Source organism: Solanum tuberosum, unplaced genomic scaffold, assembly GCF_000226075.1.
Source record: "Solanum tuberosum cultivar DM 1-3 516 R44 unplaced genomic scaffold, SolTub_3.0 scf00412, whole genome shotgun sequence".
NCBI classification, from domain to species: domain Eukaryota; kingdom Viridiplantae; phylum Streptophyta; class Magnoliopsida; order Solanales; family Solanaceae; genus Solanum; species Solanum tuberosum.
Window position 1 is genome coordinate 188,821 of NW_006239336.1, and position 56,147 is coordinate 244,967.

Here is a 56,147-nt window from a genome sequence, read left to right on the forward strand (position 1 = left end):
CATGACACTAGAGCAATGTGGTAGTTTGGAGTGAGTGCAACAAGCATCATTCCATAAATCGTTAAGTAGACAAAGCACATGACTTTGTTACCATTAGCCTATTGTTCATCATTTTCATCAACAATCATATCATCATTTAATATTCACTGAATATTTCATCACTACTTTGGTGTTCACGTGAAAAATTATGTAATACGACACAAACAACTACTATAGAGGATGTTTTTGTAAAAGATAAAAGTTTGGGGTAAAATTTCAATTTTCAAAAGATCCCAAATAATGAGATTTAACCCAAATACTAGAAAAAACTAGTATTTGGGAATTTGGGATATTTGCCAAATAATGACAAACTGTATGGACAAACACTATTTGCCAAATTTTTTCCCAAATATTATTTGGGAAATCTATGGCCAAACGGGCCCTTAGAATCTTTTGTTTAAAGATTTAAAGAAATTAATATCTAAATTCAAACTGATTAAAATTATTACTAGGTCTAATAGTAGTATTTTGTAACATGATTTTTTCAAATATTTCTTAAATATTCTAAATTTATAGAAATCGATACTAGAAAAATATATGTTGGCCTTGGTATCACAAATTTCATGATCCTTTTTTGAACAATGGATAATGTACTTTTGTCCCTTGTGAAGAATAAATAAATAAATATCTTGAATATTTTATAACATCCTACCAAGAAGAGGGTACAATAGACTTTTTTCTTTTTAATTAAAAAATGAATAGCCTTTTTAAGATTGTTCGAATATTATTTTGGATTTCTCGATGTCAATAAAATTTGAATTCAACTTTGTTTATGTCATTGTATATCCTAAAAGATTTTACATCATAATTGGAAAGATGGAAGAAGATTTTTGTCTTATCTTGGAGAAAAAATAAATAAAAATCTTGAGCTATCATATAGAATTACAATAAATTTGATAAAATTTTCAATTGTCTCAATTTTTGCTTTAATAATTAAATCAAGTTTCAAGCTAATTAGGTTAATCGTTTAAAAAGAGTCAAAATAATTATAATGTTGATTTGGTATATCATGTATCTTGATTAATGGTGATTGACGTATCGATAAATGATGTAATTGGATGAATAAAATTCCGAATTTCTTAACTAAGATTTTACATCTGTAAAATAAAATAATAACCTCTTTTATAAGTTATATATGACACTAATTTAAATTAATTAGATCAATTCGGTCCATAAAAGATATAACTCGGCTAGTGTGTGGTCGGGTTGTCTTATGAGTTGGAGAAATCAACTTCAATCGGTTTAAATTTTAGTGGGCTACATCTTGCCTATGTCGAGTCGGGTTTCAATAAAATATTTATTTTAAAAAATAAATATTTAAATTATATAATGTCTTAAATAAAAATGTAACTTATATTACATTGAGCAAAATCGGTCTGAAAAATATTACTCCACTTAGTAATTTTGTTGATTTATTTCTTGAAATCCCACCTTACTGGTGAGGGTTTGGTTCCCCATGTAGTAACCTTATCTCCAATTTTCATTCCTCTACCTCTATTTGTTTTAAATTAAACAAGTACAAATTTGAATACCCAATTTATGTTGACGTGACATTGTTAATTCAAAATCACTAAATAGAAAATTTAAATTGTGCAAAATAGGTTTGACACATGCCCACGTCCCTTTTACTTGGTTCGATCTGATCCAATCGAGAACCGATTTGATCCAATCCCATTTTGGATCAATCCGTTTAACCAACTTAGTAAGATGTTGAAAAACACACAACAACAATAATATATTGAGAGAAACTTCGCAAATGAGACTTGGAAAGGATATGTATTTAAAATTATAATTAAGAACTACTAGCAGATAATACTAATATCAAATAATTATCTCACAAAAGAATAATTTTAAATACCTATTTGAGGCATTGATTTAAGAAACTCTCATTGCATCTTCATAGTTATAAATATAAAAATTCTAAAAATAAAATAAAACTTGTGATTATCTTGTAAAGATAAATGTTGGCAATATTGGAGTATATCCATATTCAAATAGTTAAAATTAATTTCATTTGACTAAACTTTATCCCCAATTCAAATGCTTAAATTGAATAGAGAGTAGTTACATCTAATTTTCTCCAATGTCTTTTTCTTGCAACTAACATTCTTTTCTGAATTTATTTTATTTAGATATTTTCTATTAGTACATATTTCGTGCAAATTAAATAATTTAATTACAATTTCAATTGTTTCTTTGTTGGTGTTAATTGATTTTATTGACATGGTATCATAGTATTTGGACAAGGATGGATGAGAGTTGTACTCAATTATTTTTTAAATTGTGTCTAAATTTCATTTAGACATTCAAATTATGACATGTTTCGATTGTACGCTTAAATGCATAATAGTGTATTTCTATGAGTTATCACTGCTCAAAATTTGGAAAAGATTTTTTTTGTGTGGTCTCAAACGCTTATTGAAATTAAATACTAATTACCGGTCTAAAACATGATTATCTCACCAAAAAATTACTTATGACTATTAGGGGTTGTTTGGTATTAGGACTAACAATATGCAGAATGGTGTTATCAAGCATTTGGTTAAGGATATTAATTAATCTTGTAATTATTTATTTCTTTGTATTATAATGATTTGATAGGCTAACCGTTCATATTCTTATCTTCCATTCTCTATACCAAATAATCTTTTATTGTATCCCTCCGTTTCAATTTATTTATTTTATTTTTATTTTTAGTTTACTTTTAAAAAAATGTATTTTTCATTTTTGTAACAATTCTTTTATTCAATTTTTTTATATGTCATGTTTAAGACAATAATATTAATGAATATCTTTATTATTTTTGTAAACATCATATTAAATTAAAATAAGATAAATAAATTGAAACTGTAAAAACATTAAACACAAATTTAAGTCATCATTAATTAGGGCATCAAATCAATTTTATGAAGCTACCCTACATCATTACAAAAAGGCAGTAATATCAGTAACGAAAAGGATAGTAAAAAGACGTCAAAGGGTCCCAATAAGGTTGGCAGTTGTGCACACACTATACACAAGGTCCAACCGCTTAAAATATGTTATCTCATTTAATTACACGTGGATACGTATAAAATATACTTTCTCTGTTCCTTTTTTTTTTTTAGTTTTAAATTTTTTACTTGTCTTTTTTTATTGTTATTTTTGATAAATTAAGAAAAGATAATATTTTTCACATATTATACCCTCAATTATTTAGAGAGTTAATGTTTTTGAAAAAAGTAGGACCTCTTTAATGAGTAAATTGATTTTGAAATTCTATCACTTAATAAGGGTAAAATGATAAATTATTATGTCAATTTTATTTTTTTTAATAGGTGTGTCAACTAAAAAATAGATACTAAATAGGGACAGATGGAGTATGCAACAATGACTCATTTGATTGAGGTATAAGTTTTCTTAGAGTTAATTATCTCAAGATTAATTCTATTCTATTTTTATCCACTTGGATATGGAATAAAAATAACGCACAATTTCGGATTTATTAGTCTCGAATAAATTATTCCGCGATTTTATCATAACTAAACATAGGATAAACTCATCCTATAATTAAACTCAAAATTAATTATTCCTTGTCCTTCGTACCAATCCAGCCTAGAGTCTTTATTTTATGAGTTTGAGTAGTAACATTTATCATTAATATAAATAATTTTTATATCATCAATTATTTTAAAAAAAAAACTTAACGTTAGATTTTCTTTGAATAATTTGAGTAAAATATATTTATATTATATTAACAATATAAAAAAATTATTTTATTTTTAAAAAAAGGAAGTGCACGAGTGTTATGGTCCATTTTTGGATTCCTATAATTTATTTTATGCTTTTAATGAAGATTCCTTTTTTCTCGGTTACATGCCGTTATGTTCCCCGTTATCTTCTCTCTTTTATTATTCTATTCCTATTTTACCCTTGTACAACCTTCGTATTCACTGATATGACCCTCTTATTGTTGTGTGGTCCATTTACCTACCATACGTTACGGATTTATGACACAAATTATATTATGTGACACAAATATTTGCTTTTCCGATCCGGGTGAATCATGCAACATTACCAAATCATCAATTTAATAAGTAGTATGTTTTGAATTTCGAGAATCAAATAACTTTATTAATTATTTTTTCAGTTTATTTTTATTTATTTTATTAAAAATAGTTATTTAATAATATTTATTTAGTTTGAAAATTTAAGAGATAATTTTTTTTTTCTATCAATATATAATATATTTTTTCAAAATATTTAATTTAATATATTTAAAGGATAATATAGTACTAATATTACCTAGGGGTGATAATTGGACGGGTTGGATCAAATTTGGACGAATCACAATGGGTTAAGATAACAATCAGATCAAGACCCAACCCAATTCAAATTTGCTTGGATCAAAAAGGGTTAGGTAATGAGTTACATTACAGGTCAACACTCAATCCAACATAATTTTACTAAGCTTAATTGTTATACTAATTGTTTTATTTGTTCTTTTAAGAGTCGTTTGGTTTGAATACAAGTTATGATGGGATTAGTTATGTTGAGATAAGTTAAGCTAAGATTAGTTATGCTAGGATTAGACGTTTTTATTGCTTGTTTGGTTTGTCATATTCAAACTTATATTCATGACATAATTTTTAAAAATAAGTTGTTTGTTTACAAAAATATCCTTTACCTTATTTAGTTTTTTTTGGGAAAAGGGTCTGAAAAATACTTCAACTTTGACCGAAATTGTTGTTACGATACCAAATTTTATGGAGGACCTTTTACCCCCTGCACTATTTAATAGTGTATTTTAAAGGTATATATGTGCCCATGTGGACACATTACAATTTATAATGATGCAATATTTTTTATGTCCACGTGGACACATATATATCTTTTAAAATACACTATTAAATAGTGCAGAGAGGTAAAAGGTCCTTTCCAAAGTTCGGTATCATAACAACAATTTTGGTCAAAGTTCAGATATATTTCATACATTTTTCCTTTTTTTTTTTTTTTTACATTTTCTTTGCAAGCTTTATTTATTCACTATTTATATACATAATTATAAATGTGGTGTATAAAATAGAGTTTAAGGGGAGCGTATTTTTGTTATTTTACATACTTTATCCCAGGTTAAGTTATCCTGGGATTACTATTCTACCCCTAGTGAGGGATAACCTATCCCAAGACTAATTATTAATCCTGGGACAAGTTATTCCAGCCTTTGCAACCAAACAACTGATTAAAGACCACTCAAAAGTTATCTCGGGATTAACTCCTCTTATCTATCACATCAAACGACCCCTTAAACTATTATATTACCTAATATTTTCTTTTATTTATTATGGCTATATACAATATATCAAATTGAAAATAAAATAAAATATTTAGACAAGATTTTTCATGAACTAATTAGGGTTACATATTGATTAATTTTTAATGGGTTGAGTTGAAATGGACTGAACTAATGAATGAACGGGTTAATAATCCGTCCAATCTTAAACGAATTGGGTGGGTTGAACGAGTTGGGTTTGATTTTGTCACCCCTAATATTACCCTTATTATTAATTGTTTCTTAAGATGTGTGTCAAGTTAATAGTGGTCAACTATTGTTGATCAGAGGGAGTAACTAATTTTTAGGATAAATTTATACTTAGTTGGATTAAAATTATGGAATAACGTAATCTCAAGATTAGTTATTTATGAATTATAGTGTTATTTTTATCACACATTAAGAGTGAGATTACTAATTTTGAGATAGTTAGTCCCGAGATAACACATACCCCAATAAAATTAATATTTTTTCACACAAATATGATTTCTTAATTATTTTCTAGTATTTGATAAATAAATAAAAAATATTACTTTAAAGAGTTGTTTGGTGTGAGGTATAATGTATAATAATCATGTTTTAAGATGCAAAATTATTTTGTTTTACATTTGGTTGGACGTATTAGTTAGCCCTTGAATTATTTATCCCAACATTTATATCATAGTGATGTGATAAGTTATTCCATATACACGATGAGATACCTTGTCCTAAGATAATTTGTTCCAACCAAATGAACCATAAGAGTATTTATATGTAATCTAAAAGAAACACTATAGCAATGGGAGGGGGTTGCGAGTGGGGCCTCGGGGGTGGAGAAAGTGAGATGGTCAAGGAGTAGGGGGTGTTGGGTGAGTGGTGAAAATACAATGAACATATAGTATCACTTATTGAATTTGTTTTCCCTACTTTTGTCAAAGAAGCTATTTTTTCGTTTTTAAGCAACTTGTTTTTCGAGAGAAAATGTTTTTTCAGAAATTTGCCCAATCAAACATGTGAAACTAGAAAATATTTTCTTCCATACCTTTTGGCAAATATGGTCATTTATTACTTTATCTGATATGACCGCACATTCAACTCACCATTTCATCTACACAACACTAATTTTGTGGATATGTTGAACTTTAGAAACCAAGCCCAATATTCTATAGAACATACTTTTCATTTTGGTAGGCACCCTTCTATCACATAACACACGATAGCATTTTTTCTTTTCAATCATTCAATTTTAATTTTGTAAGTACTATATTCATCTATCTTATCATTCTCTTGAAATACGAAATACGATATCTGAACTGTTTGCATTTTTACATTACGATCATATCTAGTCTCACTTCAACTTTTCTTCTATTAAGTTGACTCAATTTGCAATACATGTATTCGGTCTTTCTTCAATCTATTCGAAAATTTATAGAGTTTCTTTACATGAATGTATTGTTCAATAGTTTTTTTTTATATAATTAAATAGATATATGTATATAAAATGTATCTAAATTTGTATAAATAATGTATAATTATGTATCAGATATGTATATATTTATTCATATACATTTTTATACAATATTAATACATTATAACAATTCATCTTCCTCCATGAGTTGATTTTTTTAATCCCAACTATTTCAATTTTTATCTTATTTTCATGTTTGATTAACTTTGAGAAAACATTATCGTAATATCTTTTCTCCAATGAAAATAATTTCATTAAAACAAAAAATGACAGTTTTCTCTTAATATGGACGAAACTAAAAAGTCATTTCAACTTATATTAATTTCAATTTATTAAAAAAGTTATTTCAGGTTAGTTATTTCAAATAAATGCATAACATTAATTGTTGATGAATTTAATATTAAAATAAATATATTGTCAAAAACATTATTTTAATACTTCATCTTATACTTTGTGCAATTGTTATCTAAGAAACAAATAATTATATTTAGCCGGACAATGGACATTAATATAAAAAAAAATGTTTGAAAAATATTTTCCTCCTATAAAAAAGATGCACAAGATGTAATTATTTTAAGTGTCTAAACAAATTATTTTCAGGTGACGAACTTATTGTTCAAAAATATATATTTCTTTGGGAACGATCAAATAAAGATGGTCATGTTATAATGCTGAGTTTATTATAAATTTAGATGATCATTCAACTGTTCAAAATCACTTCTTTTTTATCATGGAAATTTATTTAACTATGTTTATATCACTCATAACTAAGGTCACTAAACATGTCAAATACCTACTTTATCCCCTAAATTGTCAATCTTTATAAAAAAAGAAAAAAAAAATTCTGATATTATGAAATATTTTTCTCTTTTCAATCTGTATTATTGACTTAACTATAGATCAATTAAATCTTATTTATAAAGTAAAAAGATGAAATACTTTTTCAAGCATATATATATATATATATATATATCAAGTGACAAAGAGAATTATTATTTGCACAAATGAGGCTTTGAGCTTTGATTTGAGAATTTCTCGAAAGGCTAATCATAGGTTCTTCACTTTATTGGAATATATGATTGAGTTGGGAAAGCTTTTGAATAGGCATTTTATATCAAAATCATATTATTTATGAATAACAAATCTCTTTCTAGCTGCTCTCGGAGGATTAGACCATGTGATTACAAACCACAACGTAGGAGATCAGTACCTTTTCCATCTGAAGGATAGTCTCAAAACATATTGTGGATCACACACACTCAAACAAAGGGTCAAATGGTTAGAATCGACCTATATGAATACAATAAGCAACTAAACCACATTATGAATTTCAAATCTCTACTCTAACAATGTTAACTATAACATATACGAAAAGTTAAAGGTGCAAATTATTATTTTTTTCTTCAAATTTTTGTACATGAAAATATTTTTTTAACTATAGATCAATTAAATCTTATTTATAAAGTAAAAAGATGAAATACTTTTTCAAGCATATATATATATATATATATATATATATATATATATCAAGTGACAAAGAGAATTATTATTTGCACAAATGAGGCTTTGAGCTTTGATTTGAGAATTTCTCGAAAGGCTAATCATAGGTTCTTCACTTTATTGGAATATATGATTGAGTTGGGAAAGCTTTTGAATAGGCATTTTATATCAAAATCATATTATTTATGAATAACAAATCTCTTTCTAGCTGCTCTCGGAGGATTAGACCATGTGATTACAAACCACAACGTAGGAGATCAGTACCTTTTCCATCTGAAGGATAGTCTCAAAACATATTGTGGATCACACACACTCAAACAAAGGGTCAAATGGTTAGAATCGACCTATATGAATACAATAAGCAACTAAACCACATTATGAATTTCAAATCTCTACTCTAACAATGTTAACTATAACATATACGAAAAGTTAAAGGTGCAAATTATTATTTTTTTCTTCAAATTTTTGTACATGGTCATATATTCCCAAGCCAGACATGTATGCAATTGCGATGCATGTATCGAAATCGTGCAAAGTCAATTTCTTGACTTTTATGTGTGCAGAATGAGTGCCACAATTGCGGAAAATAATTTCTATATGACATATTACTCTTTTAGAAATCATTCTAAATTAGTCTTCTGGTTCGTGATTGTTACGTATCGAAATCAAAACCAAAGTTAACAATTGTATTAAGTTACAATTGTCAACTACCTCAAGCCCCTTAGGTCTCAACTCGAGTCGTACTAAAATGTCTTAAAATATAATACTGATACTAAGTCTCAATGTAAAGTTTTAAATATAAGATGATGTTAGATTGTTACGACCAACCTATGTGAATAGAGAAGATAACTCATTTTTCGTAGAAAAAAAATTACAATAAGAACCTCAAATTGTTATAACAATGTTAACTATAACACATGCAACACCTAAAAATAACAATAAGGTGGAGTCAGAGGCGTATCCAGGATTTTGAGATCATGGGTGCACTATTACGAAAAGGTGGATCTAAGATATAAATTTGTTTGGTTTAACATTTATGTTCTTATCACTAAATACTATTGAAATTTTAAAATTATAGGTACACAATTATTTTTTATCTATCCAACCCACTTAGATCAGAGATGTTACTCAATTTTAGAAAGAAAAATAAAACAAGATAATTAAAAGGTTCAAATTTCTAAACTCAGTTAGAAAGGTGCACCTCATCATCATCGCACGACATTATATGATACTTCAAGTGTGGGTTCACACATCTATATTTAAATAATTTTTTAAAAATATAACACTATTATATATGATTTCTGGAGGGGAGCATGGGTTCACGTGAACCCGGTGACCCCCTCCTGAATACGCCTCTGGGTGGAGTCACAAAGATCAAACAAAATCCTCTAGTTGCTCTTAATTATCACACAAGAACAAATATTTAAAAGCACAATCCAAACGTTATTTATGTTATGTCCATAATTAAGATATAAATAAACATATATAAAATATATCGTACATATAATGAATGCATGACATGATTCACATATGTAACACCATTCATGACAGTCGATTGTTCCACATATCTTATCTTGATGCGCTGATCACATGTTTTACATTTGCTACGTCAATCACATACCTCACTCTCTTTGTCTGGTACTGCAGAAGTTATCCACACTTGTCATATCTCAATACCTTGTTTCATTACATTAACTACATATCTTACGTTTTCTGTCTTATTACGCTAATCACACATCTTATGTTCTCGATACACCATTATTGTGATATCATCATTTAACTAAAAATATTATTGTGATATATACTAACATAAAGTATTATGTAGAATTAATTATTTTATTTAAAATAATACTTTGATAATTTTAATTTTTTTTTCTCAAATATTTTTCACCCCAAACTATTGGCACCATTTACAGCCATTAAAATTAACCATTTTCAACCTTTCATTTTTTTCTTCTTTTACTCAAACAAAAACTCCATTTTTTCTCCTTCTTCTTTGTTTCCCAATCTGCAACTTCTCTTTCCCTTTCAAAATATCTCTCAAAGAAAAGTCAAAGAGAAATGGCGGATCAGCTCACCGAAGATCAGATCTCTGAGTTCAAGGAAGCCTTCAGTCTTTTTGACAAGGACGGAGATGGTTAGCTCATCCTTATACCATACATATTTTGAAATCAATTTTCATTTCATAGCAATTTTTTTTTCTTAGATCCGATGCTTGGTTCTTTGTATTTTGCATGTTTATGTGTTTATTTGAGATTTCGTTGAGTTTGAACATGGGTTTTGATTCTTTTCTTGATTGAAATGGATATAATGATCTATTTATGTGAAGTTGGTGGATTTTGATGGTGTTTAATAGCATAAATTGATACAAATTAAGGAGAACCACACCCGAAAAGCTAGCGATTGAGGTGGGAGAGTACAAGCTATATAAGCCCAGCATCATCTCCCTATTTAACCACACAAGTCCCATCCGTTGCAATAGGATCATAACAAACCACCGCGCTGTGCATGACCATTTCTAGCCCCGGACCATGCGTCATCATCCAGGACATGAAGAGGGATGGGATGGCTCTGATATCATTGATGTAATGTGAGAATTAGGGAAGAAATTCTAACTAAGAACTAAGCTAGGCTAAAGAGAATTGCTTGTACAGATTCCTGTGTATGGTGATTGAAGGGCTGTTGATACCCACTATAATAACCCCTATATCCCGTATTGGTATATCCATAAGGATCTCCTACATAACCACAAAAAGGCAAAGCATTAGAACTTGGAGGGCCACCATACCTAGATGATTGAGGTAGGTTGGAAGTGAAATTAGAAACATAAAGAGGATTTTGGAATGGCATTTATGAATACCCATAGAGCAAGGATGGTTGGTCTGATACCATTGATACAACGAGAACCACACCCAAAATCTAGCTATATAAGCTCCACATCAGTTCTCCATTAACCGATGCGGGACTCAAGTCCCATACCTTGCAACAGCCGCCAACAGGATCATAACATAAATGCTCGTCGATATGTTGGGTGTTTGGTTGGTTTTGATGGGATCCGAGGAGTGTTTAGTGTTGATGAATTGAATTCTTAGTTTGGGTTTCAATCACATTTGGAGCTGGTTGAAATTGTTTTTGAATGAAATCAGGTGACAAGTCTTGAAAAGGTTGTCCTTTTTAGGTGCTTACCATATTTTGTTGATTTTCCTATTGATATGTGTTTTACTTGGTTTTGATTCTTGATAAATTGTTAATCTGTTTTTCTTATAGCATAATTTGCTTTAACTTGTAGATTGCATAACTTACCATACATTGCTATAACACGCAGAAGTCTATGGAAATCGTTTAGGGAACAGGATACAAAATTTCCTTGTATTTGGTTTTATGCAAAATCTTTTGCTTATTCTCTTCAACATATGGCACAATCGCACAAGTCACTTTTTCTAAGGTTGATCAAAATTGATTGTTCTTTTTTCTATATTTGAAGTATGGAGCAATTAGTTAATTTTCTGGTGCATATAGAAGCTTGACGGTGTATAGTTACTTTAAAATACCCTTTCCTGTTTACTGTGTATGTGTGTGAGTGTGTACACTGACATATATGCTTGTTTTTTATGTGATAACACGTGGTATCTGGGTCCCACATGCGTCTTGACTAATTCCACGGGGTACCTTTTACGTCACACCAACACATACACTGAGTAACTCTGTCACTGGCTTGGACATATGGAAAGAAACACCTGCTGTTTTTGCTCTGTTGGGATTTGAATAGGAGATCTCATGGCTCTTAAGTCACCTCATTAACCACTAACCCACTCCCTCGGGTACATATATTTTTGTTTACCGTGACATCACCTAAACCTTTTTAGTCTAGGTATATTATTTAAACAAAGCCATTCTGTTCTATTTTCGTTTTCTTTTCGGATTCTGAGGATGAGCTGGCCTGCTCCTCCGATTAAGTTGACTGTGCTGCTATTTCAACAGAACAAAATTTTCTTTTGTAATTTTTTTGGCAAGTTGAGTAAATCAGGAAAGGAAGATGAAGGAAAGATGCTTTCTACTGTGATTTGCATCTGAAGATAATCTGCCAACCAAATGAATCTTGGTGTTTGTATTCTTTTTAGAAAGTATAGTTGTGTTTTTCCTATGTAGACTGATTGTGGTGATTAGTGCACGTAGTTATGCGTTCACATGCTTCCTTTTGAACATCATTCATTGATTTCAGTCTTTCTGATGGAAGCCTGTGGTTCTGTCGAATTCTGTTGATTAATACTTGTCATGTGAGAACAAACAGTTCAAGTTTCATGTTTAACTTGTTTCTCCAGAATAGAGAAATATGGGGAAAAGAGTAAGTTCTAAAAGCAGGTAGCCATGATGGCTATAAATGTTCAATAATTATCTCCATATATGCTGCAGGTTGTATCACAACTAAGGAACTTGGAACTGTAATGCGGTCATTGGGGCAGAACCCAACTGAGGCTGAGCTTCAAGACATGATCAATGAAGTTGATGCTGATGGAAATGGGACCATTGATTTTCCAGAGTTCCTTAACCTGATGGCTCGCAAGATGAAGGACACTGATTCTGAGGAGGAGCTCAAGGAAGCTTTCAGAGTGTTTGACAAGGATCAGAATGGATTCATCTCCGCAGCTGAGCTTCGTCATGTCATGACAAACCTAGGCGAAAAGCTTACTGATGAAGAGGTTGATGAGATGATTCGTGAAGCTGATGTGGATGGCGATGGGCAGATCAACTACGACGAGTTCGTCAAGGTTATGATGGCCAAGTGAGAACTGATCAATCCAACATACTCTTTAGAAGTAAAAATACAAAAGAGAAGGAAACGGAGCAGATAAGTTTGTGAGATTTCTATTCCAAATTAGGACGTGTTCTTTGTGTTATTACCTTTGTCTCGGTGCTTGCCTACTTTCCAATTCACATGGTTATGTAGTTCTGTTCTCCAGTATATCCTGTTTGCCCTGTTCCTTGTCTTAGTAGTTTGGGTTGTTAGCAACTTCTAGTAATTTCTCCTGAATTCGGTATTGTGAAACTATGACGTGTCAAACTTTTTTGTTTTGTATTCTATGTGACTAATTTCGTCGATATTCCACATTCTTGCCTATGCTTCTGTGTGTTTGATTTTCGCGTTAACTTGATCCTCAACTCTTGAGCACATGGGCCGTCTATCCGCTGTACAGCTTGGTTTCTGTTTTACATTGACACACTTGACTTCAAGCGCTTCCGTATCTCAGGCTCATCTAAGATTTTGAAGGTGTAGGACATTGCATAACTTGTAAGATGATACTTTCAACATCCTTAGCAGGAGTTTTCTTAGCTTTTTTGTTTTTGGTTTTACCTGGACCACAGTTTAAGTGTTGCAACTGCAGTTATGTGAATGATTGGAGAAGATATTTGGTGCATTTGCAAGGTTGAACATTAGGTATATATGGAGTTTCTCCATATATACAAGTTGGTTTATGAACCAAGTGATTTTGATGTTGTTTTTTCAAGTCCCCTGTTTGATTTGTTCCAATGACAAAGGGTTTCTTTCCATTTGTCTAAGCTTTGGTACATCATCCCCGAGTTTCGAAGGCTATGTTTGAACCTAAAGTTTGTTCCAGAAGAATTTATTGGTTAGGAAAAAATGTTTTTAGAGCAAGTAACACTTGGTGATACCACTAGCAAGTGGAGTACACCCGGCCTACACCACCTTCTTCCTTGTAAAAGCTTTGGTGAATAGAGTTATCTGGTAATTGTCGAAGTGTGCATAAGATGGCCGAACACCACGGATAAAAAGTCCTATGTAGAAAATGGTGTGAAAAAGGGGTAAAACCGATTTTCTTGAGCCGTGGGTCTATTGGTTGGAATAATCTCTCTACCTAAGATAGGGGTAAGGTTTACGTACACGATATACCCCACCTTCCCTAGACTCTTGTTGTGGGAATATACTGGGTTTGTGGTGTAATGTTAGAGTAGAAAAAACGTCTTTTGACACCATGAGTTTATATTTTGGTTTAAAAAGTTATTCCATACTTAAAATTGATCTACATACTTTTTTCCCCCCAAATATTTAATGCATTTCCATTTCAATCTTTTCTGTTTTTTTTTGTGGGTAAAAATGTTTTTCCTTTTTGTGGGTGAAGTTTCGATCTCGTAGCTCAACATAAAATATTATAAAAAAAATATTTACGATATGTAGCTCAATATAAAATATTATCCCCGGTTTAACCCATATTTGTATATAAATATCTTTTATATAGTATTATTATACATTTTTATACAAAATTGACACATTATATATATGTTCTCTACAGATATATATGTATAATATTGTATATTGAGCTACGTAATGTTTTTCGCTATAAAGTATTTGGATGCTTCAATCCTCACAACCCTAGAGTAGTGTAGGAAAGTTTGAGAAATGTATTATAGAAAAAAAAGAGTTTAGTGCGACATGACATGCCAATTAGGAGAGAAAAATATTTTTATTGTGTAAGTATATATTTTGTGAAAAATAGTAAAATTTATAATCTTAACGAAAAAATAATTTTAGTAGGCAATTTTTCAAACATGAATATAACGTTAGTGGAAGTGAACCAATAAAAATGAGTAAATATAGATAGTGGAAGAAAATATAACTTTAATTTCATTAAAAAATTATCATGAAAATATAACGTTAATTTCATGAAAATATAATGAAAATTTCATTTGAATTTATTAAAAAAACTATCTATTTATTAATATATAAATGGGAACAAGCTAGCTAATATATAAGTGGGAACAAGCAAACAACACAAACAAACATGTTTGACCATCAGCTGCCTGTTTATCCACACTTATATTTAAAGAAATATTGGAAATCTCATAAATATCTATATCAAGAGTTATTTATTTAGAAAACTAGAGGAATCATTCAGAAAAGTTATACTACGAAATTTTATTGCATCATTTATTATTTATTTTGAATAAGAACATTTTGATTCAGTTTCTGAAGCTCACATCATTTACTCCCTAAATAACATCTATGCCCATGTTTGAGGACCTCGGTGGGCGGTGGCGAAGTTGGTGGCCAGGAGGTCAAACAGTCGATACCACTAATCGCGCAACCTGGATGGTAAGTAATCGGCGGAGCGGTGGGCCATACTTGATGTTGATAGCACAAGAGATTGTGTGTTGGGCCACAGTTGATGACACATTGCCCTGGTTGGGCTTGAGCATAGTGACTTGGGGGTGGTGCATATAAACTTAAGATTAATTAATACTAACTCAAGAATAATTAACTTGAAGTTAGTATAATTAATTATTCTTGAGCAGTGGCGGATTCAGTATTTTCATTTATGGGGTTCGAAAAATAAAAATATAAACGTGTAAATAAGCTAACAAAACAAAATTTCAAGAAACTAGTAGCACAATTAAAAAAAAAAATAATAATAAAAAACGTGAAAGTTAGGAACTGAAACTAAATGAAGAGAAAGCCAAAAAAATGAAACGCCCACACCGGAATATGAACTCTAGGCGCGAAAGTTAACTTAAAGGTGACATGCCACTACACTATAACTTTCTTCTTGTCCATGAGGGGGTTCAAAATTAATATATCTACATAAATACATAAAATTTATCTTATATATACCGTATAATTTTTTGCCAAGAGGGTTCAGGTGAAACCTCTAGAACCCACGTGGGTCCGCCCTTGCTCTTGAGTTTATATAAACTATGTTTGATGACAGAGAGAAAATGGAAGGAACTTTTGGGGTTTTCTGTTATGGACCAACTTTATTCATAGAAAACATGTGAAATCTAATCAATAAAATGAAAAGAGAAGGCAAATTTAATTCGTGAGGGCAATTCATTAACAATAATGATAATATACCTAGTCATATAGTCCGATAAGTGGAGTACTATGGGGAAGGTAAGATCTACGTAAGCAAACCTTAATTACATATGATAGAGATCCTCAGTTAAAAAAAAATTGTTTTTTAGAACAGTTTAAGAGAAATGTAAGAGTAAAACACGATGATGAAAGTATTGAAGAAAGAAAAGTATTGACCGTAAAAATAGAAAAGATAATCAAAGTAGCAGAAACAATAGGGTTGCCTAAGTGTATCAACAATGTATAAACAAGTATAACATGTATATATATACTGCATAATAGAGGTATAACAACATTTTATGCATTATTATACAATGTAGATACACCAGTTATACACTATATGATGGTGATTAGAAGTAGGGGTCATGGTATGGTTCTGTAATCGAAATTTCAGTTCGGTGATTTGTTTTTTCAAAATATTATATCATTATCGTATTAAATTATTTGGGTATGATTAGGTATTTCTAAGTTCAGTTTCAATATTTTGTGATATGGGAAATCGGTGACCACAATTTATTCAACTTCGACTGATATATACTCATATTATCTGTCCATGTCCGAGATCATCATCATTTGTTTGTTTGGCTATAGGCAAGAATACAAACAAGCAAGCTAGACACTACTATAAAGTAAAACCTCATAAATGTCTATATTAACCTTTGTTTGTTCACAAGAGACGCATCCAAAATATCAAATTATAATACGAAATATTACTATGCATCATTATTTATTTATTTCGAATAAGGACAATAAGTTTAAGAATCTGAAGCTAGCTTCATTCACTCCCTAAATGACATCTATGCCTGTGTCCGAGGTCATCGGTGGCGATCTTGGTGGCGCTGGTGGCCTACGACAGGAGGTCAGACAGTCGATACCAGTAGTCACGCAACCTGAATAACAACCGGTTGGCGGAGGCGGTGGGCCACAACGGATGACACAAGAGATTGCTTGTTGGCCACAATTGATGACACATATGGCTGATTGGCCTTGGACATGATGGATTGTGGTGGTGCATACAACAAGGAACATGAACAAAACTAGAAATGGAATTTGTGAAATTCTTGCAAGACAGGCCATTGTTTGAAAACATGAAATTGAAGTTAACATTATTATATTCTTGAGTTTATATAAACTTATTTGATGACAATAAAGAGAAAATTTAAGGAACTTTTTGTTATATATGGACAAACTTTATTCTTCATAGAAAACATGTGAAGTCTAATAATTAAAGTGAAAAGAGAAGGCAACTTTTATAGAGGGGGAGTGAGGTGTACGTAAACTGACCTTGTCCTTATCTTCATAAAGTATAGAGGTTGTTTCTACCTCGACTTAAGAAAAAACCATTTTAGAACAACTTGAGAGAGACGCAAGAGTAAGACGCTATGATGGAAATATTGAAGAAAAAAAATATTGACATTAAAAATAGTAAAAATAACCAAAGTAGTTGATGCAACTCAGTATTATGAATAAATGGGGTTGAATTACATATTTTGAAATTTAAATTAAAGATAAACTAATATTTCACGTTAGTTTTTAACTGCTAAATTAAGTTGAATTCAATAATTTGATGTGAACACTCGATACACATAAATATTTACCCACTAATCTTTATATACTCTATTTGAAGAACGAGATTAGATAATTTTATTCGTTTACTATACATTAACAAATAAAAAATATCCAATATCAAGGAAAATTAGGAAAAGCTAAAATAAAAAAGTTATCAATTTAATTCAAAATAAGTAATAATAAGTATTAAGTAAAAAAAACATTTAAGTTGCAAGTTATAATAAAAAGTCACATGGTAATTTTTGGACAAAATTATTAACCATTAATGTAACAAAATATTTGAATTGAAATATGGATATTCTTTAACTGAAAAATAAAAATTTAAAAATTGAAATTTAAAGATAAACTCTGTTGTTGAATTTGATTTTATCCAAACGTAATATTTCTAATACACGTAAAAGTCCTTTGATAAATGGAGTTCTCCTATTTTTTATTTAAAATAAATACTTGAATTTAAAACTAAACCAATTTTATCCTTTTTATAATTTAAAATCTATAAAATTCTATTTTTGGATTGAAGAATTAGATTTTATCAAAACTAATTTTGATACGCATTAAAGTCCTTTCATAAATGGAGTCCTCCTAATTTTCTTCTATAATACTTGAATTAAAGTTATTCTAATAAATTTTTTTTATATATAAATACACTTATAGTCTACAATTATTTATAACTATTTTTCTTAGGCTCTTCTCTCTCACAAGTCACAAGTCACAAGTCACAATCAAATTAGGGTTCAAATCGTGTTATAAGGATTGTTTCAACATATCGTGACAATCATATTATAGCTAAGTTTTGACACCTGCTTTCGCTATCGAAGAAACAAGTAAGTTATCTAGTTTACGATATGTGCAACAATCTAATTAATTTAGATGAGAAAAAGGTCTGAAAAATACTCCAATTTTGGCCGAAATTGTTGTTACGATACCAAACTTTATGGAGGACATTTTACCCCTGTACTATTTAATAGTACCTTTATCCCTGCACTATTTAATAGTGTATTTTAAATGTATATATGTGCCCACGTGGACACATATTTTAAAGGTATATATGTGCCCACGTGGACACATTATTATTTAAAATAATGCAATATTTATGATGTCCATGTAGGCACATATATACCTTTAAAATACACTATTAAATAGTGCAGGGATAAAGGTACTATTAAATAGTACAGGGGTAAAATGTCCTCCATAAAGTTTGGTATCGTAACAATAATTTCGGCCGTTGAGTATTTTTCAGACCCTTATCCCAATTTAGATTAATGTAAATATATTAAATGTCTTTTTTGTTATAGTGTTATTATTTTATTGTTATCTTACTAATATAATAAGTACTTTAGGATTAATGTCTTTTTTGTTATACTGTTATTATTTTATTGTTATCTTACTAATATAATAAGTATATACTTTAGGATTAATGTATTATTCATGATCCTAAATTCTTTTATTGCAGCAGCGGTGTAATGTTAGTATTTAGAGACAATTTCAATTAGGTGATTATAAATAGTCGATAAACTATAAGTGTTGACAAATTTTATTATGATAATAATAATAATATTATTATTATTATTATTATTATTATTATTATATTTAGTAAAATTTTATAAGTGGCGTTTGACGAAAATGGTGCTTACGATAGATCCTCAACTCAAGCAAGACATATCCAAAATAGTAAGAAAAGAAAATACAGATTGAAGAATAAGTTAGTAGGAGAGTCATATCGAAAAGAGTAAGAAAAGAAAATACAATAATGAGGGAACCACATTAAAAAAATAATAATGAAGAAACAAAGGAAATAACATGTCAAACAATAAAAATAAAAAATAAAAAATAAAATTGAAAAATAAGTTAGGAGAGTACTAATAAAGGAAACTCGACAACATCAAATTATCTACTAGCCTTCCATCCTAATCCCTGATTTTCATATCCTCCTATTTATGGGCTATCGAATAGAAGTTTGTAATTATTTTTTTAAACAAATAATTACGTATTTGGATAAAAATGTTTAAAGTGCTATCAAACAATTGATAAGGTATACTTCTGTTAAAACTTGGTTTAAAAATTGGTCAAACCTACTTTTAAGTCCGTTTTTAACTTTTGGAAGTGTTTGACAAATATAAAAATACATTAAAATAAGTTAGAAAGTGTTTGACAAGGTTAAAAATAACTTAAAATAAGTTCAAAATGAAAGTAGGACTCACCATACTTTTTATTTTTTTTGACTTGAAGTCATTTAAGTTTGACTTTTTATTTTTGACTTAAAAACTATTTTTTAAGTCAAAAATAAAAAGTCAAACTTGAACGACATTTCAGTCAAAAAATAAAAAGTAAGAGATACCTACTTTTGGTTTTTAACTTTTACCCTTTTTTAAGTCATTAGATCATGTTTGGATTGACTTAAAAGTTAGTCAAACTTACTTTTAAGTTATTTTTAGATTCTGAGAGTGTTTGACAAAGTTAAAAATAAGTTTAAAATGACTTTAAAAAAGTTAAAAACCAAAAGTAGGACTCCCGCTACTTTTTATTTCTTGACTTAAAAGTCATTTAAATTTGACCTTTTATTTTCTTATTATTTGGTGCTACTACAATTTTTTTTATATAAACTCTTAACTCAGCTCATTGTTAAGATCCTTAGTGGTTTTGATCTAGAGTTACGTGAGATTTTTGTTGCTATACATGCTCGTTAATCCAGCACTATGTACGAAGAACTCTATGAAAAACTTCTTGATCATACGTTTTTTCTTTGACAAGAATCAAAGAAAGCTCCTAACTAAATCACTAACATAGTGATTTGCTTTAAGAGCTTTCTTTGATTCTTCGCGTCAAAGGAAAAGCCCATTATCAAGAAGCTTTTCATAGAGTTCTGCGTATGTAGTGATGATGGATTAATTACAACGAGCATGTATAGCAGTATAGATCTCACGAAACTCTAGACCAAGACCACCAAGAATCTTAACAATGAGTTTAGAGTTTGTGTGTCATGAGTGCATTTTGAATAAACGGATCTAGGCAGAGCCAAATAGTCATGTATGAAGGATTTACACGAGTCGATCCATCTAGATGACCATACAGATCATGGCCATGGAACCATTGATCAGATGAAGGTGAAAGTATTATGTTCTGGCTAAGGTTTTTGTATAAAATGTATAGAAAGGCTAAAACATAGTACAAGAAAAGTAATTGAAATGTACTATTGTTCTTGTTGTTATGTTCAACTATAACTCATAGGGAAGAAAATCGAGTTATGGATGGAATCAAATATGCAGTATTGACAGATAAAAGTATTCGATTATTGGGGAAAAGTACTTTTACTTTGATTCAGAATGATTTCTTAGAACATGTGAAGCAAGCTAGGCACCTAGATTTATGAGGTCTTTTTTAACAATGAAAGGAATACTTACTAGCTTCGTATTCGAAGCCATCATCACTAGCTTCTTGTTCCGGGGAGCAGAGATTGCGAAAAGGGGACAGATGACTAGCTTAGTGCCCGTTTGGATTGACTTATTTTAGGTGCTTTTAAGCCAAAATAGCTTTTAAGCAGTTTTGAAGTGTTTGGGTAAAGTTAAAAAATACTTATAAGCACTTATTTTAAAGCCAAAATAACAAAAATAAGCCAAAATAACAAGTTAGAAATCCTAACTTATGGCTTTTGGCATATAAGTCATAAGCCAAAAGCCAATCCAAACAGGCCATAATTAGTACGTACGTTTACTTGAAAAGAATAACGAGTAGACTGATGCTTCAGATTTCTATTCAGAAATATTTGTCAAGTAAAATAAAGTTGTTTCAAGTGATGAACAGAACTAGCTATATGAACATTACAAGAATATTTAAAACGGAAAGTCATAGCATCAGAGCAAGGGTGCACAAGACAAACCTTAGAATTGAAGATCCCTGAATCACTTTATTGAGACGGTTTTTCACCTTATAAGCATCATTTATCAGATATTTGACCATCAGTTTCTCTTCTGTGATTGCACAGTTTGTTATCTTTAGTATTTATTGATTCAGAACACCTCAGGCCACTGATGGAGATCACATCAAATTTCTCAATTTGCCACACTCCCATTGTTTCAAGTTTGTTAAGAGCATAGAGCAGTACTTCGGTCAGCATTTTCGAGTCTTAGCCCTTCCAGGCTGGGATAGAAACCTACAAATGTTGAAGGTACCCTATTTATCAATTCTAGACTTGGCTGAAACTGAGTTAGTGAATAAATTTTTGGCCTACGTGACACTATCTTGTGGATCCAGCGCGTGTTGACAATTTTTTTAAGGATAATGCCACGTAGGCCGAAAAGGGGTAGAAAATTATACATAAAATAAGTTCGGGGGTAATAGGACCTTAGTAAAGGTTAGGTGTGTCTCAGAGATTTTGGGCATAGGCTGGGGGTACTTATGCATTTTCCCTTTTGTTTTTGCACTGCAGTTTACTGCTTTAGTTTTTTTTTTCTTCTAATAAATCCTAGTTTAATAGTTTGTTAGCTAGCTTTTCCTATTTGTTAGTAATTAGTTAGTTAAAGATATATTCCGCAAAAGAATATTCTGGGTTAAGTTATGATTATTATTTTTTACTGTTTTTGTTCCTATAAATGGAGAGCTGAACATAGGATTGCATTGCAGTATTTGTTTCCCAAGCCTTTCTCTGTTATTTCTCTAATATCTTTGCCAAGAAGGCAAGAACCAACAATTGGTATCAAATGCAGGCCCATCTATGTTTACCGATGTTGGCACTTTATCTTATATTGCCCACACTCCAGATGTCCAATCCTGTGTGTGTGGAGGGGTGTTGAGTCCCACATTAGATGGGTATTGGTTACATGATCTCCTTATACATTCTCGGGCAATCCTCATTTCATAAGCTAGCTTTTAGAACAGAGTTAGATTTAAGATGAAACAAGCTACTACCATGTCTTCAAGCTTTAATGAAGTTCTAACCAAGTAATTCTTCAATCCTAATATTAATATCTTTTCCAAACAAGGAACAAAGCAAAAAGAGGTATCTGATTTACTGATGTTGTCCTTTGTAATTGTATGAGGGCATCCTCCCATGAGGACTTGCTTTTACGCTTTAGCGCTCCTGTAACTGTAAGAATAGCAAGTGGCAATCCTTTGCATTCTTTCACAACATCTTTTGCTATGTGAAGAAGTGAAGGGTCGTCAATTTTCTGCCTAAAAAAATCCATGCCTCTCCTCCAGATAAGATTACCAACTTCCATGATCTTTTCATCCCCATTGATTCACAAACATCTTGGAGACGCGTTGTGAATGTCACCTTAGCCATCCCCAGGTATTCATTGTCTGGTTCGATAGACCATGAAGAGAGGACTCTTTTTTTTCCTCCTCCCTTCAGTCCAGTTTGAACCCGTCCCAACAACGAACACCTTCCTATTGCAAGATGAGGCTCTGCTCTTCCCCTAGAATCCACTCCGAGTCGGAGGAGCAACTAGTCAAACTTCTTGAGCAGCCGTGATGCAGTTACTTTTCAAAAACCACAAATACCATAGAGACAGAAGGCAAGGTGTCATTGAACTTGAATTAATCTCAAAATTGATGAGCTTTGACCTCAACAGATTCAAGTCCAATTAGGTGATCAATGCACTTGACCCTGTTTTCAGCTTGGCAATGATGAGTTCTTGTTGGTCTAGAAACTCTATGTTGCTCGGACTCTTCCAAAATGTCAATGAGTGTGTCGGATCCTTCAAAAATAGTGCATTATTGGATGATCCAACATGAGTGGGACAACATTTTTGAAAGTACGAGCTACATAGTCGTGTTACTTACAATCTGCATAACACAAGAAGTTTGTCAAGTGGAAGTCCAGGATGAAAGAAGAATAACAATGGCAACAACAACAACAACTACACAGTATGATCCACGAGTGGAGTCTGAAAAGAAAAGGGTAATGCATATGCTTCTCAAGTTCCAATGAAATCCCAACAACAATACAATATAATTCCATCTCACAAAAGGGTAACGTGTATGCTTGTGAAGGTAGAGATTGTTTCCAATAGAATCACAACGACAACACCAATGCTGCAATATAATCCCATTTCACAAGCGGGGTCTGGGAAGGATAACACGAACTCTAAATATAGAAAGATTATTTTCGATAGAATCACAATGACACTAAATAATAATAACTTCCATGATCTTCATATTCCAACTTCATCATTTTAATTAAAGGAAAAAAAACTCTTTACAAATTACAACATTAATTTACTTCCTCAAAAAAATAAAAAATCAAAAGGAATTCATTTCAAGAGAGTAACTCCTTTCCAACTTAACCAATTCTCTAGCAACTTCATCAAACACCTTCTCCTCTTTCCCATCTCCGGCGAAACCAAACCCTTTCGCCACCAAATCTCCGCCATCATCCGCCTTGCTCCACTCCTCCACCGGCTTTATCACCACCAACGTCGCCCCCTTCATCACACATCCTCCCTCCGGCAACTCCAACTCCGGCGAATACCACATTTTCACCTTCAACGCCGGCATTTTCGACGAAAAAACCTCTGCATCTCTCCTCATTTCCTCTACTTCTTCCCCATTCATACAAACTTTACCTTGACCAATATCATCCATAATCACTACTTTATTCAGCAATTTCTTCTCCTTAATCACTTCTTCTAACAAACAATGCCGCGCTGATGCTGCTATTAACGACGAAATTATCCATACAATTCGCAATTTCAAATCCTCATTCGTCATCCGTTGCAACTCTAGTTCCCTAATTGGAGCATCGCTATTGTCAATTCGATCGTTACGAATTGGGGAAAGTGATATTCCACCAACAACCAAGCAATTTTTCAATTGACTACCAAATTCACCTTTCCATTTCAGTAACGAATCTGAATCACCTCCACCGCCATTACTGGGAACTCGAATTTCGAGTTCCTTGATTTCGGTGAAATTTCTCAGTATTTCAGCCGGAGAAGAAGAAGCATAAGAAGAACAAGTACAACAACTATAACTATCACTCTTTTTCTGTGTATTATCACAGGGCATACAAATCTGGTTCCATTGACTGATTTGTCGATAAACAAACTGAAAAGGATTGAGAAAAAATCGAATAAATTTGTTTCTACTGGAAAAAGGCAATGGTTTGTGGTATTTTTGTGAGGGGATTGCGAGTGAAATGTGCTGGGTTTGGGTTGTGAGGAAGCGGAAACGCTTGCAGAGAGATGAAGAAATTGAAAGAGATTTCGCATCTTGAAGTTTATCGAAGATTGTTAAGAGGATAGCATCTGGTAAGCGATCAAACAAATCTTCTTCATTTTCTTCATGAATTGACATTGTTGTTGATATCATCTTCCTTCTCATATTCTTTGCTTTGCTGCTGTGGTTTTTGTTATTTATTGAGGTTTTTGGGAGGATTTTCTAGAAAAGTATAGCATAATGTACACGTTTTTGGTGGGCGTGGTAGCTATATTTTTTGACTAGAAAGGGCTGCGGAAGACTGAGTATATAGAGGGTCGTGTTGTGTTGACAGGTAGTATTTCTATGTCGAAGTGCGTGGCAAACTTATCTTTTTTTGAAAGGCCAAATTCATCGATGTCCCATAAATTTGACATTAATATTCACTTTGATATCTTAACTAAGCGATATTTATTTTAGACACTTTATGTGAAATTTTGTTATGTTATTTTGACACTTTTTGCTGACATGTCAAAGTGAGTGTGATACACTTGACAAAAACATTTTATTTTCTCTTCTTCTCCATTTTTCAAGCCACCACCCCCACCTTTTTTCAAGCTTAAACTCTTTCAATGGAGGTCAATTTTTTTATTCAAATTTATTTTTAAGTCATTTTTCTTCTTCTTCATTGTATTACTTTTCTAAATCTACCATCACCCGGAAAAATGGATATTAACACCCATATTTCATATTTATTCTCTTTTTCTTTCTTCCTCTCCCTCTTTTCTTTTCAAAATACAACACTAAAAAGAAAGAAGAAGAATAAATATGAAAAATAGTAAAAGAAAAGAATAATTTTTTTAAAAAAAGCACAAAAGAGATTTTGAGTGTAATGAAAAAAAAATATTTTTTTTAGTTACTAAATAGATTTTAAATAATTTTTAACTGAAATTAACACATGTAATCATTTAATTGATTGTTTGCCAAGTCATCAACGATGTATTACACTCTCCTTCAGTTTTTTGTTTATTATCAGAAAAGTGTCAAAATAATATAACGGGATCCTACATGAAGTGTTTAAAATGAACATCGCTTAGTTGAGGTATCTAAGTGAAATTTGTTGCCAACTTTAGGAGGCCACCGATGAATTTGGCCTTATTCAAAATATAGATATTTGATGGTCTACTTATATTATTATTGAAAAGGGTAAAAAATATCTTTAAATTATATAAAATGAATAACATTTTTTTTACTAGCATTTTGACCCTTTTCTGTATTATATTATTGAGAAAACACTAAAATCATTCATTCTTAATAAATTATAATTAATATCATTCACAATGCATAGTCCAAGTAAATCCATCCAAAATCTTTAGTGAACTATGATTTGATCATTCATTCCTAAGCTTAATGCTCGAAAACAATAAGAAATTAGCTCAAGGAATACTAAAAAAAATAGGAATAAATCTATGAATTCTGAAAAGCTTCCTTCTACATTCTATTCTCACTCAAGGCATTTTTTTTCCCCAAAATGTCAGATCACATAATTTTTTTAAAAAGCCATGATGAAAAATTATTTAAAATGGAGATATGTATGAAAAGTTTCTAGACAACGACATTATAACCAATCTATATTATAAAAAAAATGGAATGAAAGGCAAACTTAACTAATAAAAAAAATAAAAAAATATTTTAAACCATTTTTCTTGATAAAATAATTTTTATCATGCCAAACACACCCTATGTGTTAATTCCCTTTACACCTGTTATATTTTTTAAGGGGTAGATGTAGAATAAATTCTGACCCATACTCTAAATCTTGCTACAATTTGTGCAAAATAGATCTTGTTCCCTGTACTTTTTTTAAAAAAAATTTAAAAAATAAACTATTTATTTTTTGTAATCTTCTTCCCTCTTACATTCCCCAAAAATGAGGACAAAGAGATCTAAGATAATTAAATAAAAGTAAATTTTTTTGAAAGAAATTAAAAGAGGAGAATCCAAGGAAACAAATAGGGGTAGAGTATGGACCACAAAAGGTGAATATTGGAGGATGAAAATAAAAATGAAAAATATAATATATTTTTTTGTCATTAAAATACTTTTCCTTAGGTTTACTCATTAAGATAATGTTTTTGGCCTCTTCAGTTATTAATATATATTTTTTAATCTTTTATCATCAATTGCCAGATTTAAATTTTGATTTTTTTAGGGTGGTGGGGGCGATTTTCACTTAAATAAATCTTACGCGAGGAAGGTGAAAAAAAAAAATCTTACGCAATGTGAATTTAATTAACTTTTGTCTTTTATTTTAGGATGATGATTTTTAATCTTTGTTCTTATCGCTTATTTAATAAATAATTATGGACAAAATAATTTTATTTATGACCTAATTTAGCTTCGCATAATTTTAGAAATTATTTGACATAATTTTTGTAAAAATTAAATTGTTCAACATAAATTATGTAGTATCTAATTCGTTAACATAAGTTTGCATTATCTAACATAAGTTCTGTAGAAATTAAGTTATGTTTTTTATAACATAACTTACGGATTTTGAAACTAAACTTTGTCCCTCCAAACATAAATTCTATAGGAACTGAATTATCCCTTCAATATAACTTGTGATGATGAATTAAACTTATACCTTGTAAATGAAATAACTTATGTTATGTTATAATATGAAAATATAAATTTATTACGAATAAAAAGGATTCGTTATTACAATATTGTGACTTTTTCAGCCACCATTTATTACTACTTGAAATGTTAAAGGAAAAAAATAAATTAAAAACCACCCAAAACAAGAACTTTTATGAAAATGAATAAATGATCATGAATTTAAATTAGATAGACTTTAATATTGATATAGAATGAAATATATTATTATTTTTCTCTTTATTTAATAGCATTATTTTCATTTTATTTTTATTGAATCTCACTTAATTTATGATAAAGAAAAATTAACTAAACATATTCACTACAAGTCATTTCGTAAACCTAACAAAATTTTTACTTATTTCTTAAATTTTGATGCTCGGTTAAACGATGTCACGTAAATTAAGACGGAGACAGTAGCACCAAAACGAACATAATCTGCCGTTTGGTGACGTGCTTGCACAATCACCGTCCCTTTGCTCAAAGCAAAATCCACCACTTGCTCAAACAGGTACCATCTACTTTTTTTTTTTGGCTACTGTTTATACTAGCAATTTTTTTTTTATTCAGTACTTTATAGTAAATCAAGAAGAGAAAAATCATTGAAAACTAAGCAGCAAATTCTTCAGTAAAAAAAAAAAATTAACAAGAAAAAATGGAGCTGTGAATTGAAACACTTCAAGATTGTAACTTTTTGATTCAATGGAGTGTTTTTCTTCACCAGGCTGGTTTTCCATATCTACTCCTTTTCTTGGACTGAAAAGTAAGAATAAATTTAGTTTGAATAGAAAATATAGAAGCTTTAATAAAGATGGAAGTAGGTGTATGAGTATGAGCCAGACAGCAGATGAAAGCTCTGGTTTTTCTTACAAGAAGTTGATTCATTTTGCTTTAGAAGAAACCAACACACATACCCTTTTGGCCCCTTCTCCATTGCAGGTATCTAATTTTTTGGGTTTTCATTGTTTTCCACAATCTTTCATTATGTTTGTACTGAGCATGTGATTTAGTTTCTGTGTGTTTCTTTTGCGGTGTTAAGTGTGAAACTTTTTCTGTTTCTGCAATTCTTGAAGGAACAAAGTCTGAGTTAAAAATATTAGTTTTTTTAGGTTGGGACTAAAAATTAGCCACCCTTATTATATTTATGAAGTTGGTTTTGCAAATTCTTGAAGAAGGAACTAAGTCTCGAGTTAAAAGGATTAGCTCTTTTAGGTTGGTACAAAAAATTAGCCACCTTTGTTACATGTATGAAATTGGTTTTGCAAATTCTCGAAGAAGGAACAAAATTTGAGTTAAAAAGATTAGCATTTTTAGGTTGGGACAAAAGATCAGCCACCCTTATTACATGTATGAAATTGGTTTTGCAAATTCTTGAAGAAGGAACAGAATCTGAGTTAAAAAGATTAGCCTTTTTTTAGGTTGGGACAACAATTAGCCACCCCTATTACATGTATGAAATTGATTTTACAAATTCTTGAAGAAGGAACAAAATCTGAGTTAAAAAGATTAGCTATTTTAGGTTGGGACTAAAAATCAGCCACCCTTATTACATGTATGAAATTGATTTTGCAAATTCTTGAAGAAGGAACAAAATCAGAGTTAAAAAGTTTAGCTTTTTTAGGTTGGGACAAAAAAATCAGCCACCCTCATTGCAACAACAACATCATATCCATATCCAGTGTAAACTCACTACTTGGGTTTGGGAGGGTGAGGGTAGAGTGTACGCAGACCTTACCCCTATCTCGTGGAGGTAGAAAGGCTGTTTCCGAAAGCCCCTCGGCTCAAGTGCAACTAATCAAAATATTTATGAAAAAGGGTATACGACAATAAAGAAAATTGATAGTGATTACTCTCCTTGGGATTGTCGTTCCATATGTGGTGAAGCTCATTGAGTATTTTGGAATATGGTGAATTTAATGTACCATTCAGAGGTTTTCAGGATTTTGTGGTTTAGAAGTGGAAATGGGCTGGTAATAGTGAGGACTCCAGAGGATTTTACCTAACAATTTATTGAGATTGATGAAATACTACCCCAGCTGATTTTATACTTCATTTTTTAGTTTTTTACTACTTGCTGTACTAAAGTTTCCACCTCTAGAAGCAAGGTTAATTGGGACGATAAATTGGGACAATTGTGGCTGTATTGTTGAAGCAAACAGCTAGTTTGAAACAGGAATTCTCAGGGAAGAGAGGTATATTAATCTTTATTAGATCAAAAGTGTTGAATAACTTGAATTCTTAAGAAAATTTTAGTTCGCTTCTGGTAAAGAATGTAAAACCTTGTGGAGATTTTTCTCATTTAGTCCAGCCTAAAAGCTTATGACAATGTTTAGTTGGATGAAAACAAGAAGGATTAAGAAAATTAAATAAAAGATGAGGTAAACTAAGTAGTTGAACTTGGAAGGGAATCAAGGGGTTCTGGGAGGGGGAATATCAAGTGAGCTCAAACAATGAAGGGTGTTGGCAGGTAAAATATGTAATCTTTATCTTTTAGAGAACGGAGCGAAATAAGGTGTGCAATATTCATTCATTTAGGTGATTCAGTAAGTTGCAAATAAGTTAATGATGGTATAGCAAGTGCATAAAGCGTAAATGAACCAAAAGAAAAAAACAGTTGAGGTTGGTATTTGTATAGCAAATAATAAGTTGTGCTTCTTGAACAGGACTACAAATTTATGTTGTATACTAGTGGTAATACAATGGGATTTTGTTATTTTTTTCTCTTTGTGATTGCTCATTTTACTAGTCTTGTTCTTCTCTTTGAAACATTCCTGGCTATATCTGAGGGTAAATGTGCATTTCAACTCTAAACCAGCTACATGTAAATGTTATTGTTTTCAATTTCTCCTTGCTTTGAAATGCATGATTTTGCGTGCCATGCTTTCTGCTTATTTATTTTTTCACGGTTTAAGGCTGTAAAGATGATAAGTTTCATGATATCTCTAGGTCATTAAGTTGCCTTTGAAATTTTCCTTTTCAATTTAACTCTTTACAAGGATTTAAGTTGTGGATTTGCTATTGTTAAGCTTTTCTACAGAGTTATCCTCACCCCCCATAAAAAGGTTTTCTACGGAACTAATGCTGGCCAACTGTGGTTACCCTTTTCCCTCTCTACAGGAGAAATACAGTTCTTTATTGGCCATGGATGACAAAACGGAACTACAAATGCTTTCTTTTGAAGCCCCTAAAATTCGACTCCTTCGGAGTCTATGTATTGAAGGGAGTGACGGCATGCAGGTCCAATTATATTCAATTTCATGTTAGAGCCAGTCTTTGGTTTCAGAAGAAAAAAAATTTATAGTACAATTATGACTATTTTCTTAAATTTAATATAGGAATCTAATTTCTAGCCAATTCAAATTCAAGTTTGAGGGAGATATCTCCATCTCTCAGATTGCTAGGATTCTTCTGTCTCTAGTCTGAAATGTCAAGGCTCTTTTTGCCTCTCTTGCCTTTGATAAAACAGACATGAGCCGGAGGGGGGGATAAGTTGGGCGTTTCTTGATTTTTCAAGATGTTTATGTAATTCAGTCGACTATCAAAAGCTATAGCAGACAGTAAATTAAATCCTATACTCTTTTAAAAAAGATTTTGTGAAATAGAGAAACAATCTTAAGAAACCTGAGTAAGATGCTGCCAAATACCTAAGTGACCTTAGTACTGGACTTCTTAGTGAGAGCAGAGAACCATCTTCTACCTATTGGGATAATGGTATGTTTTCTGCCTTTAAGAAATTGACTCTTCCCTTATGGTGTCGACCATTAAGAAATAAGGACACATTTTGAAACAATCACAGAAGTATAATGAAGGGAATAATCAAATGTGGTATCAAGGGAGTACCTTGAGAGAAAAGATAGAGGTATGTAAAACTGCTAAACATCATTTGCAGTGCAATCTGGTAAAAGAGAGAATAGTTGGGCTGTAAAATCACACGTGAACCAAAAATACCCTCTAAGGAAGAGCTTCATTTATCTGTTAATATAATATGTGCTAGACATGTCATCTTTCGTGTGGCCTAGGTAAAGAATTATTCTTTAGCAGCTTCAAAATTTTGATCGGGAAACTCTTTTTGTCTGGTTCCCTTTCTACTGATTCCCCAAGTCAAAGCGCGATGAGAATTGTGCAAGGAATGCTGAGTTTCATTGTTGTATATGCAGATATATTAGTTCTAATATCATAAACGAGTCTGCCAGTTCTCCTTGAACTAAATGAAGGGCATTTCATGCAGGTATTGGATTTTGCTGCATTCCCGAAACCGGAATATGATCTGCCTATCTTCTGTGCCAACTTTTTCACTACTGCTAAGATGAACATAATTGTACTGTAAGCTATTGTTTTACTCATTTCATACTTTTCCTGATTCCATAATGACCATTTTATCCAACAAAGAGTTCAGTTCATAAACTATTCGGGAGAGTGATTTATGCAATCAGAATCCGTTGTCTTACATCCTATTGGGGTAAATGGAGAAGTATCAGGCTATGTTTCCCTGCTTTCATCAAGTGGGGACAGACACATCTTTATCCTGCATCTCGACAACTATTTTTCCCTATCGCTTCATCTTGCCTATGTATTCACGTATACATTTTTTCACTACTACCATCCTATAAGTTTTATGTAAGAAATAATGTGGTATCTTGACGTGATCTTTAAGACTGCTATAGATTATATGGCTTTCTTTTTTGATAAGTTAGATTATGTAGCTTTCATTTTTCTATCTTCTATGCTGAGCATTTGCACGTGAACTCAGATGTGTTTGCTAAACTATGATTAACTGACTTTATATTTCTGAGCAAGAATGAGGTAATAAATAACACATATTCTGGAACACCTAAAAGCGAAGAAACGAAAGGAAAATAGTTCTTTTTCACCTTGTAGAAATATTCTTATAAAAACAATGCTTAGAGGTTAAATTGGCTAATTCCGTGTTTTGTTGAATTGGAATTGTTGTTGTGTCAGAGATTAACCGAAACCGAATCCTTATAAAACATATGCAGGGACCTCAACCCATTGCATGACATCATGGATCAAGAAGATTACAAGGAGAAGTACTATAAAGACTTGATTCCTCTAGGCCTCAAGTATTCTGAGGTTATAATGATCTTCTGACATTTACACAAATCCTCAGCGTAACAATGTTTCAAGCACTTTTCAGAATCTCCTCTAAAATGATTGTATGGTGACTTAACACAGATTTCATGCAGCTTTTACCCTGGGGAGGGAAGCTCACCAGCGAGTCTCTGAGATTTTTTTCACCAATAGTCATATGGACAAGATTCTCATCTAGTCCACACAACCATTCAGTTTTATTTTCTGCATTCAAGGAATATTACCAGGTACTAAGTAAACTATTTCCCATTGTGCCCACTTTTATGTTGTTACAACTTATTAGTAGACAACGATTGTGCAGGCCTACCTTAGTGTGGAGTTCTCAATATAGGTACTGAAGATATAATTGAGTAAATAAAGAGTACTCTCTCTAACTGTTCAGTCTTTTAAACGAGGTACTTACATAACTTAACGTTGTATAGGGGCAGGAAAAAAAATCTTGTGTTCAAGTCTCATTGCCACTCATTATCAAAAAGAATTTCCGCGTGCTTGACCAATGAAAATGATTCAGGCATGCATGTGAGAGGGTGTGAAGTATAATTAAGTAAATAGAAGTACATCATCGCTGTCCTTCTAGGGTTCCTGCTTAATCGAGTCTGTCATCTATTTCATAGTAATCACGAAAAACAAGCACAAGCAGGCACCACTGGTTCTTTACTTTCTGGTGGGATGGAGGGCTTTTGTGCATTGTAGCGCAGGCAACATTTAATTTAGACCTGGGTCAAATGCCTTATGCTATAGGTTGTGTTAAGCATGCTTCTTTGACAGAGAACAAACTCTTTTTCCATGACAATAATCACAATTATAAAGGGTGGGGGAGCGGGGCAGTAAGCTCCCTATCAACAAGAGGGAGCTATTCATAGTAAAAAAACTACTCGATTATATGATAATTGTTTATGTTTTTTGATGAGGTGGTCAGACAATTTAGCAATATGCTTTTGGATGGGTAGGTATAAACGTGAAAGGGGAAGAGCAGCAACAACACCACCACCACCACCACCAACATACCTAGTGCAATCCCACAAGTGGGATCTAGGGAGTGTAGGATGTACACATACCTTATCCTACCTTTGTGAGGTAGAGGGTTGTTTCCGATAGATCCTCGGCTCAAAAGAAAAGAAGAATTTGAAGCACGATTATAAAAAATTAAGACAACAAAAAAAACAACATACAAAGCAAATGGAGCAACAACTAGTAATAAACACCGAAGAACAAAGAAACTATGTGATTCCTAAATAATATTACTAACAAGGAGAAACGGAGAGGAGGATAGCCCCTGCCTCTCCCACATGAAGTGCGATAATACTCGGCTACCTACTAACCTTCTAGCCTAATCCTCGACTTCCATACCTTCCGATCTAGGGTCATGTCCTCAGTAAGCTGAAGCTGAAAGAGGAAGAGCAGAATTAAATTTGTCTCTTGTATATCTTAGTCTTGTCCGCTATATTTTTGTAAATAGCTTCTTCTTTTTTGGCATAATACATAAATATGCCCTTTAACTTGGTTCAACTAACATTTATGCCCTCCAACTTTGGGTGTGCACAAGTAGACACTTAAACTTGTATAAAATTAAACAAATAGACACACATGTCCTACGTGACATAATACACGTAGGACACAAAATTTCCATGTAGGACGAATGTATCTATTTATTCAATTTTATACAAGTTTCAGTGGCTACTTGAGCACACCCAAAGTAAAAGGTCATAGTTGCCGGTTGAAGCCAAGTTAAGGGTCATGTTTATGTATTATGCCTTCTTTTTTTATGTTACCATTCTAAAAAAAATAGCTTCATTTGTCAAAAGTTCTCATGGCTTGAGAAATCCAGCTTTGTCTACCAGGATTACTGCTTAACTGTTTCTGTTACAGGCATGGCTTGAGCTAATGGATAGATCAGACGAGGAAACTGATGCTTTCCAAATCGCTCTCAATTGTGAAGCTCAGCATAAATATTTGACATGGAGATCTGAAAAAGTGGGTACAGTTGTTCTTTCATGGGTTCTCTTACATTGTCTTAAGAAATAATTAATTTTAACCTCTCCCTCGCCTTTTCTCCGTCTTTGCTTCTCTGTCCTTTTCCCCCTTTGTTGCTCAGACTCTCCAAAAAATGTTGCGGCACCCGCGTCGGATTCTCTCCATAAATGCACCACCTTTGGAGTATCCGACACACACCCGTTGACAATTTTGAAGAGTCCGAGCAGCAACTTTTTCCCACTTTGTTATTGTCCTTCTTGATCTCTCTGATGATCCAAAATGCCCTTTTACTAGGATCCAGGACATGGAGTTCTGAAAAGACTGATAGGGGAAGATCTTGCCAAGGTATCATTCTTTCATCCAAAAACCTCTACTATGTCTTGTTGTTGGAAGCTTTAATAATTCATTTTTTCCCTTTTTTTAATTACTCAGAATGTGATTAGGGAATTCCTATTCAATGGTGTTAGTGATCTTGGGAGCAAAACATTTCTTGATTACTTTCCTGAGTACAGATGTGAAGATGGTAAAGTAAATGAAAAGCGCAGTATGATCGGAAAATCATTCGAAAATCGACCATGGAATGCGAGAGGAGAATTCATAGGTGATAGAGTTAAGATAGTCTGATGTAATATTTACAAATTTTTATTTTCTTTACATCGTATCTGTCAATTAGCCGATCCCAACTTGTATGGGATTTAGTAGTAGTAGTAGCAGCAGCTGTTGTTGTAGTAGTAGTAGTCGTCTCTGTCAATGTCAATCTTGACAGTTTGATGCAGGAGGATAATTCATAGGTGATAGTGTCGGATCAATAACAACGACTACATATCCAGTGTAATTTCACAAGTGGGGTTAGGGGAGAGTGTTGTGTACGTAGAGTCGCAGACCTTACCCTACCTTGTGAAGGTAGAGAGTGTTTTCCGATACCCAATGTAATCTGTTGTATCTTTCACATGTTCTCTTTATTCTTCTTTATTCAATCTCTGTCAATGTATATAGTTCATCACATCCCCTAATTACTTTTTTCATTTCCCATTTTTATTATCACTGTTGGTATTGACCGGGGAAATTACCATGTTATTAATCGAAAAAGTTTAATATAACTTTTTCCGATCCCATATTATACCAGTATCTCTTTTGGTTCTTTAGATGGCAATAAGCTTGGAACTGCATATGTCCACGTCCTTCGACAAATTGAAAAAAAAAGGTCATCAGAATGAGAAATCTGATGTAAAAAGGGTAGTTCGATGCACTAAGCTCTCGCTATAGGCAGGGTTCAGCGAAGGGTCGGATCATAAGGTTCTATTGTACACAACCTTACCTTGTATTTTCACAAGAGGTTGTTTCCACAGCCCGAGTTCCTTCAGGTCATATGGAGGCAACTTTTCAAGTTACACCAAGGCTCATCTATTGTACAGACTTATCCTACATTTCTTCAAGAGATTGTTTCCGCAGCTCAAACCCGTGACTTCACATGACAACTACTTTACCAGTGATGCCAATGCTCCTTATTGAACTCTTAATTTAGTGTTTTTCCTTACCTTAATTGAATTGTCTTGCTCTTTAGCTTGGGTTCTTGCTTTAATGAGCCATACTTTGTTTTCTCTTGGATGAATCATCTTGTTGGGTGAGACTGATAGAAAGTAACGCGGAGACAGCTATGCATAGTACTTCTTGACCCTGTCTCCGAGCAATGTTTGAGCTAACGACTCATGAATGTTGACAGGTTAGACGAACGGGTAGAGGGGTTGAGAAATGAGTAAATTGGGACTTGCATATCTTCATGCCAAGCCACAAGTTGAGAAAACTTGTGATCAGACAAGTCATCTGAAGTAGTCCAAATGTTACAAAAGAGGTAAAAATGCAGAGACAACTCGTGTTTTTTGTGGATACATACAACACATTTATCTGAGAGATTTTATAAACTTTCACAAAAATATTTATACAGAACTTACAAAATACATACATTGTTGTATACTTTTTACATGATCGAACCAGAAAGCAGCAGCAACAAGGATCATCGATCTTTAGTCTGTAGGTTCGTTCTTACTGTACTCTATCTACTACTTACAAATACTCTCACCTGTTGAAAAGAAGATCACCATTGAGTTCAGGCAGTGGTTTTAACATCAGAAAACTCTACGTTTGCATAAAGATTTCACGTTACAGAAAATACACATTAAGATAATTCAACTATGTTCAGATGCAGTATGACATGGGACTTATCATTCTTTCTGCCACCAAGTATTCTAGCTGGAGAATTGCAGCTTGCTAAGGGTACCTTAATTTCAACCCATACAGATAATTCAACTATGTTCTCTCACACAAATCCGATTATAATCCGTGAGATAGTTCAACGGATTTACTTGACTACTACAAAGTTACCACCAACGGATGTGGTGAGATGGTTGGGATCCTTTCACTTGGATTCAAACTCAGAGAATGAAGTACCTCTTTGGTAAGGAACACTTTATCCCCTTAATGGTCTTGCGTAACGAATGTGAATCCAAATTAGTCAGGTTAGAGGTTTTAGATACAACCTAAAGTTGAAAAAAAACACTACAATGAAGTTCATTTCTTGGTTTCTAGGTAGTTAATGTAACACTTCCCTGATGAGGACTTCACCCTTCATTTTTAAAGGTATCGGAAACTTTTAGTATCTATAATGTGTACAAGAAAAGTTTAACATACAAAAAGAACAGAGGTTACTGCAATTTGCAGTCTCTCAATATATGACTAAGCATGTCTAGCCTACAAGTCATAAAATTATATACTTTTGATTCATCCTCTAAAAATGTTGTAAATATTTAACAGTGTTTCAATTCTTAAATCAAATGATTCACTGCTATTCTTTCATGCTTAGATAAAGTCAGTTTGGTACTATTACTCATTTCACATACAGGGCCAGACGAACAACAATACCTAAGAAAAATTCAAATTATCTACTATTGGTCATGTAACTATCAAAACTAGAAATATAGAACATCATAAAAACTGAGGTGATCTGAAATTCATCAGAAATTGCTAGAAAAAAATGCTTATATACTAACAAAGAGTGGAAGGGCGAATAAATATACGGGCTTTCTTTACATTACTGACAGCATATAGGTGACTATCTATATTGACATACTAACTCATCAAACAAATTGTTGCATATAGAATTGTTTTAGTGACTTACAGTTCAGTGTATGTGTATAGATAAATAGAAAGCTTCCTCTGATAAACTGTATAAGAAATATAGTTGAACTGCAGTTAACTGCTGTGAGAAGCTTTAAATAGCTCCTGCCACTTCAGTGTATCTGTTCCTGGTCCATCACCCTGCATTATTTCATGGTTCAGTGGAAAAGGTAATTATGATCTGAAAACTTGCTGTTGACAGAACATTTGAAAGGTATGTCGATTACATTCAAAGACAAAAACTAAAGTATTACCATTTGGTTTTGGATTATGCTTTTATTGTTATGCATGTGTAAGTTTCTTTTTAGTTTTTTTATGGACATATATAGAGGTTGACTTAGTGATTTAGGAGTTCAAAATTCATCTTAAGGAAGTTCAAATATCATTATATTTTTATTTTTCAAACCCTTCGGTGAAAATCTTGAATCCTCCACTGGCCAGGATTCCTCCCCATTCCCAGCTCTTCCCTGTTCAATTAACTAAAGTCTCATGTAGAACCTCTCTAAGTTCAGTAACCTGGCCATAACTTATTTACAACACAATGCATCTCTCAAAGAGATTACAGTCCACTTCATATATGTTCCTCGTCATTACTTTCAATTTCAGATTAATTCCGTCTCGTTCATTAAAAAATCAAAGCTACTTGCAGATAATATCATATATTTATCAAAGAAGGCTGTAAGTGAGAAATATATGTACTAGATCAAGATAATTACCGGAATAGAGTTTACTTCATAAGTTTGTCCTTCTGTGAATTCTATGTCCAATGCCTGTATGCAAGCTTCGGCAACAACAAGCCTACTAACTTCTCCAACAAGTTTATCCCCTAGAAGTATGCAAAACCAAATAAATATAGTAAGAAAACAAAACGAAAATGTCTCGCGACGTAGGAAATAGTAAAGATTGCTTTCACATTGATTACAAAACTATCCTCGTATAGAATGAATCTTAAGGTTCCAAGTGCTTAGAAGAACCTATTGGTGTTTTAAGAAGATTGACTAAAGAAAGCTCTGATTATCATGAAAAACGATAACAAAGAGAGTCATTAGCGAACTTGTTTAAATATGGGATCCTAAATAGACACTTAAAAAGTAATTCCCTCAGCTCATACATGTTACTTACATGAAAACTAAAAGATTAGATACCTTGACCTATCAAAACTGCACGCCGTTCGCCAGCTGTAGCTTGTAACAGTGTGTTCAAATCATATGATGTGTATGGTCCGTCTGTTAATCTACCAGCCCTGTAATTTCAAACTGATGAATAAGCCAAAGACGTAACTTTTCGAAATTCAAGTAACACAAAAAAATATGAGATAATTAACATGCTGACAATGATCAATGTAATTTCAGCTCTATTTTCAGGTAACAAGTTCTACTTATTATAGACAGCTACTTGTAGTTATCTTTTCCTGATAGTGTAAACATTATTTTACACTGTCAGTGTATAGAAGGTAAGCTATTAACACGCAGCCAGTAAAACACATTAAAATAGTTCGAGTACCTGATTATGGTGAACGGAAGACCAGAATTGCGAACAAAATCCTCCCCCATCTTCTTATACTTGAGAACACCAAAAAGGTTCATGATGCTACAAAACAAAAGTTGGAAACAACATTATGAGAGAGTAAAAGAACAAAAGAACTACTTTATTCTTAAGGATGGAGAAAATTATGTATCTTTGGTCTCATTTTGCTTCTCAAGGAGCAAACAGTCACTTTTGACGCCCATATTAGAGAAATGATTAAACGTGTGAAACTGGTATAAGTTTCTGAAAGGTGTATGTCTAGCTTGACATCGATAAGTTCTCCCATTCTTCATCGTTCCTTCTCATGATAAAAAACCCAGTTCATCACCTTCTCATTCTCTTTGTGATGCACACATAAGCCAAGATATCTAAGCCCTAGAAGTCAGTGAATTTGAATTCCACAAAAAGTAGCATTCAAAAGCTAATCTGGATTCTTAGTTAAAAAGAAGTTAACAGTCCCCAATCAACAAGAAATTTATACGAATTGGTAAATCATTAGATGAACTCTAAATATAAGAGGCATATTACCTCCAAGGCAACTCGTTGAACTTTGTGACGCCAATAGATGAAACAAGAACAATTCTTTTTAGTGACTTAGGCAATGCTGAAACAAGGTTTCTCACGCCATCCCAATCTACACAAACAAATGCATGTATGTCATTGAGAAAGACTACTGCACTAAAACTTAAAAATAGCATCTCTTCATTTTATATATTCCTTAATGAAACATTGCGACATAGTTATATAGACCACCACATAAATGTAGACATCTCACTAGAAAGATTCTAACCTACTCTTTCTGGAGTGTTATCTCCATCCCACCGCCTAGACGGAAAAGCAGTGGTCCCGGTGCAGCAAATGACATGAGTTACACCCTGAAAGGTCAGTTGTGCACAGCCCAGCAGCAATTTGAGAAACTTGTAAGCCATTTTAACTTCCCAGGGAAGTCCTAGAAAGGTTCTAGATGTGATGAACAAACCTCAAATACAGATGGATCTATGCCTGTAGGACTCCGCGTGTCACCTTTCCATACCTATCAAGTTTGAGAAATCCTCTTTTAACAAAGAATATACCTTCTCGAGCTAATTGGACCCGGGGCATGGGGGTGGGGGTGGATGAGTTTGGCATAGCCATATAAGAATGAGACCAACCTGTAGTTTTTCCTCATCCTGCTCGCCAAATAAAGTAGTTGCTTTCTCAGGGTCTCGAAGAATGAGACGCAGTTTGACGTTCCGATTGAGTAATGATGCTACAACTATCTGTCCTGCATCATTCATATAATACAAAAAAGTTATATGAATCTTGTTACAGAATATTGTAGGATATTGTAAAGATATTCTCTTACCTTATATATAGCTAGCTAAATCATAGAAAGATGTGTAGGATATTTACTTACCTTTGATAGAACCTCTAGTGATTGTATATATACATGTACTTCTTAACATAGTGAAATACAAGCTCTTCTATTCCCATATTTCAAATAACATGGTATCAGAGCCAAACCATTGGCTTCGTCGGAGTTAGGCTTACTGCCTCACCAGACTCCGTTTCGGTCCAACTTTCTTGTCCTCTCCGACGTTTCCCTGCCTTTTCTGGCTTATACACTTTGTGGTGCTCTTGATCAGATCTGGTAAGATCATTCATTTTTGCTTCCGTTCTCTGATCGTTTCTCTGATCTGTAAGTAACTTCATTGATGTGGAGACAAGGGTATCTTACCTACTAAGGTCGGATATGTGAGTTTGGGTAATAACACCTTAGAAACCACTTTTGGGACAGTCAAGGACTTCTTGCTGCATCCGTGTTGGATGCTCCAACAATGCCTACTTTTGAAGGATCTGACACGTACTCGATGACATTTTTGAAGTGTTCGAGCATCAGAGATTGTCTGGACTTGATAGTTTTCCCTGTGGAAAAGTATGATGTGGTGTTTAAAGCATTATGGATGAAAACATTAGCATGGACTATACCGAGCTTCAACTTCGAAGAACTTTTTTTATTAAAGGGGTCTCTGGAGTATCTAGTTCCAAGGCTGTTAACAAATCTCATTGGACTGATGCTCAATTTCTCATTTTGCAGATGCTGACATCAGTACTATGTTGGCCTCCTATAACCAAATGATCGCAATACTTGTTTTATGAGGACTGATCACAAGTGTCTTTTAAAATAGTGTTGCAGAATATTGTAGGATATTGTAAGAATATTATCTTACCTTATATAGGTAGCTAAATCATAGAAAGATGTGTAGGATATTTACTTACCTTTGATAGAACCTCTAGTGATTGTATATATACATGTACTTCTTAACATAGTGAAATACAAGTTCTTCTATTCCCAGATTTCAGATAACATGGTATCAGAGCCAGACCTTTGGCTTCATCGGAGTTAGGCTTACTGCCTCACCAGACTCCATTTCAGTCGAACTTCGTTCTCCTCTCTGATGTTTTCCCTACCTTTTCTGACCTATACACTTTGTGGTGCTCTTGATCAGATCTGGTGAGATCATTCATTTTTTCCTTCCGTTCTTTGATCGTTTCTCTGATCTGTAAGTGGTTATTTCTCTCAAAGGATCTACTATTTTGTGTTAGACTACTATTTTGATTTGGGTGAGCAGAATTTTAATTGAGGGATCATATTAGTCCTTTGTTTCAGAAGAACCTATTTGAGTCTTTTGTTTTTATTTGAGAAGATTCATCCTTTCAAGTGAAGTGTTGGAATTAATTCTTCGGTTGTCATCTTGTGTTTCATATTTGTTGGTTGATACTTGCTGGTTAGGGCTTCAATTTTGTGATAGTTATGTAATCTTTTTAAGTGATTTACTGGATTGTGTAGTTGTGTCCAGAAGACACCACCTAGTTTGGGTAATTTTTTAGTTTTGGAGGATTTTCTGTCATTTTATTTTGATACAGTGAATATATTGGTCGGGAAAGTGACGGCTTCTAGTCCACTAGCTGATAAAATGTTTTGGTTTCGGCTAAAGAGTTTGCTAAATTCTCTCAATATCAGAAATCATTGAAGGAATCCACTTTATTTAATGCCTTCACTGAGTCGGATAAAACATGTCTTATCACCTCATCAAATAAATGGGTGATTGATTCAGGGGCCATAAATCACATGACAGGTAATCCCAATATTTTTTTAAGTTTCGATCACACAAAGCACCCTCTTCCGTTACTGTAGCTGATGGATCAACTTGTAACACTGTTTGGATTTGAGACTGTTAAACCAACATTGACTATTACTCTATCATCTGTATTAAGTTTACCAAAGTTGGCCTTTAATTTGATTTTTGTTAGCAAAGTTACAAGAGACCATAATTGTTATATCTCATTCTTCCCTGATCATTGTTTGTTTCATGATCTTACGACAAATTAGGTTATTGGTAAAGGACATATATCTGATGATCTCTACATCCTTGATGAATGGGAGTCTTGGTCGGTTGCCTGCTCTCGCGTCATGTCTCCATTTGAAGCACATTGTCGATTGGGACATCCTTCTCTACCTTTGTTGAAAAAGTTCTGCCCTCAATTCCAGAATATTCCATCATTGGAATGTGAGTCATGCCGATTTGCAAAACATCATCTTCACTCAATTGGTCCAAAGGTTAATAAGCGAGCTAAGTTGGCTTTTGAGTTAGTTCATTCTGATATATGGGGACCATGTCGTGTCGTCTCCAAAACTGGGCACAAGTATTTTGTCAATTTTGTTGATGACTTCTCTCGAATGACTTTGATTTATTTTATGAAGGGCCGCTCTGAAGTGTTTATTCACTTTGGTGCCTTCTGTGTTGAAATCAAGACTCAATTCAATGCTTTAGTGCGTATTCTGAGGAGTGATAATGCTAAAGAATACATGTCAGAATTATTTTGGTCCTACATGAGACAACACGGTATTCTCCATCAGTCTTCATGTGTTAATACACCCTCTCAAAATGGAGTTACTGAGAGGAAGAATAGACATTTACTTGAGACAGCTCGACCCTCTTATTCCAAATGAAGGTGCCTAAACAGTTTTGGGCCGATGCAGTCTCAACAACTTGTTTTCTGATTAATCGCATGCCATTTACTGTGCTTAATGGTGATATGCCTTATAGTGTTCTTTTTCCAAACAACGCATTATTTCCGGTGGAACCTAAGGTATTTGGAAGCACATGTTATGTTCGAGATGTTCGACCATCTGTTACCAAGTTGGATCCCAAGGCAATGAAATGTGTTTTTCTGGGATATTCTCACCTTCAGAAGGGGTATCGGTTCTATTCTATTGAACTTGGCAAATATATTGTATCAAGTGATATGGTATTTTCAGAAACTATACCATTTTTGTATGCACCTCCCATTTGTACGAGTCAGGAGTAAGAAGATGAATGGTTAGTCTACCAGGTTACCCATTATGTTTCTCCATCTCCCAGTTCTCCTATTGAACACCAATCGACTGTTGTGCCTTTACCACCTGCTCCATCTGCGCTAGCCAAACCACCAATTGTTCAAGTTTACTCAAGGAGAAGAGATACCAATGATACATGTCCAACACCAGTTTCTTCATCATCAGATCCTCCTTTGCTTGATCCTTACGAATACATTGACCTCCCTATTGCTCTTCGTAAAGGTACACTTACTTGCAAATCCACATATTCAATTGCTAATTTTGTTTCCTATGACCACTCGTCCTCCGCTTTTAGATCTTTTATTGCTTCTATAGACTCTATCTTTGTACCTAAAACAATGAAAGAGGATTTGAGTCATCCGGGATGGTCTAATGCAATGCTTGAGGAAATACATGCCTTAGAGGAAAACCACACGTGGGATTTGGTGGATATACCCGAAGGGAAGAAATCAATAGGATTAAGTGGGTCTTTACCATTAAAGTTAATCTTGATGGTTCTGTGGCAAGACTTAAGGGAAAAACAAGACTGACAATTGCCGATGTCACTCGGCGACTCGCCATGATGCCCATCCACCACCTAAAGTTACAGAATACTGAGGTTGGATTAGGATTATATTTGGCGGACATCAGTCTCACTCGGCGAAATGCCGATTTCATCTGTGACAGATGGCCAGGTCGCTGAAAGAACTGATGGAAACCTAGATAATCACATATGGGTGAGACAAAAGACAGAAGGGAGCATCACGGAGTGAAACGGCGATCCTGAGTTAGGTTGCCTAAAATTACAGTGGTCGGATGAAGAAGATGTGAAGCATGAAGGCGAGACGAAAGGACAATCAACGAGTCGCCGAGCGGTCGGCTAAGTCCGACTTTCCTCGCCGACTGGCCCCAAAAAGTCACACCTGATTTTGTATAAATTGATTTTTTCATGAGAGAGAAAGTATTCAAAAACGTGAGGAACAAAAGATTGAGAGCAAAAAAAAACACTACCATTGAGGATTTCAAGTGATTTTAGCAAGGTTTCCCATTTGGATTTTGTAATAGAGAAGCTCTTAGTTAAGTTTAACTTTCGAATTTCATTCACCCAGCTATGAAAAACATGGCAGGTATTGATCTTCATCTTTTCAGTATGATTGGATAAAACCCTAACCTTAGGGGTCTGACAATGTGATCAATTACTGCATTTTACTAAACGGGTGTTATCGATTAGTGATTTTTGGTGTTATTCTGAAGTGGGTCTAAATTATTGCGGTGGTTTAACTTCAATATTGCATATTTAGTGTGATAGATTTCAAAGTTTTGTGCTTGCTCGATAGAGAGGTACAAAACCAACGTAGTAATTTGGCATCCTTAGTAGTGGGTCTTGACGGTTTCAGCTTGAGAAAGTGAAACCCAAGATCAAACCTTTGTATCCAGTATGAAAGAGTGGATTTGTTGAGAACGTGGGCTGGTCATTTTAAGGATAGTGTTGAGGTTCGAGAGAACTCAACGGAAATAAGGTAATTGTTCGAGAGAAATTTGCCTTACTTATAGTCCATTTTACCCGCGACAAGTTATCAATTATCGATAATGATGTACACCCAGTAAGTTGAATTTGGCAATTGGTTAGTCAACCCCCCAAGTGTTTCCTAGTTATCTGATTGTTCTTTGATAGATTGTGGATGTGGGTTGGTAACAATATCCTAAAATTTGACTGTTAAACTCTCAAGTGTTGTGTTTGTTCAGCTGAAAAGGTCACTGTCATACTTTCGTATTTAAATTCAAAAGAAAGCTACTCTCTGTGGGATCGACCCCAACTCAATTGGTTGGGTTATATAATGATTAGCGATCGTTGACACTTAGAATTGGATGAAGTATCTTTGAAACATTAATCGAAATGGCGCCACTGCCGGGGAGTAGTATCTTCTATTCCCATATTTCAAATAACAATCTTAACCATGAATCATTCGTCAAGGATTCAAGAAAAGCCAGAATAAAGAGGTTGATATTTCTGAGAAAGAGGAAGAGAAATGAAAAATAACAAGAAAAGGATATAAGATCTCCATTTTAGTTTTAAAAAAGAGTACATTATCTCGAAATAATTAGTGGTAAATGAAGTAGATATCATGTCTAAGGCTAAATCTTCTGCAGTGCATACATACTGAGCATATTCCATGGTATGAATAAAACAGATCACAGGATACTGTTCAAGAAATGAATTTATAACTCTACAAATTTGTTCCAATGGATTATTAGATATGATGTGCGGAATCTAAAATGAAGTACCAAATAAATTGAAATCAAAGCAATAGTATAATCAAAATCTCAAACATACAGAATCCAACACCAAATTTTGCAAACGAATGTATAAACAAAATGTATATGATGAACAAAATATGATAGATTCTGTTAGCTCACTACAACTTTGATTATGACTGCAAAGGGATGATTTTGTATCGTCCATGAGTCTCTCTCTCTCTCTCTCACACACCCTCTCTTTTATATATTGTCCACACAGACTTCGAGCTAGTTTTTTTGACTAATATAAGCACTTTTGCTTAATCATAAATAGTTCTTCAAAGAGAAAACACTCCATTTTCGCAGACAGACTGGCAGATTCACATGTGTATGTTAATTAGGATATTTATCATAGCTCAACTTGCTACATATGCATTTAGAACAAAAGGGGTTCCAATTTTAACCTTTGCTTCTACCTTGTCAGGTCAAGGATCGTATAGAGAGATAATAAATGCCATACCTAGAGGTTGTTAAGTAAGTACAACTCTTTTTAGGTTTTTCGAGTAATCATTCAGTCTACACATGATTGGAGACTCCCACATCGGTGGGGAATTTAAGATGGATCTCCTTATGGTCTTGGGCAATCCTCACCTTATGAGCTAGTGTTTTGGGGTTGAGTCAGGTCCAAGTGATCAACTATACTAGGTAAAATTTTCAACTAGTGTTGCTTGTGCTACTCCAACTCTTTTACTTAGAAGGCTCATTCGAAATCAAACACAGGAAAATGACTAGAGAATGTCCATATGTTCGTTACAACCCTCATTTTTAGTAGAGGTTATAAGACGAAACAGTTTTTTTATTGATCAAGGGCCGACTGGTCCTGGACAATAACAAGGATCCTAGTACACTCTAGATGCAAAGAAACTACAACAAGAAAAGATCTTAACCCACCCTTCGGGGTGGCCCAGTGGTTTGGGCTTGGGACTTCCATGTTGGAGGTCTCAAGTTCGAAACCCCTTGCCAGTGAAAGCAAGGGGTTTGCCTTCTGGGTCGAGCTCGTCGCACCGGGCTTGCCTAGTGCGGGTTACCTCTCCTATGTGGTTTGCGAGCTATTGCATAGGAGTGGGGATTTTACCTTGTGCGCACCCAAAGGGTAGCGGCTGCGGGTTTCCCTTGTCATCAAAAAAAAAAAAAAAAAAACGATCTTAACCCATTGATCATAGTCTAAAAGGATAATGGTTTTGCCCAAGTCATAAATAATTCATACAGATAATGGTCAAAAACAAGTGAGTTTCATACCTGAACTATCACCAACTATTTATAAAAACACGCTAGAAGCTGACTAGACCAAGTGTTTGAATACAATGCCAAAAGGCGCGTGACAACTTAATTTGCCAATAAAATTTCATCCACATGGAAGCTAAATCATTAATTTCAAGACATGTCTCGATAAATAATTGGTGATAGTTCAAATAGGAAATGGGAAATGAATCCAGTAAAAAACTCGCAAAAAAGTGATCATTCAGGTGTGTTTTTGTGTATTCCTCTCAAAATTTACCGCCAATTACAACAACTACTATTATTACGGAAGCAATTTCATTTCAATTTCAACACAACATTTTACATATGACAGATGTGAGTCATAATAAGCTTTTTTGATTGAAAGTAAAAGAGATTGAGAGGAACAATACCAACGCCACCGGATCCACCAACAACAAGAACTAATTTGGAAGACGATGCAGGAGACGACGATGACGATGACGGAGGAGAAGTTTGGGATTCTTCAGTCACAGCAGCTGAAACTGATATAAATTTGTAAGAATTTGATTTGAGCTTCGAAGAGAAAATCCTAGAAGAAGACGGAAACTGCTGTAAAAGAGGAAATTGAGTTTTTTGAGTGGAAATTGGAAGGTTCCAGAAAGGGGAAACAGAGATTTTGGAAGCCATTGTTGATGATGAAGAAGAAGAAGATAAAGCGCGGGGAGTTGAAAGGGGGATTGAGAACTACTTGTGGTGGTAGTTGTCTTTTGAAATTGTGGTTTTTACTATAATGTCCTTCAAATTGGAAATATCCTATTGGTTTAAGTACTAAACTTAGAAACTAGATTAAAATTATGCCGGTATTAATTATGAGGAAATATATGTAATATTATTTTATGCACGTAATAGTTATACATGTATTCGTTATTTCATCTTTTAGTTTACATAAAATAATACATAGATTTTCTTATAATTAATACATAGTTATGCAGATTGTTTAAAATCAAATACTGTATTTATTTTATACACGAATAATTTACTTCTTAATCAACTACTCATCATGGGATTACTTATGCAAGATTTAAATTTAATATCTACATACTTACTTTCAAACCAACTATCAAATGACCCCTTAGAGTGTGTTTGGTATGGAAACCAAAAAAATCTGGAAATATCATGTTTAGTTGGATAAAAAATTTGAAAATATTTTATCTTCGAAAACAATTTCTATAAAATGAGGGAATGGCTTTTTTTAGAAATAGGGAAAACAAGTTCTATAAGTGATATTTTATGTTAATTTGTATTCTCTCCATCCACCCTGTCACCCCCGAGGCCCAACTCTCTCACCCTTTTAATATTGGGGAACTTTCACATATAGCCACTCAAAAATAGCCCAATTAATCTGCATAGCTATAGTTTGATAATTACAATTCGTAGCTACATGTTATAGGGAGGAGAGAGGCAAGCGAGACTGGGAGAGAGAGGAGAGAGGCGACAGAGAGGGGGTAAAGAGTGGGAGAAATGTGAATTGTATATGTATATAGGTTAGATAATTGTATATTATACATATGTATTTGTATATATGGCAAGCGAGATTGGGAGAGGGAGGAGAGAGGCGAGCGAGATTGGGAGAAGAGGAGAGATGCGAGCGAGAGAGAGCAGAGAGTGGGAGAGAGGTGAGTTGTTTATGTATATAGGTTAGATAATTGTATATTATACATATATATTTGTATATTATGACGAATTATACATATACAAACGTGACTAATTATACAAACTCGAAGTCAGCCCGCGTAATTAATGTATAATGTTAGTCGTGAGTGGTAATTATAGCAAACTATAGCTATGATGAGTAATTAAGTAGTATAAGTTTGCTTAACCGCGTAATTTTCTCTTTAATATTTTGCTAAATTACATATAAAAACTCTTAACATAACAAATTACATCCATGTCTTGATTCAATTTGGCCAATCTGGTGTTGAAATTAAGGGTTGAGCTCAAGATAATTTGAATTGAGTTCAATCTCAACTTATTCAAGTCTTAACCTATTTTAAGAGAATCTTCGATTGAGCCCAATTTAATTTTCAATTTAAGACTCTTTATTTGCATTGATATAATGTATGTTCCAATATTGAAGGTATGTATTACTATCTATTTTTGTATCTATTAGGATTTATCTATCAATTTGTAACTTGTTAAAATTTTCTTGAGTTGAAATTCAAAGTGTGAATATAAAACTTAAATAATAATATATTAAAATTATTGAGATTAAGCGGATCAAATTAGATGAGTCAAGACCCAACCTATTTTTAAGCCCATTTGAACCCAACCCATTTGATCCCAAAGTAAACTTGGGTAGGTCGGGATCCAATCCAATTTCTATTTCAATCCATTCTAATATGAGAAAATTACGCGGATAAACAAACATATACTAGTTAATTAGTTAACATAGCTATAGTTTGAATTAATTACGGCTCACAGATTAATTTTAGTTGTAATTACGTCACTTATACAAATACATATACAATACATATATATATATATATATACACATCTATATATATATACACACACACACAATTATATGACAAATATACAAATACAATTAGCCTCTCTCCACTCTCTGGCCTCTCTCGCTCACCTCTCTCCTCCCTCTCCCGATCTTGCTCACCAGATATACAAATACATATGTGTATCAGTTACATATATATAATTATCTGACAGATATACATATACAGTTCGCCTCTCTCCACTCTCTGCCCTCTCTCGCTCGTTCTCTCCTCCCTCTCCAATCTCGCTCGCCTCTCTCCTCCCTCTCCAAATCTCGCTAGCCTCTCTCCTCCCTCTTTCAATCTCGCTTGCCAGATATACAAATACATATGTATATCAGTTACATATATACAATTATTTGACAGATATACATATACAATTCGACATATATATATATATATATATACTCTTTTCCCTTTCTCACTCGCCACTCTCCTCCCTCTCCCAATCTCGCTCGTATCTCTCCTCCCTCTAACATTTAACTACGAATCGTAATTAACAAACTATAACTATGAAACATAATTAAGTTATTTTTGAGTGACTATATGCGAAAATTCTCCTTTTAATATCTTCAATTTCAACTCAACCTGTCCATTTGACACTCCTAATTAATACACTCGATTCAATATTATTTTAGTACATTCCATCATCTGGAAGAAGGAAATGTGGATAGATGTTTTTTTTTTTGTGACAAATCAAGATACGAAATCATATAAATTGATTTAACTATCTTATTCTCAAATTCTTACTCTTTTGTTTACTCAATTAGTCCATGACCTCTAATTGTTGTTTTATAGTACTTGTTTTTCTAATGCACCAAACACGAGCATACACAAATTTCACCAAAATCAAATGGTATTTTTTTATGGGGTACTTCATTTGGATATCATACTTAATATTAATACGTACTCAGTTTTTTAAAAAATCCACATCTATTCATTTTAGAATACTATTAAATATGTGGCGTTTGAAGTTTTATATTACTACATTTAGATAAAAATAATGAAACTTCATTCACATGAAATTTTGCAAGTCTATCCACTTCAGAACAACTTCAGATATGTAGTATAATATAATAAAACTTTAGTTATATGTGTAAGAACTTAAAAGCAAAAATGCTTGAAATGCAGACAAAAGGCCTTAGATACCTTAGACATAGCACATAGCACATATCACACGATATGTTTCAAGCATAACATAATTAATATCGACATAAAGAAATTGTCCCTTTCATCAAGGGCGGAGCCAGATAGGATTGAGGGATTCATTCAAATTTCTTTTGATGAAAAATTATATTTTTTATACATAATTAAATATTTTTTTTTTGATAGATATATTAAATGTTGAATCCCTTTGATTTCTTTTTATTTACCTTTTCATATTTTAAAACCCCTATTAAAAATTTGTGATTCCGCCACTGCCTTTCGTCTTATTAAGGTAAAGCATAGACCAATGACCAAATCCTAACTTTCATTGTTCAAAAAAAAATTCCTTTGTTAACGTCTTAAGCAGTCTATAAAGTGATTCTTTCAATCACCATCTAAGATTAATTAAGGATTTAAATTATATTTAAAAAAAATTGGACAAAAATATCCCTAGCTAAATCACTAGAATTCGAAAGATCGACAAGTGACATCTAAATGAGCAATTCATGAAGTTCAAAAATTTACTAGAGTGTTAAATATCATGAATCGCATTCCTTGGTAAAAGTTTAAAACCAAGGAACGATTCATAAAGTTCAAATTTTTGTAATTTAAATAAAAGCATTTTTGTCCAAATTTTTTTTCCACATAAAAGTATGGAAAAGTGTCTCTTATAGATGTTCTCTGAGCAAGTTATCAACTTAGGAACTTTATCTTTATCTTACTAATAAGAGATAATGGTAAAATTAAACATATCGAACGAATTTCATATCCTAACTATCAGTTATTCCATTTTCCTACCTGAACTATCATCATCAATATATTAAAATACAAACAACGATTAGTTGTTCCCTTTTTCTACCTGAACCATCGTTCAAAAGAACAATTCATAGTAGGGTGTGAAACTTGCCAAAAAAGCAATAGTTCAAATGTGTTTTTGACAATTAACTCTACTAATAATGAAAATGATTTGAGTAATTCTTTAGGTCTTCTTATGGAACTAAAATCATACATAAAATTATGAACTTTATATAAAAAAATGAAAAAAAAGTCACCACCCTAACATCCTCAAGAAAGGGCAAATTAGAAAAGATTACAATCTCCATGAGAGTTGAGTTTTCACTTCACAAAAAGTACCTTCCTACAAAGTGCATTACAAAAGGAAAATAGGAAGATGAACCAAACGTGTTTTTCGGAGTTCAACTTTTGTTAATTGTAAACTTGTCTAAGTTTTCACCTCCTACATCTCCAAGCTGAAACTGCGAAAAGCGCGCGATCATGCCAGCAGATCACCACGCTACCGTTCTCCTCTTTAATCTTGTATCCTTCACAACTATAACTCTGCAACAATCTCCTTGCCTGCAACATAGCGTAATAACTCAAAGGCACGTTCGCGAAACCAGCTCCATCGAATCTTTGAAACCATTTATCCAACTTTTCGTGTCTCTCCTTCCGTTCACCTCCCTCACACGCTACAATGTTCTTAATCTCCTCTCCAAACAGCATTTTCTCAACCTTTAACCTCTCTAACGATGTTCTCTGTAGTGTGAATTCGAGACAATCAAACAATGCAGCATAAAAATACAACGACTCGGATAGCCTTTCCATAAGGGTTGTACCGTTATGATTCGAGTCTTGTTCTGTAACCACCATGACCTTTGGTGACAACCCCCACAATGCGTGGAGGAATCCATCCATCTTCGTTGATGCAGTTGAAGATAGCGGAGATGAGGATGCTGATTCATTGCCTGGACTAAAAACATTAGTAGTCGTCTCTTTTTCGAGCAAATCCCCTAAAGTGTTTTGGTTTAGTATTGCCCTTTGCAAGTGAAGTCCATTCAAATGCTTAAAACCCAAAGGGGATTTCTTTTGGGGTTCATCATCATGTGCAAGAAGAGTATGCAATTGCATAACTGAACTAATAGCTAACGCCTCTCCGGTTTTAACTCGTAGTTTTTCGATATCAAGATTCTCCAATTTACTAACTACTTGATGAAACTGAAAAGGGATATCAAGCTTTTCAGCTTCTTCTGTTAGAACATGTGCTATTTGTTCCAACACTTGCTTTTGTTGATGGACCCCCGTAATCCTCAAATGCGGGGGTCCTTCAGGGCGTGCGCTCAAATCCTGGAGGAGCGCACGCCACTGCAAGGGTTCGGAAGCATTAAGATCAACTATATGAACCATTTTTTCACCTTCCATAGCTTCTATGATCGCTTGATTAGCGATCACAGAAGCTACTTTCAAGAACGGAAAGTACTCAAAAAACATCTTCTTCACAAGAATATCCTCAGATACAACCCTCAACTTTGTCGAATTTAACGCCTTGTAAATCCCATTCCAAGATCTCAAAATCCTATCAGCAAGTGATTCAGCGAAATACGAGGCGATTCGCTGCATTGTATCTCCATTAGGAGATGCAAGATGGGAAATTTGATCAAGTGCTATGTTAGCATTTTCAAGATTTCCAATAGCTACATGATTAGCACAAGTAAGCAAAAGGTGAATTAGATATAAACCTCTATCCTCAGATTTCAAATCTTTAAGCCATTGATATGGTGAGCCACCAAAATTAGGTGAAAGTGACATCATTGGGAAATTTTGAAGTGGTGATGATGAAGTCACTGATGATGAACCATCATCTTGTAACATTGTGATTCTTGAAATCAAAACCCAAAAATTTCCCAAAAAATCAAAACTTGGTGACACAAATGCCAAGAAACATAAAAAAAGACAAATTTTTGGCAAGAATGAGTAAAAAACAGAGCACAAGTTCCCAAAATGACAAATTTGGCAAGAACTTATAAACAACACAAAGAACCAAGAATTCCTTTCTGGGTAACTCAATTCATCAAAAACCCACAAAAAGCAACACAAGAACTCCCAAAGTAAGTTCAAGAATCACCAGTTCAGGAAGAAGAAAAAAACAGAGCATAAGTACCCAAAAAACACAAATTTGGCAAAAACTCACAAACAACACAAAGAACCAGGAATTCCTTTCTGGGCAACTCAATTCATCAAAAACCCATAAAAATCAAACCAAGAACTCCCAAAATAAGTTCTTAGAACAAAGTTCAAGAATCACCAGAAAACAGAGCACAAGTACTCAAAAAGCACAAATTTGGCAAGAACTCACCAACAAGACAAAGAACTAGAAATTCCTTTCTGGGTTATTCAATTCATCAAATACCCACAGAAATCATAACAAGAACTTTCCCAAATAAATAAATAAAAGTTCTTGCTGGGTTCAAGATTTTTCTGGGTTCTTAACCTATTTTTTTTTTGGAAATGAAGATATAGGGAGAGATGAATTGGTTTGAATTAAAAAGGTGTGTTTGTGAGAGATCATAGTCTTGTTTTGTTGTTGACAAAGCATGGGGTTAATTTTTGTCGGTAATATTTTTGTTTTTGGCGTTTTGCTTATTTTCAGAGGAATATGGAATTTGTGAAAAACAGAGCCCTCTTTTTTTGGCTTTATGTGTATCAGTTCTCTCCTTCTACGTGTCTCATTGTTTTGTATTTTTTTATAATTACAGTGTTCGAGTCGATTCGTATGTATAACCACTAGTTTCATGGATGTCTATCATCTTCCACAAATAATAAGTATTACGTAACACTATCTGCTAATACGAATTGAACTTGAGACCTTTTGGTTGTCATTGACCATGCGACCGTACCTTTGAGTACCTGTCTCGTTGTTTTTATTTCGAGTGAAATGATCGAAAATACTTTAAACTATCAAATTTCCACGAGTTTCATATCTTATTTATCCGTTGTTTCATTACTTAGCTAAATTATCACTTTTTTGTATATTAAAACACACTTTGATACCGAGTTGATCAATTATTAGTTTCACTTGACAACAAGTGTGTATAAGTTAATTTAAGGCGTAACACATAAATGTGCTATTATTTAACTTGGTATCATGTCACATTTATGGCCTCCAAATTTAAGTGTGTACAAGTAGACACCTAAATTTGTATAAAGTTAAATAAATATATGAGTCATACGTGACATAATATACATGAGACACCATGTAGGACTCAAATTGTCTTGTAGGGTGTCACGTAAAATATGTGTCTATTTATTCAACTTCATCCAAGTTTAAGTGTCTACTTATGCACACTCAAAATTGAAGGGCATAAATATGAGTTGAAATCAAGTTAAATGGTATATTTATATATTAGGCCTTAATTTAACATCAAATTATGTTTTAATACAAATAAAGTAATAAAATAACAAATAGTATTAGTATGGTATAAAATTAGTAAAAAATATTAATAGGCTATGGGGTGTGCTTTTACTGAACTTATCTCTTTCTCTACTTTTAGGAAATATTTCTGTTATTTTTCTCTTTTCCACATTGTAAAGAGGAGGTTCAAATGAAGTAGTTGGTTATGATTATTATCACACTTACAATTATTTACATACTAAGCTATTTAATGTATATATAGTTAAAAACAAATACTAAGCTATTTAATGTCTATATAGTTAAAAATAAAATATGTGATTATCTTATTAAAAATTTAAATCGTTAAATGAAGCTTTTAATTTATAGGAATAACTCTTTTTTTATACTTATTTGCATCTCTTTCATATTTGAAAACTTATAAATGAAATATCTTACATCAAGAAGTTCAAACTATTAGAGGGAGTAGCAAGTACAATCACCTAATAAGTACAATAATTTCAATACGTCTTTTATGTGTGAACCTGTTCTGATATCATATTCAATTGAATATTCATTTAATAATTACAATAGTTAAGAAAAAGGAAAAGGGAAAAGGGTCTGAAAAATATTTCAACTTTGGCCGAAATTGTTGTTACGATATCAAACTTTATGGAGGACCTTTTACCCCATACACTATTTAATAGCGTATTTAAAGGTATTTATCTGCCCACGTGGACACGTTACTTTTTATAATGATGTAATATTTATGATGTCCACGTGGGCACATATATATCTTTAAAATACACTATTAAATAGTGCATGAATAAAAGGTCCTTTCCAAAGTTCGATATCGTTATAACAATTTCGATCAAAGTTTGAATATATTTCAAACAATTTTCCCTTAAGAAAATCATACTTTTAATTATTTAATTATATCATATTTCAACACTTAATTCATCACAACCAACCCCCTTTTGCCTCTCAAATATCATCTTAACTCTTGTAATTTTTTTAAAAAAGAATTCCAAACACTAGAGGATAAAAAGAACAGATAGACTACTAGATAAAAACCATGTACTGGTCTTTGCTTATGACAACATGTTTCAAATAAGAAGAA

General features: G+C 33.0%; 5 protein-coding genes across 7 annotated transcripts; 2 read left to right on the top strand and 3 right to left on the bottom strand.

Moving 5' to 3' along the window:
- The first annotated feature begins 10,347 nt into the window (after positions 1-10,347).
- Positions 10,348-13,397, top strand: PCM8 (calmodulin-6-like protein). The gene is given in 2 exon segments (NM_001288430.1): positions 10,348-10,434; positions 12,711-13,397. Coding segments are annotated over 2 exon segments (450 nt in total). The 5' UTR covers positions 10,348-10,358; the 3' UTR covers positions 13,085-13,397.
- A 10,576-nt stretch (positions 13,398-23,973) lies between these two features.
- On the bottom strand, positions 23,974-25,026 carry LOC107057962 (F-box protein At4g18380-like). The gene has a single exon (XM_015303136.1). It carries the CDS (start codon positions 25,024-25,026, stop codon positions 23,974-23,976), a length of 1,053 nt encoding a protein of 350 aa, XP_015158622.1.
- A 3,093-nt stretch (positions 25,027-28,119) lies between these two features.
- On the top strand, positions 28,120-35,613 carry LOC102604691 (phytochromobilin:ferredoxin oxidoreductase, chloroplastic). Of its 2 annotated transcripts, XM_006362681.2 has the most exons (8): positions 28,120-28,464; positions 30,643-30,762; positions 31,754-31,848; positions 32,523-32,616; positions 32,730-32,861; positions 34,504-34,608; positions 34,903-34,953; positions 35,041-35,613. In XM_006362681.2, the coding sequence occupies exons 1-8, from the start codon at positions 28,228-28,230 to the stop codon at positions 35,230-35,232; spliced, it is 1,026 nt and encodes a 341-aa protein (XP_006362743.1). In that variant the 5' UTR covers positions 28,120-28,227; the 3' UTR covers positions 35,233-35,613. The 2 variants fall into 2 exon arrangements, with proteins under 2 accessions (XP_006362743.1, XP_006362744.1); XM_006362682.2 differs by lacking the exon at positions 30,643-30,762.
- Positions 35,614-36,361: 748 nt separating this feature from the next.
- On the bottom strand, positions 36,362-47,904 carry LOC102605263 (uncharacterized protein At2g37660, chloroplastic). 2 transcript variants are annotated; one of them, XM_006362683.2, is made up of 10 exons: positions 47,599-47,904; positions 40,461-40,573; positions 40,289-40,342; positions 40,100-40,184; positions 39,838-39,943; positions 39,286-39,372; positions 38,928-39,025; positions 38,499-38,608; positions 37,784-37,923; positions 36,362-36,688 (listed from the first exon to the last, which is right to left on the bottom strand). In XM_006362683.2, exons 1-9 carry the CDS (start codon positions 47,852-47,854, stop codon positions 37,858-37,860), a joined length of 975 nt encoding a protein of 324 aa, XP_006362745.1. In that variant the 5' UTR covers positions 47,855-47,904; the 3' UTR covers positions 36,362-36,688; positions 37,784-37,857. The 2 variants fall into 2 exon arrangements, with proteins under 2 accessions (XP_006362745.1, XP_015158633.1); XM_015303147.1 differs by lacking the exons at positions 36,362-36,688; positions 37,784-37,923 and having other exon boundaries at positions 38,517-38,608; positions 38,905-39,025.
- A 3,944-nt stretch (positions 47,905-51,848) lies between these two features.
- Positions 51,849-54,274, bottom strand: LOC102605596 (scarecrow-like protein 3). The gene has a single exon (XM_006362684.2). It carries the CDS (start codon positions 53,509-53,511, stop codon positions 52,093-52,095), a length of 1,419 nt encoding a protein of 472 aa, XP_006362746.1. The 5' UTR covers positions 53,512-54,274; the 3' UTR covers positions 51,849-52,092.
- Positions 54,275-56,147: the final 1,873 nt, after the last annotated feature.

What these genes read in the sequence shown, in the direction of transcription:
- LOC107057962 (XM_015303136.1), bottom strand. Translation starts at nt 25,026, where the DNA reads ATGTCAATTCATGAAGAAAATGAAGAAGATTTGTTTGATCGCTTACCA.
- LOC102604691 (XM_006362681.2), top strand. Translation starts at nt 28,228, where the DNA reads ATGGAGTGTTTTTCTTCACCAGGCTGGTTTTCCATATCTACTCCTTTT. An exon ending in AAGGGAGTGACGGCATGCAG is followed by an intron (nt 30,763 to 31,753) that starts GTCCAATTATAT and finishes CATTTCATGCAG; the next exon opens with GTATTGGATTTTGCTGCATT. An exon ending in TGACATGGAGATCTGAAAAA is followed by an intron (nt 34,609 to 34,902) that starts GTGGGTACAGTT and finishes CCCTTTTACTAG; the next exon opens with GATCCAGGACATGGAGTTCT.
- LOC102605263 (XM_006362683.2), bottom strand. Translation starts at nt 47,854, where the DNA reads ATGGCTTCCAAAATCTCTGTTTCCCCTTTCTGGAACCTTCCAATTTCC. An exon ending in AGGATGAGGAAAAACTACAG is followed by an intron (nt 40,343 to 40,460) that starts GTTGGTCTCATT and finishes CAAACTTGATAG; the next exon opens with GTATGGAAAGGTGACACGCG. An exon ending in TTCAACGAGTTGCCTTGGAG is followed by an intron (nt 39,373 to 39,837) that starts GTAATATGCCTC and finishes TTTGTTTTGTAG; the next exon opens with CATCATGAACCTTTTTGGTG.
- LOC102605596 (XM_006362684.2), bottom strand. Translation starts at nt 53,511, where the DNA reads ATGTTACAAGATGATGGTTCATCATCAGTGACTTCATCATCACCACTT.